The following is a 72,089-nucleotide window of genomic DNA, read 5'->3' as shown; positions in this document are numbered from 1 at the left end:
GTGAATTTAGAATTGGAGCAGAGTTAGAGCATCTCAAATGAGTGGGTTTGGGGGTGTTGAACAATCATTCACCTACACTAGCAGGCCCCTAACAAAGGGAGAGGGCAGCTGGGCCACAATTGAAAATGAGTCATTGTGGTAGTTTGGGCAGTGTGCTAGTTGAAACAATATATTGTTACTATCCAAACTGACCACAGACTTCTCATGTTGCTAATTGTCATGCATAGAGAACATCCCAAGTTGCTGCCTGGGCCATATCCCTACCGTGACTGAATATGGGCATCCAGCGTAAGCCTGGATCGCAGCATTCAAAGGGAGCTGGCTTCAGTAGGAACCTTTACCTTATTGATGAGCAAGATCCTTAGAAGGATAGTACCAACCTTTTTGTTTGGGGGTATGTGACAGAATGGCCATCTGGTGAAGTAGGGAGAGTCCAAGCTTGACTGAATTGTATTGAATAAACTGATGTGGGTGATTCTGTCTCCATAACGGAAGTCTGCTAATCAGACACCCCCTATTGAACGCTCCATGACAAAATCATGTGCCTTTGATGAGATAGTTTCCTGACAACCTGAACACTAGCCCTGCAGTGGCACAGGGCAGGTTCAGAGCCATATATGCATTCCTGGCAGCTGCTGAAAGGCAGCAGTTAGAGGTGGCTTATCACTGCCTGCGTGTTCTGACTTGATGGTTGTGAAGATTATGAGAACCTCCGTCCCCAAGTACCACATGAGGAGATAGTAATATAACTACCCGTGCGATCCTTGAGGCCACAGGTGTTGAGTGCCAAGGAACAGGAACCAGGAACGCCAGAGACTCCCCTGACCGCTGTAAGGCAAGCAAGTGTTAAGTATAAGGTAATGGCAATGCAGTTGATACTTAGAACACAGGATGTGAACCGCAATAAGGCTTACCTAGGCGGGAGAGGAGTGGGTGTTAACCATACCCCGAGTAATGACAAATGGGCATGAGCTTGAGGATATCCGGCAACAGCAAGAGGCGTAAAAGATCCTGTGTAGCACTCCAGATGGAACACAATAAGCACCTGTAAAGGCAGTGAGGGTCAATGTTCAGGTTTCATAGCGGGATAATCCGTGAGCAGTCCAAAGAACAATCTGAGATCAAAAACCAGAGAGTAAAACACATCCAGGGGAAATCCAGAACAAATCCAGTTAGAAATGCCCAGGGTCGGTGGTCCAGATGATAGATCCGAGGAAGAAGAACAGAGGTCCGTAAACTTTCCGCAGTCAATAGCCGAGAAAAGAAGATCCAGGAAAGCGCCAAACAGTACTCGATACGAAGCAGCTGTGAAGCACTGTGTCAGCGTATACTCGCTGTTTTTAAATGCACTGATGAGTCAGGTGATAGACGTCACGTGGCATGTTTCTCCTTACGCTTCCGCGTCACGTGTTCTGTGGAAACAGTAGGTGATTGTCGCAGAACCAGTCTGAGCCGGCGGCCCGGGCACACCGTTGAGCAGCGCCATGGCAACTGCCAATGACGAAACGGTTGTAACGACCTCGGGCAGCCGTCCCGGCCTGCCTTCCTCCGGGTGTGCCCAGTTTGATGACCATACTGCTGCTGCCGGGTAAGTGCGGGCGAATGGGCAGTAAGGGAGGTGCTGATATTGGAACAATGGGAACTTGTAACAGCGTGCATGACGCTGCACTTCTGTCACAAATTCTAATAATTGTGTCAGCTGGGTGGCACATACATCTTTAAAAATAAGCCATGCTTCTTTGCACCATAGTGGCAGCTAAGGTCACGCAGTCATAAAGCCACAGCAATTTGACATCATGCAGTGTCAGATCATCGAGCAGAACGTAGCTATCGCAGGGTAATGTATAGTAGCCGGTTGGCCTACATGTCTCCACCACTGCCTTGTGGAACAATGGCCAGGATGCTGCCTCTTTGATCCCCATGCAGGAGGGGAAAATACTTTCCCTAAGGTACAGAACCCCACCTCAGGCGATCTCTTGGGAACCAGTGTTTTAAAGGCAGCAGTAACATAACACAGCCACATTCACCCCATGGTGCTGACCTGGAGCCCCTTTGAAGCCAACAGACATGGGAAGAGGGCAGAGCTAGAGCAGTCCAGAGAGAAGGGTAGGCCAGGAGAGGGGTTCCACTATTCTGGTGTCTTTTAGGGCTCTCAACCTACTTTCCTCCTCCATTACCTGCAAGACAAGGTTCTATGGGTATGTTAGAAGACAAAGGGCACTTGTTAAAACAGCCTGCACTGGGCCCCTTACAGCAGGCTTGCTTTGGACCAATCCCCTGTGACATTTCACCTTTAAAAGTAAAGGGACACTCCTCATTCTTTAATTGATCTTTGGACTCTCAAGAAAAGAAGGAGGATTCATTGGAACACGGTTGGGGATAAAGCCCACCCTAAAATCCTCTGCCAGGGAGTTGAAGACAAAAGGCATCCAAGGCAGAGGCAAACTCTGCTTCCTAACTAGCCCGGTGGCACAATGGGGGTGAACTTATGTGGAGCAAAACCTCATTATTGACTGCACTGGAACTGGAGCCTGCACTGGAGGAGAAGGACCCCTTGTAAGTGTCAACTAGCTTCCTGAAGTCAAAGCGTAAGCCTGAATGACTCATCTTGTCCATGAACGCATTAATTGGGTCTCCCAGAAACCCAGAAGTCCAGAATCCTGTTTTGTCATCTTAAGACATCTCCACGCCAGATTGAGCATGCTCCACAAACTATGAGCTGCCACAGGACTGCAGTGCTGCTTTCAACACTCAACATAACTTCAAATGCTTACTGCACTTTGAGCAATCCAGGCAGCATCTTGACACATTAAAGTGGGTCCACTCGTTTTGACCTAATCATGGACTCGACATCTTGGGGACAATTGACTTGAGCACCAACTCTGCTGCTGCAAGCCATTGACTCACTCATCCCAAACACTGGTTTGACCTAGGAGAGCAAACGTCTGGCAGCCGACTCGACCAACTCCCCGAACTGCTGGAAGCTATTGTGTGAACCATCTTGAATGCTGATTCGACCCAAATGGAGCCCACACCTTTGTACTGACTTAGTGCTAACCTCCATTGGGGTCCCATTCCTTTTGGGCTATGCCGGTATCAACTTTTTGATTGGGAGCACTGCCTGTTTAGTAGTAGTGTGAAACAGAGTAGGCGGTTTAGTGCCTGTACTCCTGCAGAGCAGTGGTGGCCATTTCGGCACACACGCCCCATTTTTCTGGCTTTGCTTAGCCACCTAGTTGCATCCTCCCTGGATTGCCTCAGTGCTGGGGATGGGGAGTCAGGTCTCACTTCAGCGGTCGGGACTGCACCGCACGTCGGCCCACTCATTGATGGTGCAGGGCTTGGAGATGCACAGCACAGTCGTTCAGGGATTGAGGGCCATATGAGGTTATGAGGGCCAGCTCAGGAATTGTGTGTGAACTGGTCCACGGGCACGCCAGAGGCAGCGCTCCTGATTTTGAACCTGATTTCATGAATTAATGTTCAGATTTCAAGTTCAATACTTTCCAGAGGAAACCCAATAACGCATTCTTAAAATAGAGACTAAGGACCTCATTAAGAGTACGAGAGTGTTTTACCAGGACGTACCACCAAATTCAGACACCATTACTCCATGTGATGAGAGTGCAGTGATGGGAAGCGTCGGTATGATGAAGTCATGTGCACACTTGCCATTTTGGAGTCCGATATCAGTCCACGGGCAAATGCCTTTTTAACACATGCAAGATTACTGCATGCGAGATTACCGCATGTGGTAATATGTCAGTAGTAAATGTTTTCAGAGGGGGACCTTTGCTCCACCCAAAAGCATAGTTTCCATAAGTTCCGGTGGCAAAAGGTATGATTTGAGAGTGCAGTATACCCTGCAGCATTCATAAATACTGCATGGTTTGCCATTACCGCCAAAGTCTTACTGAGTTAGATAGGGTAACACACCACATGAGCACAGCACCTGGGTATGTGAAGGGCATTCCATGCTAAACCCCATGCCCGTCATTATGTTTTGTAGTTTGCATCAGGACCAGACTGAAAAAAAAAATGTGGCCCGTTTATTAAATAGCGCTGAGATTTCGACAATGCCACAAGCCTCGAGTTTAACAACACACAATCCATGAATTAATTCATTTAGGGAGCCAGGCAGCGACTACTTTTGCCAGGCCAACTTCCTGGCGCAAGCCGTGTGAAAGCGCGTCAGCCTTGCATGTTCCATTGCCCAGGTCGGACTTGTCCTTCAGATGGGAAACTGGACGAACAATTCTGGGAAGGAAGGGCAGTGCACATTTATCAAATAGTCTCGTTCTGTGAATGTTTTTTGTTTATGCAAAGGTATTGGAGTGTAAAAGGCCCACGTTTCCCGGGCCGGGACCTTAGTGCTAGGGAGGGGTGGGGGGAGCGGCGGCGGTGGAGGGCTGGAGGACACATGGCTGCCTGATGCGAAGAACCCATTAAAAGAAAAAAACATAAACAAGACATCAGGATATTTTATAGTGCGATTGTGAGGCTATACACCTGCCGATAGCTTTAGTTGACTAGTACATTCTATTTAAATAAATTAATCATATAATGCTTCCTGTGTTCATTGTAGTGCATACACGTATGTGTGTTTAGTATAGTACAACTCCTGTAGTGATTTGTGGCCAATATACCGATTGTTAGGCAGAATCACATGCAGTACCCTTTGGGACCACTACAGGCAATTAAGACTACAAATGTCAGCACAATTTCACCTTTGGTACAAGCCTGTACTACACAGTTATGTGGTAGCAGTGGCTGAGCAGCCAGACTTATCTCAAGAGTAAAGTGAGCAGTAGAAGGGGTTACACAAAGGACCAGCAATTACAGTGATTCAAATAACCAGTTACTCAAGGTTTCTTGGTAAAAGAATATACATTTATTTACACAGTTGTTTAGAAAACATTACACTAGCAAGAGCAGCTCAATATCATATACTAATATACTACAAATACACAACCAATAAGTCATTGAACAAGTTCAGCTCCCCTGAAGTGGGAGCAAAATGGCACTTCAATTACCTTTAAAAGGGATAAAAAGACAAGGTTAAAAGAAATCGAGGCACAGATACTTTCATAGGCAGGGCAAAGGGTTTCAGTTCACTACAACCAGCAATTCAATTCAATAGGGCTGGGCCAAAGTCAATAGTTCAGAGTCTTGTATAGGATAGCACAGTTCTGGTAGTAAACGGTTAAGTCTTTGCCACGGATCTTAGAAGAATTTGGTCAGACGAAAAGTTAGATGTTGGTTTAGGGAAGGACAAGCCTTCAAAGTTGGTAAAGTTTCACAAACTTTCACCACGGCCGAAAAGATTTCCGGACCGCATTTGTACAGTACCTTTAAAGTGAGGAAGAGCTGTAACTGAGGCAGTTGTTCCTGCAGATCTCGCTGTTCCTGAGCTTCAGTCGTGGGGACAAGAAGGAGGACGTCAGGAGGTTCCTGCTTGAACAAAGGGACCAAACCTGGTTTGGCGCGCAGAGTTGGACACTAGAAGGACCTTTCCTAAAAGAAATGGCGAAAAAAGTCAACCAGAGTCTATTTTTACAGATAGGTCTTGGGCGCCATATTGGTAAACATGGCTGTCCCGATTTTTAGCTACTGGTATTCGCGGTCGGGAAAAATCATGGTAGTTTGTTTAAAACCACTGCCACCAGCCATTTAAAGTAGGAAAGGGTAACATCTGACTGTTACATGAGTGTTCAGACTCAGGGGATGCTAGGCAACCCCTCCAGCACTCTATAGTAAGATAGTGTGTGCTGGGTCTGTAAATTTAAAAAGACTAGTAAAGTCAATTTAACTTTACAGGCTGTGGGAAACAGTAGTCAGTCACAGAGAAGGTATTTAAACCTTGGGAAGTCTGAAAGCCATCCCTGTGCAACTGCACTGAAGGTGCTGTGTGACACATGAGAAAAAGATGATGCCTATGGAGTTGCTTTAAAACTCCACAACCAAAGAACACAAACGTAAAACACACATCACAATACATGGAACAGTGGGGAAAAAAGGCTTGTAGTCTTACCAGGTAAAACATCAAATCCTAGATATCCAGCAAAGTTGCTGGGGGTCTCATAAGATAAGGGAAATTAGCACATTTTGAGAATTCTCCCTATCATCCATCACTTGCAAAACCAAAGTTGAAACGCATATTTGATGAATTTGAGAGCTACTCTGGTTCAAATGATAGCTCAGTGTGTTAAGCACTTTTTTCAGATGTATACGGTTTGGCCATAAATTCCCCCACTCACCCCCTATTACCTTTTTGCCATCCGCTCATCTTCTAACCCTGCAGCATCGGATCCGTCCCTTCTACGCGGGTCGGATCCGACGCTGCAAGGTCTGCTTTTCTTTTTTTTTCTTCTCTTCCCCCGCCTCCACATCTCCAAAAGCAGGGGACACCCCCGCTACCACCAAAAGCCATCACTACCAAACATGTGGAGCGGGGGACACCCCCGCAACCCACGCTCCCTATGTTTGGTAGTGATTACCCAAACTGATCGTTTACAAACGATCAAATGGTACTGGCCGAATTTGGCCAGATTTAACATACGATTGCTTGTAAACTATCAATTTGCGTAAGCAAACAAAGGGGGGTATGGGAATCTCTCTACCAGCACGAACACAGCCCAATGACCTGTTCTTGTGTGAATAACCCCTGGAGAGACTCTACCAAGTCTTTAGCTCACTGTCCTTTTCACAGAGAAGAAATTTCCCCGCATATCAGCCTTTGTCCTGCCCAGGGGCAGTCCAGCGCCGAAATGCTAGGCAATTCTCCTCTGAACAAGAGTACCATCAGTAACCCCATACACGTGTTTCAGCCTTGTTGGGCATCATCAGTGAGGTGAAACAGCTGCCTCTCTAGGAACAGTGAGCAAGGGGTCCACGTCTGGATTGCCCTGTTAACTTAGGGTGAAACCCAAAGTTAATGTATGCAAACAAAGGGGGGTCTGGGAATCTCTCTACCAGCACGAACACAGCCCAATGACCTGTTCTTGGGTGAATAACCCCTGGGAGAGACTCTACCAAGTCTTTAGCTCGCTGTCCTTTTCACAGAGAAGAAATTTCCCCGCATATCAGCCTTTGTCCTGCCCAGGGGCAGTCCAGCGCCGAAATACTAGGCAATTCTCCTCTGAACAAGAGTACCATCAGTAACCCCATACACGTGTTTCAGCCTTGTTGGGCATCATCAGTGAGGTGAAACTGTTGCCTCCCTAAGAACAGTGAGCAAGGGGTCGACGTCTGGATTGCCCTGTTAACTTAGGGTGAAACCCAAAGTTAATGTATGCAAACAAAGGGGGGTCTGGGAATCTCTCTACCAGCACGAACACAGCCCAATGACCTGTTCTTGGGTGAATAACCCCTGGGAGAGACTCTACCAAGTCTTTACACGTGTATGGGGTTACTGATGGTACTCTTGTTCAGAGGAGAATTGCCTAGCATTTCGGCGCTGGACTGCCCCTGGGCAGGACAAAGGCTGATATGCGGGGAAATTTCTTCTCTGTGAAAAGGACAGTGAGCTAAAGACTTGGTAGAGTCTCTCCCAGGGGTTATTCACCCAAAAACAGGTCATTGGGCTGTGTTCGTGCTGGTAGAGAGATTCCCAGACCCCCCTTTGTTTGCATACATTAACTTTGGGTTTCACCCTAAGTTAACAGGGCAATCCAGACGTGGACCCCTTGCTCACTGTTTCTAGAGAGGCAACAGTTTCACCTCACTGATGATGCACAACAAGGCTGAAACACGTGTATGGGGTTACTGATGGTACTCTTGTTCAGAGGAGAATTGCCTAGCATTTCGGCGCTGGACTGCCCCTGGGCAGGACAAAGGCTGATATGCGGGGAAATTTCTTCTCTGTGAAAAGGACAGTGAGCTAAAGACTTGGTAGAGTCTCTCCCAGGGGTTATTCACCCAAGAACAGGTCATTGGGCTGTGTTTGTGCTGGTAGAGAGATTCCCAGACCCCCCTTTGTTTGCATACATTAACTTTGGGTTTCACCCTAAGTTAACAGGGCAATCCAGACGTGGACCCCTTGCTCACTGTTCCTAGAGAGGCAACAGTTTCACCTCACTGATGATGCCCAACAAGGCTGAAACACGTGTATGGGGTTACTGATGGTACTCTTGTTCAGAGGAGAATTGCCTAGCATTTCGGCGCTGGACTGCCCCTGGGCAGGACAAAGGCTGATATGCGGGAAAATTTCTTCTCTGTGAAAAGGACAGTGAGCTAAAGACTTGGTAGAGTCTCTCCCAGGGGTTATTCACCCAAGAACAGGTCATTGGGCTGTGTTCGTGCTGGTAGAGAGATTCCCAGACCCCCCTTTGTTTGCATACATTAACTTTGGGTTTCACCCTAAGTTAACAGGGCAATCCAGACGTGGACCCCTTGCTCACTGTTTCTAGAGAGGCAACAGTTTCACCTCACTGATGATGCACAACAAGGCTGAAACACGTGTATGGGGTTACTGATGGTACTCTTGTTCAGAGGAGAATTGCCTAGCATTTCGGCGCTGGACTGCCCCTGGGCAGGACAAAGGCTGATATGCGGGGAAATTTCTTCTCTGTGAAAAGGACAGTGAGCTAAAGACTTGGTAGAGTCTCTCCCAGGGGTTATTCACCCAAGAACAGGTCATTGGGCTGTGTTTGTGCTGGTAGAGAGATTCCCAGACCCCCCTTTGTTTGCATACATTAACTTTGGGTTTCACCCTAAGTTAACAGGGCAATCCAGACGTGGACCCCTTGCTCACTGTTCCTAGAGAGGCAACAGTTTCACCTCACTGATGATGCCCAACAAGGCTGAAACACGTGTATGGGGTTACTGATGGTACTCTTGTTCAGAGGAGAATTGCCTAGCATTTCGGCGCTGGACTGCCCCTGGGCAGGACAAAGGCTGATATGCGGGAAAATTTCTTCTCTGTGAAAAGGACAGTGAGCTAAAGACTTGGTAGAGTCTCTCCGAGGGGTTATTCACCCAAGAACAGGTCACTGGGCTGTGTTCGTGCTGGTAGAGAGATTCCCAGACCCCCCTTTGTTTGTATCAATTTGGGTAATGCCCTTTTTTTTAGAGATGTTTGTTCAAATACCACATTCTGGCAAGACCGACTGCCTTTTGTATGTTCTTCTGGATGATAAAAATACTTACTAACAACTACTGTGATACAAAACAATGTACCTGCACCAGATTGCGCTAGCCATAGAAACGGGTGCAACATCAGTATGGTGCACATCTAGAGTTCTGTACCTCCTGTAAAAATTGGGCAGCAACTGCCAATAAAAAAAAGCATACATTGTTATTCAGGAGAGGTGATTAGGTAGCCAATTTCAAAACTGCAAAACCAAAATTTTGAGGGTCATATTCAGCATTATCACAAAACTAACAGCGGGCACAGCTCTGGGCAACCCTCTAGGTCATCGTCTTTCAGCCTGCTAAGCCATTACAGAAGGGGAAAGACCATATGCAAATCAGGCTTGGTCCCCACCCACAAGGGGCAGTCCAGCGCAAACTGTTAAGTCACATCCCTTCTGCACGAGACCACAAGCATCCCCAAACATGTTTCAGCCTACTCCCTGTCCCTGTCCATCCTCCCTTCTGGCCCGACTCACTCTGCAGGGCACACACCCGATGTCTTGATCTCCTCTGACCCCCCCCTCTCCATCCCTCTGACCACACCTCTCTCCTGGAGCGATCACTCCCTCCTCTCATCTCATCTCTCCCTCTCTTCCCCCCAAGCCAAGCCTACCCCAACACTGCCACCTACTTTCTCGGACATCCGGCCCATGAAGCGTGTATCAGTTGAGGCTTTTGCCGCCACTTTCTCCCCCCAACTCCACCTTTGCTGTCTCTCATCCTGATACAGCCCTGTCTCTGCTCTACTCTCGATGTTCTTGTTCCTGTCATGAGGATCCGTTTGAAGTCCAAAGCCAAGTGCAATTCCTGGTATGACTCTGACCTAGCTACACTTAAACGTAAGTGTGGGGCAGCTGAGAGGAAATGGAGGACTTCCTGTTCATCCTCTGACAAACTGGCCTGTCGCCTGCTACAAAGGCAATACCGACTCTCTGTCCTCGCCAAGAAGAGAGTCCACATTCAAGCTCGTGTCTCTGCGGCATCTAACAACTCGGCCAAACTCTTTAAAATCTGCAAGGAGCTGGACAACCCTGCTGCAGTCTCTACCCCTCCTGTTGCCTCCCAATGTTGCCTCCCAATGCCCTTGCCTCTCACTTCATTTAAAAAACCCAGGACATCCTGCCCACCCTCTCCACCCACACTCCTCCTCTTCCCTCTCCATCTGCACTTGCTGACCCTCCTTTAGCCACCCTCCCACCACCGTTCTCGTCCTTTCCTCTTTTCACCCCTGACAAGGTTGCTAGACAAGTCCGATCTATGAAATCCTCTTCAAAACAGGTTCATCCCTGTTCCTCTAAAACCATCAAGGACCACATTGACACCCTCGCTCCGGCTCTTGCTGATTTTTGCAACCACTCCTTTGCCTCTGGATCCTTCCCCTCCCCTCTGAAGCACTCCTTTGTGCATCCTCTTCTCAAGAAACCCACAGCTGATCCTTCTTGTCCAGCTAACTATCGCCCAATTCCATTACTCCCTTTCTTGGCAAACTCCTGGAAAAGTTGGCCATCTCTCAGCTTAACCTTCATTCAAATTCTGTTGGCTGTCTCCATGACCACCAGTCTGGCTTCAGAGCTGCCAGAAGCACAGAAACTTCTCTCCTAAACATCCGTGAAGATCTGCTCACCAACCTTGACTCTAATATTCCCTCTGTCCTTATCCTCCTCAACACGGTCAACCATACCATCCTGCTCAACCGTCTCCGTGAAAACTTGGGTATCACTGATCAGGCTCTGGCCTGGATGACCTCTTTCCTCTTCGATCGACCCTCCCAAATCCAACTTGGGTCCTTCCTTTCATCTATCTTCCTCTCTACCTGTGGTGTTCTCCAGGGGTCTAACCTCTCGCCCTGGCTTTTCAACCAATACCTGGCAACTCTCGCCCACTGCATTGCCATTTTCTGCTCAAATTTCCAGTGCTACGCTGATGACACTCAACTCATTTTCAGGCTGCCCTCTGCCACCTCCTCTCCCTCCCTCATCTCTGATTGCCTAACTGCCATTCAAGATTGGTGTGCCGCCAATGATCTTTGTCTGAATGCCAGCAAGACGGAGATCCTCCTCATCGGCACACCTTCACCAACCTTTCCCCTCATTCTCTGCCCGTTCTCCTTTGGCCCTCCTCCTACCCCCACCTGCGAGGCTAAGAACCTCGGGGTCATCTTTGACTCCACCCTTTCCTTCTCCGCCCACATCTCTGAGGTCTCTAAAAAGTCAAATTTCCGACTGCACCTCCTCAGAGGTACTCTGCCTTTCCTCTCCTTCCCCCAGAAGCTCATGGTATCTCAAGCTCTGGTTCTCTCTAGCTTGGACTATTGTAACAGCCTCTTTCTAAATCTACCTGCCTCTACTCTCTGCCCTCTGCAACTAATCCAAACCAGGACTGCAAGACTTGTCCTTGGCCTCAAGCCCTGGGACCGTATCTCTCCAGCTCTGAAATCTCTTCACTGGCTCCCAGTGGATGCAAGGATTAAATTCAAAACCCTCTGCATTGTCCACAAGGCTTTCTGGGGCCTGGGTCCAAAATACCTTCAGCTATCCCTCCGCAAATACCTCCCTTCTCCAGCTCTTCGCTCCTCTACCTCCAATTCACTCAGGGTCAGTCGTTTTTCTAAGAAACGAGTTGGGGGTAGATCTCTGTCTCCGGCTGGGGCCTCCCTCTGGAACAGCCTCCCTGCCACTCTAAAACTTGAGGAGAACCATCTCCAGTTCTGGAAGCACCTCAAGACCTTCCCTCGCTCTCCATCTCCCCTGCTGATCTGTTCTCTCTTGGCACCGTGCGCCTGGCCACCCTCTGTCTTTTGGGCCCAGGTACCAGCTCATCCTGTCACCCTCCCGCACTGCCTCCGGGCCACCCCTTGCACTGGGGTCTGTATCTGTACCCATACAGCCCCCCTTTTTTCTTCCTGCACTTATCGGGCCTACCCTGTCTGCTGCCTTAAACCTAGCACTTGCAAATTGCTGGCTGCATTACCACTGTTTGTTGCCTTTATTATTTATTTATTGCACTTTTCTCCTCCTCCCTCTCCCATGCACTTGCGCGTTCACAATGTCACTGGGCCTAGTAAGATCGCTGTTATGTTCTCCCCTGTTCCCCTCCCTTGCCTTGTCGCGCTCTGAAACACTTGTGTACGAGCGCGATAGAAATAAAATATCAATTAAAAAAAAAGCCTCCTTGGACATCATCAGTGAGGAGTAGCTTGGGTCTCTAGGCCCAGCAGGCTCGGGCCCACATCTGGGCATACACGTTCTACTCGGGATGATTAAAGCAAAACCAAAAGTTGATGGCTGGAAGGTTTTAAATAAATCATAACCACGGATACAGCTCTGGGAAACCCTCCAGACCATTGTTTTTCAGCCTGCCAAGCCATTACTGAAGGGAAAAGACTATATGCAAACCAGTCTTGTTCCCACCCCAGAAGATGCAGTCCAGCCCAAACTGCTAAGTCACATCCCTTCTGCACGAGACCACAAGCATCACCAGACATGTTTCAGGCTTGTTGGGCGTCATCAGCGAGGAGTACCTTGGACCTCTAGGCCCAGCAGGCTCGGGACCCTCGTCTGGGCATGCTGTCTTTTGTGACGATATTTGCCCTCTTATGCTCTCCTTCAATTGTGTAGGCCACTGCCTGCTATTTTCTTTTTATGTAGGCCATTTGAGCTGAGGTTTCCCTAGGCAGAATAGCAGTGCCCCAATATCACAGGCCTGTGGTAAGTTTATTTCAAATCGGCTTATTTGCCACAAAACAGTGACCTTTTTTGTACATTTTGAAATGTTCTTCTGCACATCATGAATAACAATCCACATATCCATCTTTAAAAGACAATGCAAAAGAAATATCCCAGATGAGATTTATTTTGGCTCGCATCAATTAGTAATCTCGTACTTGCATATGTCCCTTGATAATGTAGAAAAATGAGTTAAATCCATTCACCTTTAGCATAATATCCTTCTGTAAAGAATTAGTTTAAATGTTGGGCTATTATGTCATTTGTGTACTTTCCAAGTCAGTTTGACAAAACTGGGTATTATTTTACTTCATGAAAGGCACACATTCACAAATATTTGCACATTGCTATATGACAAGAACAGGAAAACAGTTTGGTCAAGTGCAGGGATTGCACACTGAGCTCAAATCCCAGCTTCAACTCTGAATTAAACCATGTGATTCTGGACAACTCTATTAACCTGTAACCCTTGCAGGTCTCTAAATATTTCAAAATTGTCAGGCCCTAAGAGTGATTTAGTTCTCATGGTGCTATTCAAACATTCTCACTCATAGTTAAACTGGCCTGCTGCTTCATGTATAATAAGAGTTTCCATTGATAAATCACACACCACAAAGTCATTTGTTTTCTCACTGACAGCAATACCTCATGAAAACTCCAGGCCTCTTCTATTCTGAGTCCCAATATGTGCCCCTTCCTGGTAGCGTCTAATCTGCATCTGCTATCGATGCTATGGTATGTGTTGCTTTCGCATTGCTTCAATGTGTCTCTGATGCCCATGTTTGGGCGCCGTTGTATCCTGTGAGGCTGATAATCGGAGTTCTGTATCTATGCTGGGGTATGTGTTCCTTTTTCACACTGATACTTATCTGTGTCCTGCATTCATACTACAGCCGATATACCAATCTCGTGGCTGCTATTGTTAGAAAGTATGCTAGAATAAAGTACCTTGGTCATGAATTACTAGCGTTGCCCTTCAAATTCCACTTGTATATTATTCTGATTCCAATAAGGATGATTGGGGCAAGGGGACTTAAAGAGAGTGCCCTTGGTTATTGCATGACCAGAGATTGTGGATCTATTCATTACTTTAAATTGAAGGGGCCCCTAAGGTGTATGTGCCATGGGCCCCAACATTCCTTAAAATGGCCCCAGCTATATGATAAATCACTATGTACTCATTTCTGTGGCATATTTTAAAGATAATCAATTCATTTAATTTCAAATTTACATGATTTGATTTGCTCAGATTTATAAAGTAGCCTCACTCTCTGTGATATCCACTGTTAGCTTGCAACAGACCAAAACCTAGGAACTGTTGGCAAATAGGTTTAGCATCATGAATTTTATGACGTTTCCCTATAAGCTTTTCACTTTATTGTTATTTTTCTAATACGTCACTGATACACAGTAATGGATAGGGAGAAACCTAGTGGCCACCTACTTATATATTGCTAATGTAGCACTACATCTTACAAAAAGCTTTATGAAATGTTTTAATCATTGTATTGAATACACTAAACACATTTCTAGGGCAAACCAAGTGCCTGCCGCGCTAAGGTGAGATTTTTGTATTGTTGGTCCTTTAAGATTTGATAATGATACAGGCCGCTGCATGCTAAGGTGTTCAAGAGGGAATGCTCTAACCTCTTAGAAATATATGGGAGAATTTGTTTGAACACTAAATATACTGCGCTGAGCCCAACATTGATGTTAGAATTTAATATTTTTAAAAAATACAGTGTTTCTATGCTAGAAAATCCACACAGTGTCTTCACTAAGCCAACATGTTGTCTCAACCTTTTGCAGTCTTTTTCAAGGATCATATTATAATTGTGGATGGTTAGCTGGGGATGAATTTTCTTCAATGATTATTATGCTTCTCTTTGTATCTTGTTGTTTTCTTATCATAGGTGCCCTGTGTGGTATACCTATAATAGGAAAACAACAAGATGTGAAATGCTTACACCTGATTGCATGTTCAATTCTTACTATCATTGTTGTGGTTTTGTTGCCACCATTCGATATTCTTTAATGCTCATTAACCCCGACAAAGACATATTTTAAAAAAACATGTTATAAACTACAATGGGAGAATTTGAGTGAACACCAAACGGCGGCTAGATGTACCATACAGGGTCCCTATGATACATAGAGAAGCAAAATAATCATTGAATCCAATTCGGCTCCAACCATGGTCTACAATTATACTATTATCCTTGATAATATGGAGGCGCAAGACCATGAATACCTTTAAAGATAATACAAAATAATAAACAGAAGACAAGAGTCGAAAGGAAGCCAAGACAGGAAGAGAAGAGAAGAGAAGAAGAACGAGTGGTTAGAGAAAAAGGGAGATGAATAGCAGAATTATTGATGCAATGAAGAGGAGCAAGCTGGTAAGCTGGAAAAACAATCTAAAGGCCGGGCAGAAATTCAATTGAGAGAAAATGAGAGTGGTAAGGAGCAACTTTGCAGCACAGAAAGGAAAGAACAAGCTTTACAAATACGATAGAGATTGAAGTGGCTTATTGCACACAAACATCTGCTGCTACATAGAGATGAGAAAAAATGTTGAAGCTCATCGCATCGAAGAACACTGCTGAGGTATGGAAACTATTCAACGCTATGCACAATCCTCAGTCGTCTTCATTAGCTAACACAGTAGCGTTTGAAGGTTGGGAGGCCCACTTCAAATCGCTGTATGCAGCTTCTGAAATTGTTGATCAGATGCAACCTACTAAGTCCCAGGAAGAATGGCCATTGAATAGAGACAAAGAAGAAATCCTGACCTTGATGAAATCGGTAAATCAAGGGGGGCAGGACCAGATGGCCTTTCCAACCAAATGTTAAAAAGCCATCTGGAAGAATGGGCCTTCTTCATTGCAGAATTATTCCAACAAATTAAAAAAAACAAAGAGAAAACCAACTTCATGGACACATAGAATCATTGTGCCAATCTTTAAAAAGGGTGATAGGTTAGACCCGCAAAATTACAGGCTTATCGCCCTTTTGGATGTCATAGGAAAACTGTTTGCAGCAGCTATTCTAAAAAACCTGACAAATTGGACTGAGGCAACAAAACACAATATTTGGCAAGCAGGGTTCATTAAGGGTATTGGGATGGGACTAAACCTGTTCCTAATCAATTTTCCCGAAGATTAGGGTGAAGGCCAAGAAAATTAGTAAAATCTATGTGGCATCGATCGACCTTGGCCAAGCCTCTGATTCAGTGGACAGAGGTATCCTGTGGTCCAGGTTGCTGCATTGGCAATGCTCTAAGATCATACTGGCAACGAGAAAGGCATTGCACACGGGCACCTCTAATTCAGTCAGACTGGACAATTTAAGAAATCTGTCCGAACCGATCGATACAGAAAATGGACTCAAGCTGGGGTGCAGGTTGGCACCTGCAATTTTCAGTCTGTTAATTTCGGACATTAGTATGGCGTTTTTAAATACAAGATGCTTTCTACCAACTCTGGCAGGTGAACCTGTGAATAGACTGCTCTACGCGGACGATTTGATCATGATGGATCAGACTCAGTGGTTTGCATTATACAACGACGCCAATGGTCTAAAGATGAACGTGAACAAATCGAGAATACTGACCTTGGGTGACAGGTCAGGAAGGAAAAACAACTGCAACGCCTGTTTTTTGAGAGGTGAGTATTTTTTAGAGGTTGCTTCTATGATATATCGGGGTGTGAGACACAGTAACAGGGAATCTGATGTGTTCCAAGAGAAAAGCCTGTACAGCAAGACAAAGAACTTGGCAGGACATGCCAGATCGATCTTATTTCGATACTGCAAATTCACAATGCAACCATTGATTGACTTTTATTGCAAAGAGGGAACGCCAATTTTGACTTATGGATCGGAACCGTCATTGGCGTTGTCTCACGGAATCTGTGTGATTTGTCCGCAACAGAAGATTTCGAGGGAGAAATGTCCGAAGATTATTTGCTAGAAATAATCTTCGGACATTTCTCCCCTGAACATTTCCGATTTGCGCAAACCCCTACCCAAACCCCCAGCCACACCCCTACCCCCACCCAACACACTCCACACCCTACTTACCTTTCCTTACGATGTGCTTTGTCCCTGTGGTGCCGGTTCCCTTTCACTTCCGTGATTGGGAACCAGCGCCGCAGGGTCCTTTTGTTTTTTCTTTTTTTTTTCAATTTTGATCGGGTGAACTGCAGGGGTATCCCTCGAAAAACCTGCTTGTTATACTGTATAGTATAGTGAGTGGGGTGTTGCGGGGCTCAGCCCTGCAGCCCCCAGCTTTTATTTTATTTGAATTTTTTTGTTTGGTTGGGTGACTTGCGGGGGTGTCCCCTGCAGGGTGTTGCGGGGGACACCCCCGCAGCCCCCTTTTTTCTTTTTTTTTCTTTTGAGCAGGTCAGCTGCAGGGGTGTCACTGCAACCCGCACTCACTATACTGTGAAGTATAGTGAGCAGGGTGTTGCGGGGGACAACCCTGCAGCCCCCACAGTCTTTATGTTTAATTTTTTACCGACCCCAGCAAAAGAGCCAATACCGCAAACAGTTCGAACTTTTGGTTGTTCAAACTTTTTGTGGAATGTGTTTTAGGACTTTTGGTGGGGTCGGTAATTCTCATACAGTAATTTTGGCCTATTCCGTCTCACGATCTTTGGCCTCGCCTTGAAGGGCTATTTTGGAGGCACATCCTCTCTCTACCTAAAACTACACCAGTACAGGCGATAAGAGTAGAGCTTGGCCTAAATTCACTCTATATGGCTGTAGTGTGGAAGTCCTTGGCATTTCTCAGTAACTGCTTTAGGGCTGATGGAGACGGGGGATCGCCATGCTAAAAAAAAGCTCTAGCTTGGAAAGCGGAGCCCTTACTAGACCATTGGCGCACGATCTGCACTTCTCACTTGTCAAGCGTAAACGCCAGCCAAGACGATCTGCAAACCTTAGTGAAGCGCATGTTGGTGGACCTTGTTTGGATCAACTCCTTGGAAGCAAAGAACAAATGTAGTATTTATGGTAACCATATTCCAGAAGCAAGGGCGAGGGGTAGTCGTCCAGCTTAAAGTTCCAAGTGCAAAGCTCTGCTGCCAATGTATGCGCTTCCGACTAAATCTACTACCAATAAAGGAAATTACGGAGGCCAGGAAGCCGCGAACAGACCGAAATTTCTCATGCAGGCTGTGTGGCCAAAATAAAGAAACTCTTTGTCATCTAGGTCTACATTGCCAAGCTTTAAGAGACGATCATACCCGTATATTGGGAAAACATTTTTTGGAGTCTAGAGCATTTGATGCCGCGGCTTGGTGGAGTCTGCTGACTTCGGGAGAAGAATTATCCTTGACATTGGCGCTTCTAGCCTTTGTAAAAATTGTAATGAAAACCTTGGAGGGTCGCAAGGACTGATTTGGCCTTCAAGGGATTATAAGTTAATTTCGGACAGAAGGAGTTGCCCGTTGGAGGGAGGCAGAGTTTGTAAGGAAATGGCTGGGTGCAGGAATTAATGTCAAATCAAATTGGAAATAGCCCGACCTTTGCTAGTGATAAAAATTGTCATGTTATTTCTTACTTTTCCTACTCCCCTGCACTACTAGAGTGACATAACTTGTTCTGTGATCAATGCTGTGTTTTAGGGTAAAGGGGTTTGATTGCTAAACCAAGTACCAATAAATAAAAAATAAATAAAAATAAAAGTGATAGAAACAGACAATATAAGAGATTATGAGAGAAAAGGAGAGAGTAGGATCACAGATAACACGCACATTACAAGCAGATGGAGAGAAAGGAAGAGGACCAGGGGGAAAGTATAGAGCAGGAGGAGGGAGTAGAATGGAATAGATATAGCCATAAAAAATATGTCCTCTGTTTTGGAAACATTAAGATGAAGAAAATGGGAGCGCATCAAAGACTGAATAGCAAGAAGACAGAGACAATGAAATGAAGAGAATCCAAGAAGAAAGAAAAAAGAAATGAAGATCTGTGAATCCAAGGCATAGAAATGACAAGCAAGCCCAAAAGAGCAGCGATGGATGAACAAGGGATAGTGTAAAGCGGGAAAAGGGTAGGTCCAAGGACAGGACCTTGAGGAACACCACATTGTGCAGGATGGACCCCATCTGGCCCATAGGATTGGGGGTTTCCAAACAGCACTTTAAGATAAGCAGCAGCATCCTTGAGATAGATGGGGATGCAGATTCGTACTCTTGCATCAAATAATAATGACAACTCAATAGTTTGGCAAAGGGAGTCTGTTTAATGACAAGTACAAAAAACGGGGAGTTCAATGAATATCAGCAATTGCTCGATCTTCCTTCTGGCTTCAACTACACTTAATTTCAGAAAAAACATAACATTTATACCAAAAACTCGTTATCACTGATATTTAACCCTCAAAACTTAGCATGCAACTTGATTGGTTCTTAGGAAGGTAACTTTAATATAGGTACTATATCTGTATATGGTAGCTGGGAGAGGGGATTGGATAAACAATGGCAGGTGGGGCAACTAAGCCCTTCCTTCAAAATGGCTACTGTAAACGTCACTAAAAGTACGATGTCTCATTGGTTCTACTAACTATAGGACCCTAGATTACATGATCCACTATGATTGGGTTGGCATCAACCCCACTCATACTCTTCCACTTGCGCTTTGCAGCGTGAAGAATAGCCGGCCAGGTGCAAGGAGTTCGTCTGCACCCCAGCTTCCCTCCAATTATTGTTATAATCGATCATCACCTCAGTGGTCATGTGTCAATTATTTCTTTGTGGTTAGTCTCGAGTCTGCGTCTTGGTCTGGGAAAGTTAAGGCGTCTGTGTATTGCAAAGGTCCATGCGTAGGTGTGAAAGTTTCATTCCTTCCTGCTGGTCTGGTCACGTGATTCTGACACCGTGAAATCGGCCTTTCCTTCGTGCAATTTTATATATTTGATTTAATTCTGCCAGTTGTCTGGCATCTGTGGCTTATCTTGACCTTCCCTGAACAGGATACTCTGTTCTTCTTCTCTTTAATTGTATCCATTGTTGGTCTATTTCAGCTTCTACGACCTTGGCACAGGTGGCGCTTGCCGCAATCTATCTTACTACTAAGCATGAGCAAGCCTCATGATTTCTGTGCTTATTGCGGTTACTTTGCATATGTACACTTTTAAACTAAGTGAATATCTTCATCGTACATATGGTGTAGTTTTCTGACATCTTGACATCAATTGTTTCACTTTAGGCTCAGGATGTCACTTATCCATGGTATTTCGTCTCGTTTGTCATCATTCCCAGGTCGTTATCACTTCTATATGTGAGTCAGTTTGGGTTCTTATTATGTCATCATTCATCTTCATTCAGTATCTTCTGAGCTTCTTCAGGTATTGCATTCTGACAATCGTCATTCTGTCTCACTTGTCGATATGGTTTTCTCAGTGGGTATCTTACTGTCCATGTTTTCTTAGGTGTCGGTACTTCAACAGGTGCTGTTATTCTGATAGGTACTGGACAGAGCCCAACTGCGGCTCTCTGCTGGTTTATTTGCTCATCATACGTCACATATTTCGGCGTGAACATTCCAGGTACTTCAAAATGGGCGGTTGACGTGCAAATCGAGCTTGGCACCTCTGCTACATCATCGAAGAGGATAAGTTGTAGACAGCTTGCCATCCCAGGATCCTGAGTAACCTTTGGGTGTTAGGTTGGAAACCATTGCAAAAAAGACCTGGAGAATCCCAGAGAAAAGAAAGGAGAGAAGAGTTGAGTGATGCACAGTATCAAATGTAGCAGAGAGATTGAAGAATAAGGATGAAAAATTGTTTAGAACTAAATTACCCAACCTGGGGCTAGCACATCCAAAACTATAATTAATTTCTGAAAATGACAGGCACACAGGAAATGTAATTATAATTGCGTGTAAAAACAGTGACATCTCACCCTTCTAATACTTTTTTAACGGGCACCAATTGTTACAGGACAAGTGCGAAGGACGGATGACAGTGCTGTGATTAAAATTGCCAATAGCTGTTGGAAGAGGTCATATCTTGTTCCTCTCTCAGATTGATGGGCTTGGCGTTACAGCGCAATGAAATGTTAAAACCCTCTCAAGCAGTGAACACATTGGAATATATCTTATATGTAGGACCTATTATACTGACATTCACAACAAGAAAGTAAAACTTTCCCCAAATACTATTAGTCTGTCTGTCTGTCTGTCTCTCTATATATATATTTATATATTACCCCTGCACTTTGGATAAGACAGGGGACTTAGGCGAGGACTCAGGGCTGTTACTGGCCCCAACCATGGGTATGATGGCTAGTTTTACCATGGGGTCTTCACCTGGGGTGTTAATTGCCTTTTTTATTTCAGAGAAATGACCACCATGTTGCTCAGCCATGCACAATGTCCTTAAAAAACAAAACACCCAAAGGTGGCACCCAAATAGGAAAGTGAACTAGTCCCTTTACTATTTACGGGATGTAGAAGGTTGCGTGGCCGAGTGAGGAACTAGCAGTGGAGAACAGGTAAGCTGGGAATGGAGGAGGGGTGCGGGGGGTGGAGGGGGCGTAATCCGGTGGAAGTCGGGTTGGATCTTGAGGTAATGGCACAGGAGAAAGAATGAAATACCTGGGGGTGAAGCACAGGAAGCAGGGAGGTGACGCAGGCAGTTAGTGGGAGATTCCACCTATGTAACTGGCCTCCTGATTGGCCGATGCCTCTACCCGTGTGCTAATAGCCAATCGAGATTTTCTTTCATATAATACAATGAAGAAATAAAAACACTTTTTGGCAAGTCTGTGATGCTGTGTACTTTCCAACCGGTTTTGCTTGTTCAACAATGTTTGTTTAAATTTGAGTACAATGTCCTTATTATATTGATGTAATGGCATTGCTAAATGCTTACGGCCTTCGCAGTTTTTATATGCCCTTCTGTTAAAAGCTCCAGTTTGACTCTCTGTGTACGCTTTGATGAAATACCAAGCAAGTTTTTGGAATGAAAACAAGCCTTCCATAGTGCACCAGGAGGCCAGGCTCTCACAAACCTACTCCTGAACACGTCCAGAGGATGAGATTTTCAAGAGAGTTGCTCCAGGAGACTACTGTCCCTGAGAGCCACATTGGAGCACATTGCTTTGTTCCTTGCCTGAAATGGTTACTTGGTTGGAACATATCACCATTAGTTGGACTCCAAAACCTCCCTAACATGTGGCCGATACGGCCATGGAAAGTTGTGGCTATTGTTTTGCCAAGTGGTGTCAACCTGGCATTTAACAGGAGTAATCATGCCTGCACATACCTGCCCTGAACAAAATAAGCATGGGCACACCGTCACATAAGCACTGAGGAGCAGTAATGGCAAAATCATTGGTGGACTAGAGGTTACACCAAGCACCCGGGAGCAGCCATGAGTGCTGGGTTCCAGCCGACTCACTGGTGCTCTCCTTTCAGTTCTGCTTTACATTGTTTGTGAAGAGAAGCTAGAATATAAGGTCCCTTTACAGCAAAGGGCTGTGCATTGAATGACATTGCTCTGCTACTTACTCGACAGGCAAATTGGAGCAGGGTGATAGACTAGAGGAACTGGATGAGACCACACAATGTCACCACAAGTCTAACCTCACACTTTTACCCAATTTAAAGCCTCAGAAGTGGCCAATGCTTGTAGGGGAACTGGCAACGGCACTTGAGAATAGTCCATCTTTCGAAATGGCAAAGCACGACTCCCAATATATCTTTTGCCTTTTAGTTCGTGAAACTCTGCCAAGCTGTTTCGACAGTATGCAATAAATGCTTATTGCAGATCATTTATACATTACAGATGTGTATGTTGTTATCAAATGTTCTATTCAGGGTCCGACTGGGCCATAAAAATGTCTAGGGCACCAAAGAAAACATGGCCCACAGTTGCAAATGGCTAGTCATTCCTTTTGTGACACTGTTTGAATAGTAACTAATGGGGAGGTTTTTTTTATAAGGTTTGATGTAAATTGTGCATTTTGAAGACTATTTTTTCAGAAACACTGGTCCAAACTAATAGCTGCAGAGTGAATTAACACATCAAAATTTCCCAAATTGGCCAAAAAAGTAGCCCACTTTCACCAAGAAAGTGGCCCACATCAGCATTTTGTGTTTTTGGTTCGACCATGGACCTATTGCCCTATAGGCCAGTCCAAGCCTGGTTCTATTTCATTTATTGCCGTGGGAAAGAGTACTGGCCTGCCTGCTTCTGATAGCCATCAGGCTTGTCCATCTCATGCCCCGGCCCCACAGTATCAACGTCCAAGCTCTGAGTGCAGCCATCAAAATGGGCACAGGGTTTCAAAAGAGTTGTGTAGAAAGCCGAAAGGGGATGTCAGTGTAGGGAAATCAATAGGCATGGGTATATACCAATGTCATTCCTGTCACATCTTGCACTACATCATACGTGCATCAATGGCATGTGTGCACATTGCTGCATGTGCTTCTGTGTGCATTTGCGGCCATGCTCCTGCATCTGTTCATGTACATCGCATTTGCTCAGTTTTCAGGGAGAAATAAAAACAACTTGGAGAAAAAGGTTAATGGATATAGAAAAAAGACGCCGGTGTGGATATGAGGAGCTTTCCAGACCTTAAAAAAAAGCAAAGCTGCAAATGCACAGATGTGAGAACCTAGAAGCTGTGCATCTGGTTCCCCCTGTCCTGCCTGCCATTCATTCGCATTGTACTCTAGTTTTGCAGAATCCATGTTATTTAGTGTTAATGTGGTTATTTATATTTCCAACTATAACCATAGTTAGTTGTGGTTTTACTTGTTTATAAACAGTTCATACAAGTAGCGATAAAAGACTTCTCTTCTAGTTTTCTTCACTTTATCAATTGCATTGTGTGAGTGTTGTTACACGTTAATTTCATTGCAACATTTATTCGTCCGAGTGTACAGATGTAACATCATTACGTAACTATTCTTTACAAAGGGGGAGAAATAGCCAATGCATGGCAATGTCTTAAGTGTGATATCCTCAACTACTTTTTTTTTTTAAAAAGAAGGGGTGATTAATGTGGCGCTCTTCACGTTTTTGGTATTTCTTTGATTCATGAGGAAGGACACACAGGTAGTGTAAAAACACTGCATTTGAGCTATTACTATTTTTCAGCTCCAGAAAGATTGTAGGGGCCTACCCGTTATTAACGCGTCTTGCCTTCTCTGCAGTGATAGAAGTGTACCAAAAAGTAGTGGAACTTTGACTCCGGCGAGGGACAGAGTAGGGTGGAAAGGAGCAACGTGCAACCCATTTTTCAAGGGGTGCAGTCATGCTGGTTGACAGCCAATTGAGTTAACAGATTTCACTTTAGCTGTTACTGATATCCGGTGGTAAAGTGGAGAAGTGTGCTTTAACTTCATAAAGAACAGTTCCGGAATGGTGAAAGTGGTTGCCAAAAGTAGTGCAGCTGTTATTAGTAAAAAATAAAAGTAGTCGAACACCCTTCCCAACCATTCCCGCTCACTTCGACAATTGCTGCGCGGTATTGCAACACGCCGGCGAAACAGACAGATGAAGGATATGTGACTCAGCAAATCCAAAACAAGTATTGTCCCTGTACTATAGCGATCTTCATCATAGTAGTAAACCCTGTACTTGCAGTTTCCACTTAACCCACCGAGCTCCAACATTGCCATTCTCTCCACAGTGGCATCGATGTCATCAACTCAGTGTTTGATTATACGCAGAACCACACTGAAAGGCACTGCCCAACACAGGGAGAGATAGTACAGAAGGAGTCTGGTCTCACCATCTCTGGTGGGAAGTCTGCAAAGAATCTACCTCTCTGCAATTACAAAGGACATTTCCTTCTGCAACCAATCACCCCGATGCTACCACATCCGACAATACAATCAATTCATGAATATGACAGCCAAAAAAGCAATTTAATTACAATTGCCTGTGAAACCGTGGAGTTTTGAGCCTCTGTACTTTCTGACGGGCAGTGGCGTTGCTAGGGGGAGCTATAGCCCCAGATCTTCTGGTTGTAGCCACAGATAGAAGCTCGGGGGCTACAACCAAAAGACTACCCACCCCTGAGTCCGACAGTCCCGACATTAGCGTAGCCCCAGATCTTTTCCAAACCTAGCAACACCCCTGACTGGTACCATTTGCTACAGCAGAAGCAGACATGACACTAGTGCTGTGATTCTTCTTGTCAATACCACACGGAAGAGGCCATATCTTGTATCTCTTTGAAATTGGCAGGTGTCACTTAATAACACCTTGGAATAATATAACCTCCCAAGCAGAAAAAACATTGGAAAATGTGTTATATGTAAGACCTATTACACATATATTCACAAAAAGTACCTAACTTTCAGTATATTGACATCATGTCAACTCCATACCTGGTAACACCCCTTGAGGTCCTTGGCGAGGCCTCAGAGCTGTTGCCAGTCCTATCCCCCTTTAAAGGAGGTGATGGCTATTAGCACCACAGGGTCTTCGCCCTCTTCGTCTGGAGAGCTAATTGCTTTTATTAAGGGAGATCAGTGCTGCACCAATATTCAAGTGCTTGATTTCACTACAAAAACAAACAAAGATGGCGGGCACGAAAACTATAAAGGGAAATTGTTCCTTTACGATTACCATTCGGGGGGGGGGGCGAGGGGGAGAGGCCGTTGGTGATGAGCTAGTAAGTTAGGAATGGGGGTGGGTGCAGACGTGGGGAGGAGCGAGACAAGAGTGAGAGTAGGAAAAGTCTTGGGGAATTGGCAAAGCCGAGAGAATGATGGAGCTGGGGGAGCGGCATAGGCGGCTGGGAGAGAAAGCAGCCTTGACTGCAGATTCTACCCGTGTGCCCTGACCTCCTGCCTGGCTGTCGTCTCTCCCCAGGTGCTGGTACCTTATTATGATTTTCTTTCATGCAATATAATGAGAATAAAAACGCTTTTTTGGCAAGTGTGTGATGCTGTGTACTTTCCATTTGGCTCTACTATTTGAACAACATGTCTTTAATTTTGAGTACAATATCCTTATAAATATATTTAATGCCTTTGCTACATGTTAATGATCGACGTCGGGTGTGTATGTCCTTCTGTTTAAACCTTTTGTTTGGCTCTCTTACTATGCTTTGAAAAAATACCAACAACATTTTTAAATGAAAACAAACCTGTCATTTTGAACGACATCAGAATATCCCCAAAGGGTGAGCTTTTTGAGCGATTTGCTTCAGATGACCACTGTGCTAGAGAGAGCGACATTGCAACGTATCGCTTTTCCGTACCCGAAATGGCTTCTTTATTGTCAAATTTCAACACTAGTTTGACTCCAAAATCTCCTTGAGATGCGGCCGTTACAGAAATGCAATGCCGTGTGTATCGTTTTTCGCCCTGAGGTGTCAACTTGTTATGCCTCCACATGCATGGCCCACAGATAGATGCACAATTCTCAAGCACTGAGGCACAGGTCATATCAAGAGCATTAGTAATGAACTGGAGAGTACAACACTCGCCAGGGGAGCACCCAGGAGTACTGGTTTCCTGCTTGTTGTCTAGTGCTCATGTTTAACTTTTTTTTAACCTTGTTGTCTAGTGCAGACCTTTAACGAGATATAGAATAAGTGTTCCTTTACAGCAAGGCGCTATATATAAAAAGCAATTTTCTGACTGCAGCCCCCTTACTCTACCTAATATCTTAAAGATATTTAAAACATGCAGCAGGTTTGGGCAGGGTTTATTTAGGCAATAAACCCCTCGCAGGGGAAGCATTACCACTTCTGGTAATGCCCCAGGGCCCATGGTTAACGAAGGCCCAGGGCATTACCTGAAGTGATAATGCCCCCCCCCCTGTGAGGGGCTTATTGCAATTAGTACCTTGGACCGTAAAACCGGGGTACTAAAAGCAGTTTTGTTCTGTTACGAAACGCTCTGGCGGAACAGGAAAATAAAAATGACAAAAAAATGACTGCCGGGGAAGGGAAAACAACGTCTGTTTTCTCTTTCCATGGCGGCCATTGAAAAAAGTAATCTAAAAAGATTGCCGCCATGGAAAGGAGAGAAGGGACTAAGTATAGTCTCTTCTTCCTTTCCATGATGGCCTGTTGCAGATCGGGAGCAGACACGCTGGGGACAGAAGTGTTCCCAGCACGTCCACTCCCGAAATGGACTGAAAAGAAGGTAAGTGGGGGTGAGGGGGGGGGGGGGCGGTGAGGGAATTCTGGGGGAGTGGGAGGAGGAAGGGGAGAGGGGGTTGACCACACTTACCTGGTTCCATGGCGGGGGGAGATGGCAGCCTCTGGGAGGAGGAAGGGGAGAGGGGGTTGACCACACTTACCTGGTTCCATGGCGGGGGAGATGGCAGCCTCCACCTGTGAGTCGGCTTGGAGTGGGGGGATTACTGCTGGTAATGCCCCCGTTCTGAGCCTCCTCGTTGGCTGAGAGGCTGCCAGGCCCCCGCTTGCCCCCTGGGTACTAATAGTCCATAGAAGCTGCTTGAGGCCAAGGAATGTTCTCATCAGTCAAAAATCTAAACATCAACTCAATTCAATGCCTCCTGGGTGCCCAGTGCTAGTAATGAACTTGACGAAGGTACTTGAGTTTAATCTGTCCGCCTGTCGAAATTGCGACTCCCAAGTAAATGCTGTGGGAATGACTACTTCTTGCTTGCTTCTGATAGCCACCAGCCTTGTATACCTACTGCCCCTTTCCCACAGTAAAGGCCCAGCTATGGGCACTACCATTGAAGTGGGCAAATGGTTTCAAAAGGGCTGTGCTTCCATTTCTCCATCAATTGCATTCTGGGATGTGTAATATTTGGTTACTTAAATCAAATCCACTGGATCACAGTCAAGCAGGGGGGGGGTGAGGTGAAGTATAAGAGCTGCCAACAATAATAACAGCATCCCAGCTCTGCCACAGCAGAACACAGTACGCAGCCTAAAGCACACATGCGCTGACAGCACAGTCAGCCTGTTCCGACATGCAAAGAAAGATAAAAAATCACACATGACAATTCGCAAGAGAATCATAAAACAACCGGAACATCTTTACTCCATTTGAATGTTTTGGCATAAGTGAAGTTCGTTTTTGTTAAGCACTAAAAAATGGTTCTCTTACAATGGCCATGATGGGTCTTCGACTTGTGGCTATGGTGTTTCTGTAGCTTTTTTTTTTTTACAACTCTGGAGCCTTTGCTGTAAAGGAGTTTTGGTAGTTGTTCTGTATGGAAGTCTAAGGTACTTAGTGGTGTGCTATTATACATACAGCACATCACTGCTCTCTTGCACTTTTGCAGCTTATTCCCACTAACTCACCCCCCAACCCGCCTCTCTTTTTTTCAGAGCCACCAGAGCACCAGGGGACCACTCCGGAGGTGATAGTGCACGGTACAAATATCCTTTAACATTAACATTAACTATTGCTCTCATTATCAAAGGGTTCACATTTTAATCCTCAATTGGTTTGCAAATTCTCCTAATGATTTCCCTTACTACAAATTGAAATTTCTATGTCTGTGACAGTGTCCCTGATTGTACTGCAGTCAGGAATGTCTCGGGCTCTCTTTCTACTGCTCACCACTGCACACTCTTGTCATGCCGCATTAAACACTGTCAATCACTCCTCTCTCCTCCTCACTGCCCAGGAACCCCACGATGCAAATCTGCTCTTGCCTGGATTGCCTCCTACCTGGAAAGTTGTTCCTTTAAAACATCCTAGCACTTACCAGACTGCACAGCACTACCCATTCACCCCATAGGGCACTGGATTGTACACGCAGCATAGAAACACAAAATGCTATTGAAGCATCATGCAACAAATCAAAATGCTATCCCCAATGCAGACAGTTACACTAACAACACAATAGTGAAACAAATCACAGTACCATGAAGCATCAAAACAAATCTTAAGCCCTTAAAGGCACCATTCAGCAAATCTGTACCCCGCTTAAACAGCTCCACTGGCCCTTGCAAAATTGACACTGTTATATGATGAGGAAGTAAGGACTGGAGAAGTTGCTCAGCAATAGAGATTACCCCTGCTAACTGTGCAGGGAGTATTCATTCTATTAAAGACTAGGAGGCAAGCATTATTCTTCAACTTCTTTTATTACTACTCCTCAGCAGTTCAACAAATTTATATGTAACAACTCTGAAAAGTGCTCAACAGTAACCTTTCCATCTTAAAACTACAATCCCTATATTCTCTGTAGTCCATCTCCTTCCAGCCCAGCTATGACCCACTTCCGGTCTCTGGGCTCCTCCTCTGCTTTTACGTGCTCTGAACTGTCCTTTACATCCATAACCTTGTCCCGCCAACTGTGCGAAGACTCTGAACTTGTAAACTGAACGGTCGATGACCTCTCGGATCCTTGAGCTAACATGCTCCTCACCTCTGATCTCAGCTATTCTTCTGCTCTTCCCCTATGGAATATACAATAGAGAAATTTCAGGGTGGTGCCCATGTAGTGTCATAATCCATACTTTAATATCCTTTATTAGACAATACATAATTGGGTGGGAATTTAATGCTCACCTCCTAGTCTTTAATAGAATTAATACTCCCTGCACAGTTAGCAGGGTCAATCTCTATTCTATGACAAGACGGGAGACGAGCATTATGCTTGTTCAAAGCTTCCCCAATACCATTACTGCTAGACTTTCAGTTGGTTTAAAATAAAACTCTTTAAATGTACGATCACTCGACCAATCTGCTGCTAGCATGATCTCTCTTTGCGATACTCCCACCATAAAGGCTCTGAAAGCCATCGCTCCTCTCAATGAATGAGCTCCATACATTCATACATTCACACCTGCTGCTAGCATTACTTCTTTGACCCATCTTGCAATGGTGGCTGTCGTAACTGCGTGAAAAGGCCTTCTACACGCTATTAACAAATGTGTTGTACCCGCTGGTCTGCTTTCTGCTGTTCTCGCCTCATATTCCTTAATACATTCTGCTACGCACCATTTAGCCTTGCTCGGGAAATAGGGGTAATGAACCGTCGTCGTCCCTGTCTTAGTTCTCTTTGCAATTGAGAAGGTTACCCCTTCTGGGCCAAAAGATTTCCTGTTAATCTCTAATGTTCTAACGTCAGACACTCTCTTACAAGATATCAGGCATAAAAGCATTGCCAGTTTGCCTGATAACTGTTTTAGAGACAGATACCTATTTGTTGGCCAATCTCCTAATAAACGGAGAACCGCTGTCACATCCCACACTGCTCCTTTGATGAGTCTGACTACGCTGGATGTTCTCCCACTGGGACTCCTTCAATTGGAAGGTGTCTCCAGCCGAAATCGCTGACCTGTATGCTCCTATTGTACGAAATGCTTTCCCGTTCTGCAATAATTGCGCTAGCAAGTTTAATATTGCTACTACAGGAGCTGAAACGGGATGAAAACTTCTCCCTTTGCACAAGCTTGTCCACTTGGCCCAAGCCGCGTCGTAGCTTCTCCTAGTAGATGGAGCACAGGATTCAGAGATAAGCTCCGCAGCTTGCGCCGAAATTCCCGGCAGCACCCAGCGTCTCTTTTTAAAAAAAATGTTTTTTAAAAATGTTTTAAATTATTTATAATATATACAATATATAGAACACAGCAACAAGCAATAATACAGTAACACTATGTACAAAAACTAGCAGTAAAAGAAGTCATTAAACACGTTCCAGATCTTCTCATATGATGACAATTTACATTTCAATTTATATATTAACTTTTCAGTCCTTGACAGGCAATGCATTTCCTGGATCCACTCCTCGAAGGAAGGAGGGACCCGCCCTTTCCACCCACGGAGAATCAGCCTCTTGGCCACAATGAATGCGCGGAAAATCCACTTCTTGTGGGCGGAACTGACATCATCCAACCCTGAATCATCACCCAAGATTACCCTCCTAAAATCAAGGACAGGCTTTCCTCCAGCAATTCTGACACACACATCACAAACCTCACTCCAAAAATCTCTGACCCTCACACAACTCCACAACATGTGTTCCAATGACCCAACTGCCTGTACTGTCAGACATGCCTCTTTTATGAAGTGTTTCAGGACACCAATAGACAAGATTCCGAATCTTGATTTGTCGGGACCGTTCACTAAGATTCAGCGAACACAAAGAGACATTACCACACATACTCTGCCAATCATCAATATCAATCTCTGAACCAACCCTCTCACTACAAACTCTCCGTAAATTGTCATTATTCCGGTAATGTGACACAATTAGCTTGTAAAGTCTACTGGCCAGACCACCACTCTTCCCACTGGAATCAGTCAGAAAAGCGCTCACATCCAAGGAGTCAGACCAGTCCACCTCACCAACACCCCTCTTTAGGCATCTATAAACAGAGTCTGATAAACCATCAAAATTCCATCTCTCTCTCAGCTCAGCAGCCGTCAACCATCGATCATCTTTCCCCAAATCGGAGACCTGTTTAATACCCATCAAAAACCAATCAGGCAAAAAAATTGTCCTTGAATGATCCCTAATCCTAGGATTCAGCCAGATAGAGGCACTCCTACACTTAAATGCATCCCGACCTAGCAATGACAAGACTGCAATCCACGAATTGCGCAAAAATGACGTTGCCAACAAATTACCACCCGGAACCTTTGTATTAGTGGTCAACGTCCAGCGTCTCCTGATATCCTGCGCGCGACAAGTGGCAGCGTCCCTCTCACTCTCAGAGGATGACACAGCCCAGTTGAGTCCGTGAGCAGTTGGTCTCCTTCGGGGAGGACTCTCAGGAAGTCTATTGTCAGCTCCATCAATGTCGGGAACCACACTTGTGATTTCCACAGTGGTGCTACTAAAATTTATTTCTCTCTCTCCCTCCGACATTTCGCTAGAACTCTGCTCAACATCACGAAGGGGGGTAATGTATAGTGCGGACCGCCTGTCCAATCCTGTAGGAAATCATCAGGCCCCTGCGCACCCGGGTCCAGCCTCCAATTGAAATATTTTCTTGTCTGTGCATTGAGTTGGGATGCAAAGAGGTCAATGTGTACTGCGCCCCATCTCGTGTTCATCGTCTGAAACACTGCTGGCTCTAGTCTCCAGTCGCTGAAGTCTGTCAGGTACCGTGAGTTCCAGTCTGCCACCACGTTCAAGGTTCCGGGCAGGTATTCCGACGTCACCAACGTCTCTGACTGTAGGCAGAAGTTCCATAGGTCCTTCGCTAGTTCTGCTAGCAAATTGGACTTCGTCCCTCCTAGATGATTTATGTATTGGACTGCTGATATGTTGTCCATCTTCAGTAGTACGCATGACTTCACTATTCCTTTTGTGAATGCCTTTATAGCAAAAGAGCCTGCTAGGAGCTCCAGATAATTTATATGTAGGCAAAGTTCTTCTTCGCTCCACTTCCCCCAGACTCTAGATTCCCACATCTTGCTCCCCAGCCTCTCCGGCTGGCATCTGATTCGATTATCAGATCTGGTCGGTCTCCGAAGATGGCGCGCCCATATTCTTCAACCACCATTCCAGCTCTGTAATGGATTCTTGATCCAGTGGAACTTGCTGATGGTATCTCAAGCCTTGTTGCATGTGCCTTATCTTCAGCCTCTGCAGTGCATGATAATGCAAAGGACTTGGGAATATGGCTTGGATGGATGCTGCCAATAGTCCCACCATTCTCGCCAGTACCCTGAGCGAGACTCACTGTTTGCTTAAGCACACTCTGACCTCTCTTTTGATATCTTTTATCTTCCGAGCAGGAAGTTCTAGTGTAGCTTTCTTGGTGTCTAACACAAACCCCAGGAAATCTAGTCTCTGAGCTGGCGTGGTATCTGACTTCTCTAGATTCACTAAAAACCCTAGTGACTCCAGTAGGCTCTGCACACAGTTTGTCTGGTAGGCTAGCGCTTCTCGATCCTCGTTTTTCGTGATCACCCAGGGCATGGATGCAAGACCGAAGGGCATTGCTTGAATTGCCAAAGCTGTCCATTCCAGCGAAAAGCTAGGAATGTCTTGTATTCCTCTTGTATAGGAACAGTTAGGTATGCATCCTTTAGGTCTAGCCGTGGCAGCCAGTCTCCCTCTCTCAGCGAGTCTCTGAGCTGATGGATGCCCTCCATCTTGAAGTGCCTGTACACAATCCACCCGTTCAGTTCTTTCAGGTTTATAACAGGGCAGATTTTCTCTTTCCTGTGTACTAGAAACATATTGCTCACAAATCTGGGGGTTGTCGCACATCTCTTTATCGCGTTTTTTTGTTCTAACTGTGCTAGTTCGCTGTGTAAGCATTTCTGCTCCGCTTTCGCTAAGCTTTGCTGGTGTGGCCAGTATGGCTGGACTGGTGTCTCCAAGAAATCCAGCTGTAAACCTCTGACGGGTTGCAATATCAAAGCGTTGTTGGAAAGCACGCGCCAATTCTCCCAAATGCTCTACATCCTCCCTCCTACTGGGGGATATACCATTGCTCTCACCTGGGGTGATTCCTTGACTTCGTCCTGATCCGCCCTCTGGATGGGAAGAAGGTGTCCTGCTGTTTATTTTAGCAGTATTGTGCTCTGGGGTTAGAGGGTCTTTTTCCTCTCTGTCCTCGACTGGCCGCACGACCCCTGAAGCGGCCGGTCCGCCAAAAACTCTACTTGGGAAAATGTTTCAAATGGATGCTTGAGCCTTTTTTAATGAGGGATAGGTAACGACGAACCGGCTCATTTCCTTCCCAAATGCCTCTCCGAAAAGGAGTCCTTGGGCTGCTTCTCTGGCCTCATAGGATGCCAGGTCGCTCAGTTTCGAGTCGATTTTTAGAAGCAGACCTCTCCTTCTCTCCGATGCAATTGCACAATTTGCATTTCCTAGAAGGCACATTTCTATTTGTGCCCAGCCTGCTAGTGCGTGGGGGTCTACTTCCTCCTCTGTGTCCTTCGCTCTCTCCGCTAGATCCATGATCTTCGCGAGTGGTCCTGCCAAGTGTAGTACGTTTTCCTGGCAGCTCCTCCATGACCTGTCGATACCCTTGCAGGGATCCTTGCTGGTTTTTGACACAAATGTCAGCATCTTGGGATCCAGCTCGGGGGTCTCAGCTACCTTTCCTGCGAGGTCTGGGCAAGGACATTCCACTCGCAGGCGTTGCCTCACCATCTTATCGAGGGCCTTGCGTAGCCTCACCGTCATGTATTGGGCTACTCTGGGGGAGGGTTGTCATTCCATGGACCTTGGGTTCCGGATACTATCTGGATCAAACATGTCCTCCTGCACCTTGTGGAGGTGCTTCTCCTTATGGGCTCTTTTACCTCCGCTGGGCCCTGCCCAATCATCCTCTGTAATCTCCTCTCCCTCTTGAGAGGTCAGGTCTCCTGCTGGCTCTTCCTCTAAGCCTTGGTCATCTCCTGTATTCTCTTCCCCAGGAGTGGGGGTCACGAGGTCTGGCACTGCCTGGCGCTGAAGGTAAGCCTCTTTAAGCTTAGCGAAAGCATCAGCAACCTCTGGGGCCTTCTCTTCCGCCTCATCCAAAGGGCCCTGGGGGTCATCACAGGATTTCCTCTTGCGGGCCTAAGTACTCCCTATTGACCCTGTTCTTGCGGGTCCTGTGGGCGTGCGATCCTTCTCTGTGGTGCCTTCATTGGGCTCCGTGAGCATAGCTTCTAGTGTCTCTAGCCTTTCTTGTAGGGGTCTCACCCCAGCACTTCTTTGAAGCGGGCCGCGAGGTCCAGAGGTTGTTCCTCCTCGCTCCACTCAAATTCAGACATTTTGTGAATAGTGCTGTGTGCCTTTGTACCTGAATCAGGTGTTCTAGCACGCCCACTGCTCCTAGTGTGATGCTTAGTATTCTACAAAATGATTATTCTTTTTTTTAATTTTCTTTTTTTATTGTGGCTGCATCAGGCTGTCAATCTGGTCTTTCTCTCTTCAATCGGACCATTCGCGAGAAAACTTGCTTTCTCCTGCGTTCGCCGCTGTCTGAAACACGTGGAGCTCTATTGTCATGAGCTTACATGAGGGGGAAGAATTCCCGTGTTGGCAGCTGGCTCGTGGCTCAGTTGACACTCCTGAGGCTTCTCGCTATTCGCGTGGCCTCTGCTGTTTCCGCGATTCTTGGGATCGCTTATTTCACAATATCATTTTGAATTATGAAGAGCCAAGTCACCGCCAGGCCTGATGTTCACTTCACTCTCTCGTCGCCCTGTATGGTGGCGCATGCATGCGTCTTCGCGTTAATACGCGAGCACTCTGGCCCTGTCTCTGCAAGGGTGGGCGCTGAAGCACTGTGAACGCTCACGCTCTGTCTGCCTGATGGGCCCGGAAGCGCTTACCATACGATACGCGAGGTCGAGCTATACCCCTTGCGTGCCGAGATTACGGCACTGGGCCGCTCGCCTCACGGAGGATATAACGTTGCTTACCTGTTACACGCGTCCTCTGGCACTGCTGTATCCTTATCTATAATAGCTGCTTGTCGCTTACCGCGTATTATATTAATTGTGCTAAGATATATACATTTGCGCTTTGAAAAGCTGCCTAATTCCTTCCGGTATTTTGCACATTTCATTCACAAACATTCCCTCCCATCAGTCAGCTTTATATTTCACTCGAACATCTGACACACGGAGAGGAATAGAAAAGGTACTCATCTGCTTGAAAAGCAGTAAAAGAAGAGGAGGGGCCCAGAGACAGGAAGTGGGTCATAGCTGGGCTGGAAGGAGATGGACTACAGACACTCTGGGGATTGTAGTTTTAAGATGGAAAAGTTACTGTTGAGCACTTTTCAGAGTTGTTACATATATGTTTGTTGAACTGCTGAGGAATAGTAATAAAAAAAGTTGAAGCAAAATGCTCGCCTACAGCCTTGTCATAGAATTGTCGGCAATTATAGATTGGTCTCAAACTGCCTGGGCTCCACTATGGATATGAAGAAAGGACTGAAGAATTTCCGTAGCCATTGTGGATTGGGAACTTACTTCTTATGCAATTTAACAACACGAGCAGAGGCAGCCATATGCAATAATACAAAAAAAAATGAAACCAGGAAAATGTAATGAAGCACTGAAGTGAAATAAACAGTGACTGTACCAAGCAGCAGGAAGACAAAACATGATTTTAAAGACATATTTTACAAAACTCCTCTACTTAGCTTCACCGACTCTTAAACAAGGGGTGCTGTTGGAATTACATTTTCAGAAAGATGCATAGGTCATGCTTGACAGAGCTGCTAGTCTCTCTGTAAACTTGTACCTGCCATGGGCTGGCAGAGAGCAATCTTTCTCTTGCCAGACTTAAAAAGCCTGCACTCTGCATTTATTTTCTGTTAGTTTTTGAGAATCTGCCCCATTGTATTTTTTTAATATGTTCAGTTTACAAGGGAAATGTATACGTTTTTGTATTTATTTATTTATTTCAACCTGTGTTTAAAACGTGTATACCCAATTTGAGAATTAGTATTGTATTCTGTGTTTAAGAGTGTGCTTTTAGCACTGTGGATTCATGCTAAATGTCACGGTAATTCTAAATGCACCAATTCATTAGTTATTGGAATATTTCATTTAATTGATCCTTCAATACATTCAACATGTCAGTTGCTGAACACATAGCAACATGGGCCCTATGTTTTTTTTCTTAAAGACTTTATCAGTTTTCAAAGTAGTAAAAAAAAAATCAAAAGAACCAGTAAATACAAAGAAGTGTCATACGGAGCAAGTAAAGGCTAAACCGTCAAACGTACAGCAAGGGTGGTCACATCCAACAGAGCTCACCCCACAATATTGGTACAACACCAATTTTCAAAGCATCAAAAAGGATCGTAGCATTTGAGGCCAAATTGATCAAGAGGATATGTTTCACTAAATTCGTATAAGGGAAGCCGAATCAAAACATAATTGGGCAGGCAGCCTTGAGCAATGGCACAAACCTTCTCCACCACGGCTATCTATCAAACCTTGTACCACCAAACATTTATCAGTGGGCCCTCTGCCAGCCTCCAAATCCTAGCCAGGTCAATGCGCTCAGCCCGCAATAAGTGGGTAATCAAAGCAGCCCTGGTACCCCTCAGTGGGTAGATTGAATCCACTGGTGCCCCCAACAGGACCACCAGTGGGTACACAGGCAATGAGGAACCCGTAATGTCCTTAATCAGAGACAGCACTCTTTCCAGAATCAGTGAGCCTTGCCACAATGCCTCCACAGATGGAGGAAATCACCAAGATGGCTGCACTTCCTCCAGCAAAATGGGGATATTGAACTGTTCATTTTATGAAGACAGGTCGGGTACAAATACCATGTAGGCATTCTCCTTATTAGTAACGCTTTGTGAAGAGATGGCGGTCCTTGCCCAGATCTTACACAAGGCGTTCCCTGAGATACATCCTTTCAAGTCTCTCTCTCAATGCAACATGTATGAGAACTTGGCAGAGGTGTTGGATCTGTCCAGGAGTTTATACAACCTGGAAATCATATGTTTAGGTGAGCCTTCTTTCACGGTAAGCTCAAAAGTGGTGAGAGGGCGAGTTCCAGCAGTGACAATCCCCGGATTGAAAATCCAATGGCAGGGCTGTATGTACCTGAAACGTTCAGACTCGGGGACGCCAAAAGCCTCCTTCATCCCTCAAAGGTGAGGTGGACGCCCAAGCAATACAACTGACTCAGGTGTAGAAGACCACCATTCTGCCATTCATAGAAATCCCTTCATCTCAAGCCAGGGGAAAAAGCCGGATTACTGAAAAGAGGGGATAAGGGCCTATGCCCCTCCAAATCTTCCACCATCAAATCATTCTCTCCCAGTAAGCCAGAGGGACCACAGTGGACAAACGGAGCAGCCCTCTTGCACCTCTGTGTACTTTCCTGACATGAGGCAAGGCCGACAAGGGGCACTGAGTAACTGATTGTTCAACTTCCACCTATAGAAAGAACCCTTCCGGGTGTGAGATATTAGCCACAGTAACATAGTTCTGCAGGATCGGTAGACCCAAGCCCCCACAATACTTCTTAGCGTGCAAGGCTTGCTTAGCAACCAGGGGCCTACTTCTGGCCCAGATAAAATTCATAATGCTCTGATTTAATGAATGAAGGGAGGAACATGGAACCAACACCGGGAGAGCAAGGGCGTGATACCTAAGGTTGGGAAGAATGTTATTTTTCACCACTGCAATGCAACCAAGCCAGGAGATGTCCAGTACCATCCAACTAGCGAGGTCCGATCAAAGGGGTCTTAAAGAGGGTGGAAAGTAACCTGGTGTACATGATCATGGCGTAGCATCCACTTGATTCCCAGATGATGGAGAGAGCTATCATTCCAATGAAAAGGGAATTGCTGCCGGACCTCAGAGTTTCACCAGATTATGCGACATTCCGTCCCACAGATTTATCATAATTAATAAGGTAGCCCGAAACTTGTTCAAACCGAGCCATAAAGGCCCGGGAATGAAGAGAGTAAGACACAATCAGCATTTTGGATGAGAAGGGAGGCGATTGTGCAGTTCGTCTCATCCTCCGAGATTGGAAGCTCAAGCCGGTCCCAAACCTCCCAAGAGAGTCGAGGGAGCGTGGGCAGATCCAGAAAGGCATCCTGCACCCCAAAGTCAGGCTTCTTAGTAGACAACAAATCGTCATAGAAGTCTGAAAACACCTTAAGTTTTGGGGAATCAGTAAACTGGAGTACAACCATCGTTGCTTCTGATGCCAGTAAAATGTTCAGTTTCCTGAGCTTATAGGCAAGCAGGCGATTAGCCTTGTTACTTGGAGTATACCACACCTAAAGACTATTCCACTTTGAGACCCACGAAACCTGATAATAATGGCAAAATACAAATTACATCACCTAGTTGCCTTACCAATACTATCAAAGCTGGAATTATTAATGCCAGATCCCTTCAAGCACATGCACTGGCCATAGTTGACATCTTAAGACTACACAACCTTGATTTCATTGCCATTACGGAAACTTGGCTAAATCCTACATCAGGGCTTTCATTAGCATTGGCCATATCAGATAATTACACCATCCTATGCTCGGATAGAGAGGCCAACACTACCAAGGGAGGTGGGATTGCGTTCATCTACAAAACAGTGCTAGAATTAAGAATGGTCAATAAGCAACCCCAACCATTTGCTGAACTACTGTCCATCAAACTATCCACCTCAGCCACATCCACTATCACAATACATCTGATTTACCAACCACCCGGCACAACCTCTACCTTTGAAAATAATGTGTCACATTTATTGTCCGCCAGTACTAAAAGTAACTCACAAGTTATCATCCTAGGAGATTTTAATCTAGGCCTCCATGATCCTAAAGATTCCAAAGCCTCTGCCTTCAAGGACACCATTTCTGAGCTAGGGTTCACACATCGCATAATCAACCCTACACATAACAAAGGTAGAACGCTAGACTGGCTTTCAGACCTTAAATGCAGCATCAATGTACTTTCCAATACTCCATGTACATCGACCGACCATCATTTAATCACGTTCCCCATTGACAAGGTAGCACCCCTCACTATACATACCCAAGCCCCAGCCACGAGACAAACAAATGCCCCAGCATCGTCCACAGCTTATACATGTAAACTCATTACAGCCGCCCGTCCCTACTTGACTCCAACGAATTGCATCTCAGTAGCAAGAGCCTTAGTATTATCTAAGCTCGATTATTGCAATGTGCTCTACCTGGGCACATCCCAACGAAATATTAATAAAATGTAAGTCATGAAAAATAATGCTATCAGATCGGCATGTAATATTCCTAGGAAACAGCACATAACTGCAACTAGACAAAACATAAATTGGCTCAACATTAAGCAAAGAATAGACCTCAAATATCTCTCACTTACCCACAAGTACCTCAATGACCAGGCAACCACATACCTCTGTGATACCTTCTCACCCACACTTCAACGCAACCTTCTAGAATAGCGCAATCACACTGCATTGATATCCCACGATTTAAACAACAACGTGCTGGTGGAGTCAGCTTCCCAGTCCTTGCCGCAAAAAAATGGAATGCTCTTACTATCTCCGTAAGAGAGGAACCATCTTTCTCGCTATTCGGTAGAAATGTTAAAGCTTGGTTCTCTGAGCAGGACTATAACCCACTTACACCATAAAATAATCTACACAATGTTCAGTTTGTTACCCTAGGGTATTCACCTCATGTATTTATGTCTTTAAATTGTATAATATCTGCCTGTATCTTCTGTACCATATATGTCAACAATCTGTTATTGCTTGTATATCTATGCCCGTGTAACCTGTATTTTTGTACAACATATCTCATTAATTTTTATTGTTTGTATTCCAACCTGTAAGATTGTCTGTATACCCTGCTTGTGTAACATGTAAGTTCCAGCGCCCAGTTGCCCCAGGGCTAGGTTGCGCTTTACAAATAAATAAAATACAAATAAAATACAAATACAAGTAATACTGCTTTGTAAGCAACAGAGACTTAGTCGAGTCAGATGCCCTCAATGCCTCCGAATTGGCCCTTGCCAAATGCAATTCCCTGAGAGCCTTCATCGAACATGTCCGCACATGGATCCTCTCATAATCACACACTTGGGATTCGAGATGCATTCTACCCAAGTTCCTAGATTTAAAGTAGGCCGCAGAGCAGCTGATAAACTCCCCACGCAGGACTGCCTTCATCTCATCCCACAGGATACCCGGGGTCGTCCCTTGCCTGTCATTTTCACAAAAGTACTGATCTTTAGCTGCAGCAATATCGGCACAGATTACCACATCTTAAGGCAAGGGATCATAAAGATTCCAGGGGTCGACGGGGAACGGATGTTGTCTATCAACCCTGTCTCACAGCGAAATCATAGAGTAATCCGAAAACAGTGTAGGCCCGATCTCGGAGTCCGAAATAGAAGGAAACAAAGAAGGCACCAGCAGGAGCTGGTCAATGCGAGTAAAGCACTTGTGTAGGTGTGAACAAAAGGAATACTCCCGCTCTTGCCCATGGAGGAGCCTCCAGACATCCACCAAGTCCAGTTCATCCAAGACCCTCAACAAGGCCAGGCTGTTCCTCTAGTCTGCTACATACAGGGGTGGCTTATCCAGCGTGAATCTGGAATTAGATTAAAATCCCCATCGATTAAAAATTCCCCCTCAGTGAGGGACGCTTGTGTGGGAAGCAAGGAGGTACAGGGAAACCATAATCACGAGATGGCTGAAGAAACTGACCATCAAAATCTTTCAGGACCCTTCCACCAATAAATGGGGTATCCTAGCGAGCAAAACTGCAACCCCCTTCTCTTAACTATGGCTGAAACAAAGTACTGCCTTGGAAATTACCTGCTACATTGCCTACTTTCGTTCTGGCACAGCATGTGAGTCTCCTGAAGCATAACCACATGGACCTCGGATGTCTGGAGCCTACCCAGAAAGGACTTCCTCTTGACTGGAGAGCTCAGACCCTGCACATTTAGGGATGCTATTTTAAATTGTTCACCCATTGTAAGCGATCCATTCAGAGAGGGAAAACACTGCAAATCCACCTCAGGACAAATAAACATAAAGTCATCAAGCGAGAACCATTTTACCCCCTTGCTTTGAAACCTGGTAAGACAAGTACTCATGACACAAATCCAAAAATGCAAACAAACAAGACCACTTACCAACCATAACCAACCCAATGACCCCTCCCCAAATCATAACCCACAACCAGAAAAGTCAAAACTTCCCCCAACACCTGCTGGGCTTCGGGGTAGCCCCTGTGCAGTCCCTACCCGGGTTGATCCTCAATCAAAAGGGAATGCAATCACAGCAAAGCAGAACAGCAATCATGATAAAAGAGGGAACAGATTCCAGTGGCCCTCTTCAGCAACAACAGTGGCCACTTGACCGGGCATGCCTCATCTCAGAGATCCCTCAGCAAGGGATGACCATCAGTAAGGTATAAATGTATCAGCGCTTACAATCATCAGGGAAACGGCATACAGCAGCCCTGGGGAGAGGCCCCTGAGCTGGACAGTCCTCTTTAACCTCTGAAGCAGACAACCTTGGATCAAGCAGTTAATTTAAGTGGCCTTGAACCCTGTTGTTCCTCGAGCTGAGTCGAGAGAGCAGAGCTGGGTGAGGGCAACTCCATGACCGATTTGTCTTCCTGCATAGTGGGGACCTGTCATAATCACAGGGGTTAGGACCATACACCACACTAATAGGCCCAAGAACAACATTCACACCGGAGAAGGCTGGACTGCATTGCGCTGCTGGCGGAAACAGAAGTGGTGACCATGCTCTCTATATGTTGGACACCATACTGTGTGGACACCAACATGGCCATCAGGTTGCTCTCAAGCTCTTCTGTTGCTCGTGGGCTCTAGTCTAACAGGGAGTATCCCAGGGCTATAAGAACCACACCCTCGGTCCACTCCCTGCTTTGCAATTGTTCTTCTCAGCAAAGCAGCAGCCTAACGCTTCAAGCTTTCATCCCTCATTTGAGGCCCGGGCTCTCTGCTCCAGCTTCGTAAACACCGTGCTCTGGCTCTCTCCTGCATGAGAGAGAGCCAGAGGAGGATAGCTGGGAGGATAGCTTAGTGGCAACGTGCTCATATCATATCATATCCTGGAAATCACATCTGCAAACGAAAGGAAGAAGAAGGATTTAGCACGTAAAAGGTATAGAAACTGTGAATCTCCACTGCAGCAGTATCAAGCTCAAGGGCACAGCACCGAAACACTTACTTGGCACTGTGTCATCTTGCGTTCTTCAACACGCATCCCACATCTGCAAGAAGAGAAAGGCAAGACATTAACACCGGAAAAACCTACAAAATACCGGCAAGGCAAGGCGGCACCAATATCAAACTCTTCAAGAACAAAGCATTGGTATGAGACTAGTGAACCCAAGACAGTAACAATATTCTACAAACAGAGGAAAAACCCTCAAGGATATACAGAAAAGCAACACAGCAACTTCCTAAGGCTAAAGACTCTGAGAAAGAAATCTCATTCAGGAAAAGTCACAGTTGGAGCGGACTTCTCTTATTTGGACACAAGACATGTTGCAGCAGGACTGGACAGGCACCAACCAGTGAAGTAACTGGTCACTGGCGTCAACCAACGTCCAACTCCAGTGAAGGAACATCCAAAAGGTGAGCCCAGCCATTCCCCGGGAGACATTATTCAGAGAACAGCAGGAAGGGGAAATCCGCCTTACTACCAGCACAATCATCACTATCCCATTTCTTTCTAGGCAATACCCTGCTCTTGGGGGAGTCTCACCACGCCATTCTCACCACACCTCCAAGAATCCAATCCCTCCTCCTACAAAAACAACAGTGTTTCTCATTTCACACTGTACATATTTGGGGTAAGAGTGGTCCAGAATAATCAGCTACTTCAGAGGTCCAGACACTCCTGCAAGGCTTCAGGTAAGCGTTATAGAACCATCTTTTGCTTTCTCCCCATCGAGGGTGCAGATAACAGCAGATGAAAATCCCCAATGATACGTCAGACCCTTGCCACATAGCGGTGAAATCACAGAGGCCTCTCCTCTTGGCCTAGGTGGACGGAGCCAAATTCTGCAGGAGCAACTACTTTGAGTCACATTCAGGAGCGGCTCTGGAGGGAAGGCGGACATAATGTTTTCCTTGATGTGATAATGGTGTGCCTTGATCAGTACGCCGGGAACCCAGTTATTACAGAGCTTGGTATAAGAGTTTACCGAGAGGGTTCGATCAATCTCCAAGTCACAGTTGTCAGGCCAATGTGGATTGGAATAGGTCAAGAATGTAAAGCTTCAAGTCAGCATCCAGAATCTGCATTGGTAGCCCTCTCATGGAGATATTATTCCTCCTGGACTTGTTCTCCAAATCCTCCTTTTTAACTGCAGTGAGGCTTAGTGTGGCTCAAGCTCTTCCACTCTGTTAATCAGCTGGGAGAGTTCAAAGGCCAACTCACAGGCCCCATTCTCCAAGTCATCAATACGAGACTCAGTGGCAGTCACCTACTTGTCAACATCAGCTAGCTTCTGAGTCAGCTCCCCAAATGTTTCCTGAATCTCCTTCTTAACCTCCATTTCGATATCCACCAGCCATGACTGGCGGACAGCCGTGGAGACCAGGGCAGACCACACAGGGTCCATCACGCCTCCTCATACACCTGAGGGGTGATAGAAATGGCCGATTTCCTCCCCTTGACCTGGCCTTGATAGTGCATCAGGGCAAGGACCTGGCCCCTTTGCCAGATTTAGACGTTTTCGTGGACATCCTTTCAAACGGATGAGGGTACCCCAGGCAAGCAGTGTAGAAAAGAGGGAATAAAGTAGGGGTCAGTGTTGGTCACAGGAGGAAGTGTGAGTCCTCGCTCAGGCCGCTGCTAAGGGGTAGAATGGCGCTAAGTAGGCTCCAATGCATTCGCCCTGCATCGGACGAGCCAGTCTCCGGGGCACAGGTATCAGTCCTCAGCCTGCTTCCCTGAGCATCACTGTGTGTAGGAGGGGACCAGCAAAACAAGGCTGGCTGGCAGGGAGCGCAAAGGAGTGCAGCAGGAATCAACAGGGTCCCTTTCTCGCTCGGAAGGCTGACGCAGGTGCCATCTTGATTTGCATGAGGATCCGACTCTGCCATGCGATGTTCGGCGGCTAGGGCCTGATGGTCATGATCCGAGCCGGGGCAGAAGCATGAAACTTCCAGCAGCTTAGGTGCCCAGATTGGGGAAGATCTAGTAGAAGCAGAGCAGGGGAGGGACTACATCGCCGGGCCATTTACAGAGCCTCCATCATGCGCGGCTCCTTATGTTTTGTTACTGATGACAAAAAGGTAAGGGTTATCCTTCCCCAAAGCCACGCTGCCCTTTGTCAAAACAGGAGCAAGCATAAATCTGAGGACAAGCTAGTTTAAAATAATACTCTGCAATAGGTCAAGGTGATTCTTTCCAAGGTCCCGTTTGAATTGTTAGATTCCAACAGGTAGAGAGGGGCTGAGAAAAACCAATGACTAGAAATGGACAAAAGAAAAAGAAAAGAAAATGAGGACCATGGAAGAGGTAGACAAGTAAAAGATGGTGGTAAAAACTGGAAAAAAGATTAGAGACAAACAGGGCATGGGGAGACTGGAGACAGCTGGAGTGGAGGGAGAGGAATGTAATGAGCAGATAGACACAGAGTGTTGTGATATTCAGAGAAATGTCCAGGAATGCTGCCCTCTGCCCCAATCAACAGATCAAGGGCTGACAAACATCATGAACTGCCTTGTCTGGCAAAAGTCACAAAACCCATGCAACTTAGAATGAGGTTTGAGAGAACACTCATCCTACCAAACTAAAATGGTTGCCTGGGCCTTCATATCTCAAGCAGCCATTTCTCTGAACCAAATATTCTTACTACCCATTACACGTAGCCCATAGCCTATGCTAATGAGTGGAGTCTCCAAACTACCCCCTTCCCTCATCTTCCAGTTCCCAGATCCTTATGGTGGCACACAGGGTGCAGTGTATCTATGAGACAGACAGACAGGGTCTGACAGTGGCAATGTGATAAAGTGAAATGGGACTGTCATGGCCATAGACTATCATTCAGCCATCCAAAAGAGGTTGAGTATTGTAAGTTGTACACAAAGAGAGGAGGTAAGAGGCCTGATTAGGCCATGTTTATCCTGCACAATATGATATAACTTATGTAAGCAACCAGCAATATTCTTACCACTGCAGAGACAAACCCGCAGCAAACAGAGTCTATGGTAAACGTTTTCAATTTGTAAACATCCCTATGAAACATGCAGGGTGTTTAACCGTTAAACAGTCGGTAACATGCAAATGTGTAGTCCATTTTGAAAGAGCCTTTTAGCAAACAATGCATTTTGTGTTAAAAAGTGTGCAAAAGCTTTTAATCCAGTAACTGACAACAAGATGCAATATATCTCCCAGCGTTTAGCTGAACAAGATTTAGATCAGTCTGCAAGAAAAGGGTGTGTAATCTTGGGGAAGAACTCCTTCATGTTTAGGAAACAATTCAAAAGGCATAAGAAAAAATGCTCAAGCACAAGAATAGTAAAGCTGGAGACTGTACAGGCACTAAAACATGGTTTTGTAATAGTGAACCAGCACAGCAAGTTATACCCAGAACACTTACGTGTTTCTCTTCTGCACCAATCTTGTAGGCCGCACCGGTTTTGGGTCCAGGCCTGTAGCAGACAAATCCTCTATCCTGAGAGAATCCAACCCACACATCCCTGCATACCAGTCTCTGACGTGAATCGCCAGAGGGGGGGTGAGGCTGTGCCGCTGATCATCACCTGCCGCACCTGGCAGCGCCCCAGATGAGTGAGATGATCACACAGCAAGAAGCGTCATCCACTGCTGCTTGAATGAAACACCTCCATCGAGAGACATCACTGCTATGCGAGGAAGGATCGCTGTGAAGTCTTTATCAAAGCTGCCTCTGAATCTGCCTGCTTTCCTCTTGCTGCAAAGGTGAACATGCGATGCAGAGTGTAGAACATTCTTTCCACTGCAGGAGCATCTTTCCAACCGTGAGCCTGTTTTCGTAGCTGCAACGCTACCCACATGGTCACTGAGTGCCAAATGCCACTGGGCCCGTTGTTTGCCACAGCCAAGGTACCTCTTGTTTCTGCTGCAGAAGATTTGCCTGCTTACACTCTTTGGTTTGAGGCCCGTTTCACAAGCACAGAAATGATTGCAAAAGCCTAAGGTGCGCAGCCAGGCTGAAGTGCACATAGCTCCTCTGAGATTCCCTCCAGCTGCAGCCATGAAGGCTTCCTGCTGGAGGAGAATCCAATCCGAATTGGGCTGGGACGTTCGCCACGGGATTGGAAACCAATATACCAATGCGTTTGCAACAGGGAAGAAATTAAAGGTAACTCGAGGAAGTTGCCCTCTGCAATATGTAACCCCTCAGGAAGATCCTGTTAGCCAGCCTTCCGGCTTGCCCTAAAGTGACAAGAAAGTATCGGCAGGGCTGGACTGTCCCATAGGGAACTCTGGAGATTTCCCGGTGGGCCTCTGTACCCAGGGCCTCTTTTGTGTGGTATTTTCAAATTTTCCCATAGGAAAAGTGTTAGGCTTGCTGAAAATGTGTAGCATGGGGCCACTTTGAAAATGATTTCCAGGGCCTCTTTTGCTTCCCAGTCGAAATGATTTCCAGGGCCTCTTTTGCTTCCCAGTCGAAATGATTTCCAGGGCCTCTTTTGCTTCCCAGTCGAAATGATTTCCAGGGCCTCTTTTGCTTCCCAGTCGAAATGATTTCCAGGGCCTCTTTTGCTTCCCAGTCCACCCCTGAGTATCGGGCATGGAGAAGAAAAACATGGCGAGATGACATGGAGGAACATACACTAACCGGCCATGGGTTGACCATGTTTGAAGATCAGGGCGACCCCGAAATCCTGGATCCTCAAGGTGAGATATCAGATGTAGCAGTAGCTGACATGGACTTACGACCACCTTCTATTGATCATGGTAGCAATAGTGGACTGGAATCAAATGATGCAGAAGTGTATGCAGGAGGCTCACATTCACATTCTGATTATGATTTAAGTGTGGAAAGAGACCCTTACCAGTTCAAAGTGACATGTCCCAATGCCAATGAAGCTTATTAACATTTTGATGAAATTGAAAATGAAAATGAAGATACCATAATGCAGATTGTGATCTCAAGTAGCATTGATGGAATCTCCTCGGACCCAAGGGGAGAAGGCTCTAGTTCAGAAACTGAAAATGGAGGTGCCACTGGCAATGACAATGAAACTGTTTTCCAGTTTGATGCAGATGATGAGTTTTTTGAAGTATTCATGCATGATGCAACATAAAAACAATAAAGTATATGATGCAAACAAGTTATCAAAGCAAAATACAAGGCAAGGCTATGACATAATAGTATAGCATAGTATAGCATATCTATCCTATATATCTGTGACTTTAGTATAAGTCTTTGTGCATCCAAGGGGGGCGTGGCTAACCGCCATGTAGGAGAGACGTGTTCGGCGCAGCTCCGCTCGATACGATTATGGATCCGCCGCCAACCATCGCTTAACTTGACTGCAGTCATCTGAAAAACTAACACAGGTCGTGTGAAGGTGTGTCCCGCCTGCTGTCGAAGTTTGGGAACCTCACGTCCCTCTGTTGGCCCGCACCAGCGAAAAGAAACAGAACGCCATGCGAAGGCAGGAAATGGCGGCCATGATGATCCCCGGATGATCCCCGGCCCAGTGCTGTGGCGGAGCCCTGTGATCGACCCCAGAGGAGCCCACCAGGGATCTGCCTTAGTGGAACTCGAACTGAAGCGGCAGCGGTGGCCTAAGCTGAGATTCACGCTCCTGCGTCCCGAAGAAGTGCGGTAAGGAGTCGGAGGGGGGGGGGCACCTGGGGCGGCCTTAACTGCACCCCCGCCGGGCCCGGAGCGAAGAGCTTTACAGCAGGATTGTGCCTGACCGCCCTGCCGAGCGGCCCATTGACACTGCCCGGCGGGTGGACAACACACAACCCCCCCTCACGAAGCATCTCCCGCACGGCGCCAGTGGACTGTATAGTGCCCACCGAGGCCTGGCGGATCCCGCGGACAGGACATGACCACCAAGGGCGCCCGAAGCAAACACCGCCAAACCACCATGGAGTCCTTCGCGGCCGCTGGAGTGACCGGACCCAGGGAGGCTCCAGCCCCTGGGGAGGCGTCGGGCGCCGAGAGGCCCGAGCCGGCCAACTCCCAACTGCTAGAGGCCATCAAGACACTCCAGAAAACCATGGAGGACAAAATAGACGCGGTCGCCATCGACCTGAACTTATTGAGGCAGGATGTGCGCTCTATCACCGGCAGAACGGACGCTCTTGAGATCCAAGTCCGAGACAACACCGACGCCAAAACTCAGCTCTTAAAGGATGTGGACATTTTGGCGCAAAGAGTGAAGAATCTGGAAGACAGGGCTGAGGAGGCCGAAGGAAGGGCCCGCAGGAACAACATCAGAATTATCGGCCTGCCCGAGGGTATCGAGGGCAGCGACCCCACTAACTACATCGAGAACCTGCTCATACAGGAAATTGGGGCTGGGAAACTGTCGCAGGGCTTCACCATAGAAAGAGCCCATCGCTCCCTAGCCAGGAGGCCGCCACCGGGGAGCCCATCCAGACCCATAATAGCCAAAGTCCTCAACTACAGGGACAGGGAATCCATTTTGGCCTTTACCAGGATGGGCGGCTCCATACAGAGGGACGCCGCGAAGATTGCAATATACCCCGATTACACCTTGCAGGTTCAAAGGAGCAGGGCCCAGTTCCACCACACCAAGGCATGACTCAAGGAGGCAGGCCTGCGCTACCTACTCCTCTACCCGGCCAGACTCAAGGTCCTGCACAACAATAAGGCACACTTATTTGACACTCCCGCAGAGGCCTGCGAATGGATGGACAGAGAACAGATCCCAGACATTGAACGGAGGCAGCGCGGGCCCTAGCCGCCTGTAACAAAGGGACTTCTTCTCACCACTTACTGGCTGCAGTAGCCGATCGTACATTAATATGCCAGCAAGAGTGGCGACACTGATGGTACCGGAGCCGCGCCGGTCGTGGCGCACCTCCTGATAACACCCTCGGAGGTAGCCCCTCTCCTATCCCCAGGATAATTTGGGTGAGCTCACCCGCCCGTAGGGCACCGGAAGACCTTGGTCTGATGGGGCAGAAACGGGGATGTCAGAGCAAGGGCAACCTCGCTAGACGTGTTGTGTTTGAAGTTGTGTTTGTAGTTAAGTTAGACGTTGTTGTTCATGGGGGTCTGAACCCCAAGTTGGGATCACAGTTTGAATCGGACATAAACCGGCCCGGGACCAAGCGCAGCGGAATTGCTACCAGGATGACCAAATTCGCCGAACACCTCAACCTCAGGCTTCCCACAGCCACACGACCACACCCAGACTATGGCTGAGAGGATCAGAGTCATGTCCTGGAACGTCAGGGGACTAAACAGCTACATCAAACAGCGCCGCATTCACGCCTACATGAAGCGCCACAGAGTCGGAATCGCTCTCCTTCAGGAGACCCACTTATGTGGCCCTAAGCTTGCAGCGCTAGCTAAGGTCTGGCGAGGTACCCTAGTGGGTTCCTCCTACTCCACCTACTCCAGAGGAGTCTTGATATGGATTGCCCCCTCTGTCCCAGTCAAGCTGATCCACACCAAAACGGACAACGAGGGTAGGATGGCCCTAATTCAGGGCACCATAGAGGGGCGTGACGTTCGCCTGATTTGCACCTATGCCCCGAATCATGATGCCACTGTTTTCTTTCGTTCGTTGTACGCCCGGCTGTCCCCGAGTAACGAATGCATAACGATATGGGGAGGCGACAACAACTGTACCTTAAACCCTCGCATAGATAGATCGGATGATAAGCATGGTGACCCCTCCCCACCCGCCAAGATACTGAACGCCCTCACACAGCAATATGCCTTGAAAGACCTGTGGAGAGCGCAAAACCCCGAAATCAGAGGCTACTCCTTCTACTCCCCCCCACATAAGGTCCACACCAGGATAGACTGCCTGTTCATTAGCGAAGAGCACGTGGCCGGGTTTGAGGATACGCAGTATCTGGCCAGGGTGCTTTCAGACCACTCCCCACTGATGACCTTGTGGGTGACCACAGCCCCCAGGCCCCCAATCCCGACGTGGAAATTGAGAAGCGAAGCGCTATTAGACAGAGCCTTCAATGAACAAATCAGGGAGGGTTCCACACACTACTGGAAAACCAACATTGATAGCGTCAGATGCTTGGGCACAGCATGGGAAGCCTACAAGGTGGTAACTAGAGGGGAAATGATAGCCGCGGCCGGAGGGGCCCTGAAATCCGTCACGACCCTGCTAGAGCACGCTGAGAACGAACTCCAAGACCTCGAAGCCACCCCATCCCCTGATCCCGCCCACCTGCAGAAAATGATTGAACTTAAACAAACATGCTTAACACACTGGGAGACGCTGGGGAGGCTCAGCTATACCAAATTCACGGAAAGGAATCACGCCCTGGGCAACAAACCCGGGAAACTTCTTGCATGGCTTTATAAACGAGAAACCCCCAGACACCCCATATGCTCCATCCGTAATACAGACGGCTTGACCCTCCACACGCAAGTGGGTATTAACGCAGTGTTTAAGCAATATTACCAAACCCTTTACTCCGACCCAGCCCCGCCCCCAGACCACGCGATCGAAGACGCCCTGGACGCCATCAGGCTCCCTCGCCTGGAGGACCATTTGGCAGATCCCCTCGGAGGCCCCGTCACCCCAGATGAGGTCGCAGCCACCATTAGGTCACTGCCCTCCGGTAAAACGCCGGGACCGGACGGTCTCCCGGGCGAATTTTATAAGACCTATGAGGACATACTGGCCCCCCTACTGTCCAAAGTATACAACGAGGCGTATGAAACAGGCCACCTCCCCGACTCCATGACTGAAGCCACCATCATCCCCCTACTTAAGCCCGGCAAGGAAAGCTCTGACTGCGGCTCATACCGCCCCTTATCCATGCTGAATGTAGACAATAAGATCCTCACCGCACTACTGGCCAGAAGGCTGCGTGCAGCCGTCCCGTACCTTATACACCAAGCTCAGACAGGCTACATGCAGGGCCGCTCCATGTCTGAGAACCTGCGAAGGCTGCATCATGTGATACACAGCACAAACGGCATGCCCGGTAAATATGCAGTTGTGTCCCTAGACGCCTCTAAGGCCTTTGATTCGGTCCGATGGACATGGCTCTACGCCACCCTTGCCAAGATGGGGATCGGAACGGCTTTCTTGAATTGGGTCAAACTCATTTACACTAATCCCACAGCCAGAGTGCGAACCAACAACACCTTTTCGGAAAAATGGAGCCTGGCCAGGGGCACTCGGCAAGGGTGCCCCCTATCCCCTTTCCTCTACATCCTGGCGATTGAACCAGTGGCGGCATACCTTAGGCAGGAGTGTGGAGACGGGGGGATAGTGGTAAATGGAGTGAACCACCTTGTCTCCATGTATGCGGATGACACGCTCCTCTACCTACGGGATCCCGAACTTCTTCTCCCCTACATTCTCGAAACCCTAGATGGGTTCCACAGATGCACCGGGATCCAGATCAACCACGGCAAGTCTTGCCTATTCCCCCTGGCTGCACTTAGTGGAACCAAGAAAGAACACCTCCCCCCTCTGGCCCTTAAATGGGAACTCACCACGTTCAAATATCTGGGCGTCGCGATCCACCGGGACCCCAAAGCCGAACATGCACTAAACACGGGCAGTGCTAAGGAGGGACTGGCTAAATCAATTGACCTATGGTGTAAATTGCCCCTTTCAATGGCTGGCAGGGCGGGACTCCTTAAAATGGTTGCACTCCCGCGTCTTCTACATTTCTTCACTAACGTCCCCTACAACATCCCCCAACGTTTCTTCAAAGACCTGAGCAAACTATGTAGGAAACTCCTATGGCGGGAGGGGAGGCACAGAGTTGCCCTAGACATAACTCAAAGACCGTACGAGAGGGGAGGCCTGAAAACCCCTCACTTTGAGCTCTACTACATAGCGGCCCAGCTTAAGCACGTGATCCAGTGGATTGCCGATGATGCCACGACGGACACACGCCTATTGCAGCCCCCAGACGCACCTTGGTTGCTTAGGGACCTCCTCTGGATCAGACCAATACCTAAAATGCTGGATGCACACCTCATCCGCCTAGGCACTCAGATCTGGAGTCGGGCCTGCAAATCGGTCAGGTTGACCGACCCCTACTCCCCACAAATCCCTATAGCCACCATCATGTCCACTAGACCGGAGGACCGGAAGGCGATCCGGAACATGTGGGAACCCTCCGGTGTTGCCACCCTGGGCGATCTGATAGACGACCAGGGCACTCACACATTTCCCGAACTGCACGAGTTGACTGGGGTTCCACTGGGTCAGTTCCTTTTGCATGGGGCGGTGATGGACAGGCTTAGGAAGCGATGGCCGGAAGCGGAATCCCAATGCGCCGGACACGAGACCATTGAGAACTTGGTGGGCGTTGCAGAGGGGGGACACGAAACCTCTAGGCTTTATGAGATCCTAATTGACAACACCACACATAACGAACTCACATGCAAGGGTAAATGGGAAGCCGAGCTAAACACGCTATTCGGAGACACGGAGTGGGAAACAATAACACACTACCATAAAAAAGTCTCCAGGAATGCCCGATTCCAGCTTATCCAATTTTACATCATCCACAGGGCCTACCTTACCCCTGCTGTCATCTCGAGATTCAATGGCGCCTGCGTAGTGCCGTGCCCCAAGTGCCAAGAACCCGCGGCTTCACTGACCCACATGTTTTGGGCCTGCCCGGATATACAAACCTTCTGGTCGCAAATTCAGACCAGGATAGCGGAGGAGGACATAGCGCTAGACGTGCAATCCCCTAAGGCATGTCTATTGGGCTCATATCCGCGAGGCAAAAAAAACAAACCCCTCAATAGGCTCAAGGATTTGATGTACATCCTCGCAAAAAGGCGCATCGCAATGGCCTGGAAGTGCCCCAGGGCCCCTAGACTTGTGACATGGTGGGAAGACCTCCGTAGGTGGTCTGTGGCTGAAACCGGGGCCTGGGAGCTGGCACAGCGACAGCAGAAAAACAGGTGACTCGGAAGACCTCTTGCAATGGATAGCCCTCACGACAGCCCTGTTCCGTCCTAAAGAGGTCAGTACCTCAGGCGAGGACCTGGACAGCCCGGGCTCACCCTAACACCAATGGCAGACCGCGCAACCCCGGTCCGGGTTCGCATGGGGGGAGTAGGGAATGGGAAGTTATTGTGGATATATAACTGATTGCTATGTTGATGATGCTGGTTGTATAGGTTTCTTTGAAAAATCAATAAATATATTTAAAAAAAAAAAGTCTTTGTGCATCCAGTGGAGGTAATGTGTAACATACTACGTCACAACCTCTCTAGAACACATATGCCAGGCAGAGACATGTGATGTTTGTGAATGTAAGAAAGAAATAATGTCAAAGATGTCTAATAGGTATCAGAAGTAAAAAGAGTGAAGCAGAAATAAAGCACTATTTGGGGACTTGTGTGAGCCGCCCTATATACACCAAGCAATGTTTAGATTTGGGATGCCTAGAAGACAGGTATCAATGAATTATGGGAAAATTATAGGGAACAACCACAAAAAGAAATTATTAACTCCATTCTTGGTGTCTAGGTGGGATGTCATGGAGCCTTGCCCATTCTGCCCTGTGCAGGGGTCAGAGGAATAGGTAAGACACATTCTAATTTCAGAATGTCACCTCGTAATAGAAGAACTATTTTACAATTGGCTGTTAAAGGCCAAGTAGAATATAGTACCCTGAATGAGGTACGCAAATGGATGCCTATATTATATCCTGTGAGGATATATTATATTATGTTTAAATATAGGTAGCAAATGTACTATTGTGATACATGCTTAAGGGCAGCAAAGACTTCAATACTTAAACCAGCAACTGAAGTGCTTAGCACTTCAACAGTATAAGCGCTTTAGTCTCAAAAAGGCTCTTAGAGTCCTACATTAGCTTTGTAGTGAAAAGCCGCTATATAGCAATGGAGTTTTAGTAGTAATGTCTCAGCCATTACTGATCATTCAGGTTGGGTTTCTACTGATAAACAAGCAGGAAGCTTAGGAGTGTTACCTGCCAATATTGTTTAGCACTATCCTAAGGGGAATGGGAGGTACTTCCTATCCAGAAGCCAGAAACTGGGGGAGTAGTCTGACATGCGAGTGTTTTTGGTAAGAGGTGATTTTCAAGTGGCAAACATTAAAAATAGGCTTTCAGCACATAGGCCAGGGCTACCGATGCCATTCCAGGGATGTAGGGTGATGTGGGCTCTCAGCCTCACCTAAATGTCATGGATGATGTAGTCTTTGACATGAATCTAGTTTTGCTTGAATATGTAATTCTGGTCCTGTGGCATTTTACTTTGCATTGCTTCAAATGTTTAGATGCACAATATTGTTTCCTTGAATTAAGCATTGTGGTTTGTTTTAGAAGTAATAGAAAAAGGTTTGAGTACCTTTAGAAGTGTCGTACCTTTCTGTAGAGAACAGATGATAAGGGCTTTGATATTCAGAGGGTGAATTAACGATACCACTTGGTTTAGTTAAAGAGAAGTGACTTGAAACTCATCTCATGTAGTAATTTGAGCTGCGGTTATTGTAACATTGAAAATGACAACACGTGTTTGGACCTTATGTTGATTTATCGAGAAGAAACAGAGGGACCTTGTGACTGTAAATAAAATGCTTATTTTTCATGCATCATCATTGCCCGTTCTTGTCTCTGGTATATTACTGGCATTGTGAGTATTATGAGGATAGCTTATCAGAAGCACTGCATTGCGTGTTCCTTTTGCCTCGCTCCAAGTCTTTCTATCCCTCTCTCTCTCCCAAGACAATTGACGAGGAACGGTTGCTGCACCAGTGAGCAAAATGTCAGGTTATGAGAGTTGTAATATTTGAATGCTGTGAGGGATGGAAGGGAAAACTAACCTGGAGGCCCACAAATCTAACTCTAATAATTGGAGCACATTCACAAATCAGCTCTGGACTGGCCTGGGGGAGACGTCCCTCTTGCAGGTAGTCCAGTGGCCGATTGCTCCTTCCGTTCGCAAAGGAAAGGTACCAGCCCTCCTATCTGAGCTCAGCTGAGACAACTGGGGGCACAGTCTTTACCTAGCAGGGGGATCATTCATACATTGTGCAACGTGACCTATCTGCAAGAGGCCAATGGCAGGAGTTTAAAGTGCACACGAGGCAGTCTTGCCTTGTAAGACCTTTTCATGTGTTTCTACGGTTTCTAATGCTTTGTTAGGACTTTAATCCCCTTTTCGTGCCTTGCATGCCATGTTATAATATGCTTTATGTGGCTACTGGCTTGTCTGCACTGCTCACCATAGAGACAGCTCCCTGCACTAACCCATTGGCATTCTATGTTTCAACACACAATACACATAATAACCAAGCTAACCACAAATTTCAATTCAACACTACCAACCAACAGACAGCAAACATCAGAACACTACACCCTTACAACCAACCTATATGCAATACCCCGGGCCACGGCATCCCAGCACTAAGGGCACACAAGGCTCCCTTTCGGACACAAATGCCTCTATTTTCCTGGTGCAGAACATTAGAAACTGTCCCACTCTTCGAGCTCAGGGTAATCCTGGACTGCACGCATAAGCACAACAACAGCAAAGCTATTTTGTGATATTGCCCCTCTTCCCACTTACCTCATCCTCCGCCCTCTAGTTCATATCTGACAGTGCACCTAGAGACCATAACAATGGCTGCAAACTCTCTTATAAATCCCATTAAAATAAAATATTATACAACCTACCTATGTCTAGTCCATGCTTGAAGCAAAGGTAGAGCAGGAAGGCAAGCGTAAGCCCAGAAAATATTGTATTGATGAGAAGTTGGTTACCACCATGATGGAATGGGACATTCCTTCCCGTGGTCAGTCTTACTATGATTCATCTTCCCAAACAAACATAGAGTTGTCCTGGCCGGCATACAAATGCCCATTCCCAGCACCATTGCATTCCCTGCCGCACTGAAGCATGCAAGCTGGTATATCTGCAAAGTCCCTGGGCCAGAGGAGAACAATCCAGCAGCTTCCAAGACCCACACCTTGGTAAGGCCACTTTCCACACAAAGCAAACCTGCTGCATGATATTATGTGGTTATCTATTTTTTCAAACTATTCACATTTTAAAAAGAGATTAAATAATTGAATCAAGACCATGTTGCATTGTGTGTGAACCTCCTCTCTTTTCACTTCTCTTTCCTCCTCCACGTTGCCCTCCTACACACCTTTGATCTCAACTTTTTCTCCTTCCTCCTGAAACCTTAATACGTTTCTCTTAACCTCCTCTCCTCCAAGTGCACTTTCCTTCACTCTCTCCTCCACTCCTTCTGTCGCTATTGATTTATTTGTTTGTTTATTTATTTATTTATAATTCTTCAAAACGCTAAATGCCCATGGGCCTCAGAGCGTCAACAAAACAAGAGGGCGGGTTGGTCAGAAGGGGCAAGGTGAGCAAAGTGAGAGAGAGTAGAATTTAATCAGCAGAGTTAAAAATACGTGTTTTGATGGCCTTTTTGAAGACTGGAGGTGAGGAGGATAGTTTACAAGCATGAAAAAGGATATTCCATTCCTGGGGAGCACACACATGAAAGCAGGAACCTCTGAACCTTTTCAGGCAAAAGAGAGGCTCATATAAAGAGAGAGTGTTATTAGAGCGCAGGGCTCTGATGGGTTGAACACAAGACTGTCTTCTTTCCAAGTAAAGAGGAGCAGCAGCATTCTGGCATTTACAGGTCAGGGAGAGTAACGTGTGGCTTATTCTCTGTCTGACTGGAAGCCAGTGCAACCTTTTTCTGTAGGTACATCCATGATCATTCCTGGCCAGACCATACATAGCCCTGATAGCTCTTTTTGTGTAGTTTGCAGACGGGAAAGATTAGATTGCAAAGTCCCCACAAACAGACTATTACAATAATCAAGCTGCAAATTAATTAGTGCAGTGGCCAGAAGAGACTTACTTTTAAAGCATAGGTATGGCTTGATTTGATGAAATAACTTGGTTATGTATCCACAAGATGAGCGCACACTAGAGACCCTCTGTTTCATGGAAAGTTCAGATTCCAAGAATACCCCAAGAGATTTAAATGATTTACTGACCGGAATGCTATTTCCTGTGATTAAAAACAATGGGAATAGCAGGGGTCAATGATCTTCAGCTGGGGGCATGTGTCAACAATGAGAAGCTCAATTTTCTCAGAGTTGAGAGCAAAAGAATTATAGAACATCCAAGTTTGAATTTCATTATAAATGCAATTCACCTTATTGAGATCAGTGGTGTAGGTACCTGTTAACTCAAAGAGGACCTGTGTGTCATCTGCGTAGTTAGCATATTGGACACCCAGGTCATCAAGAATATCAAGTAGTGGTCGGAGAAAGGCTGGCACCCTGAGGTACTCCTATCTTCCCTTCGGTCTTCCACTTCTCTGATTTTCACCCAGCTACCTGTTTCTTTAGATACTCCTGGTTTGATGCAATCCTTTCTTTCATCCTCTACTATTAATTTCACCTGTCTTTCTCCCTCCACCTCCTTCCTTCTCCGAGCAATGCTCTCCAGAACTTTCCACATTTATGCACATAATTTGACTTTTTCTTCCACTGCTTCTCTTCATACTTTCTCTCCTCCTCCTCTGTATGCCCTTACTCCTCCACATCTGCTCCCCTTCTGATTGCTCTCTTTCTCTATCTTTCAGCCTTCTGCTCCTCGCTTCTCTGAATCACTGCCACCTTGCTTCGCTGAACATCCTTGCTCAGTGTAGAACACTAAGCACTTTTGTACCAGTGCAGACTAGCCCCATGATCCGCGAGTATCAAACCATGCTCAACTGCATAACCCAACAAACGGAGTGCTGGGATTGGTTCTTCAAATTCAAATTGTTTCTTGCAGCTACTCATGATCATCCGGTGTGGATCTTTTGACCAAACCCGCATAAAGGGCGTTCTCCATTTTGATTGTCATATTACCATTGCTGCGTTGTTGACTGGGATGCATTTGTTCCATCTGCTGACCGCCATTGTTCCATCAACATGTGGTGTCATGTAGGAACAATGGGGTCAATGGCTTGAGAAAACCATAGGTGATTAGGGTGGTGGGATAATAGGTCAGAGCTCAGGAGGCCGGGTGAGCCCCTTAGTAAAGGGCTGGGCAATCTCTTGGAAAAAGTGGACACACTTCTTTCATTGTAGGAGTGACTTGGTTCAGGAGTTGTGTTAGTGAGGAAAGGTTCAGTGAGGCATGTACTCCACCTACCAATCTCTGGGAAGTTGTGCATCCCTTTCACCTCCAACAGGCAGTTCTTTTCAATCTGATCCTGTAGCCTCTCACACTGGTCTTGGGGATTTCCCTTTCTGTAGTCTCTATCCTTCCAGTGCCCTGCCTTCCCCTATATTGGGGTCCCCTAGTGTCTACTGATATGATGTTTCTTCTAAGGCTGCTAATGGGGTGGCACGCCTGGGGTATCCTTTGTTGACATCATCCAGGCCCAACAGCATATTGCCTGGTTGTGGCAAACGGGACCATCATCCATCTCATGATTGCAGGGTGGAACTTAATCATAAAGCATAATTCAACAAAGAGCATTCTTCATGGCCCCCATGAATTCACAGATACACTTTGGCAAGCCATCTAACCTGACGCTTGAAAGATAATAGACTACCAAAGATCCAGAACATGAATTGGCAACTCATTTGTTTCCTTAAGAAAGGCCAGCTTGCAGGAACCTCCATTGGCTCCCAGTACATTCCACAGTCACATTCAAGATCCTCAGCCTCATGTTCAAATGCATCAAATTCCTCAATGACACAGCCACTACCTACCTCTAAAACAATATTCAGTTGTACCTGTCACCCCACATACTTAGTCTCACAGATGTCAACTTCCACATCATTTCTAAAACATTGATCTAACACAGAATAGATGTTGCTGTCTTCAGCTCCCAACTCTGAAACATCCTCCCCCAAGACCTTCAGGGATGCTAATCCCTCGTGCAATTTGGTACAATCGTGAAAGCTCAGCTTTCCAAAAGCACATAGTACATCTCTCCCCAACCCCAAACCTAGAAGCCAAATGGACCCTTCACGCCTAAACATGTTCAAATTATTTCTGCAGTACTGTAGAAAAGATGTAAGGATATAGTTCTTAGCGGCAGGTGATGTGAAGTGTCCTGTCAGGGTCAATTGGGTACCTTTGTGCCCTCCCCATCATCAACATTTCTGGGTTTGTTTAGTATATGGATGTGTTTCTGTGAGATTCCTGACTGGTGGTCTCAGGGCAGAATGCTGATTTTCTGGCCTATCAGAGGCATATCCTGGCCAAAGTTTGTAGGGTAGGTTTAGATGTAGTCATGGCAGAGGCTCAGATGAATCCAGACCCACCCCACTGGTTTCTCAAAATTTCACATTGTCCAGTGAAGAGCGGGACCCGCTGCAGAACTCGTAATAAGGCGGCCTGGTATGAACAGTGCCGGTCCTTACCGGCACCGTTCATACCGTGGCCGCCTACCTCGTAATGAGGCCCAATGTCTCCAGAGCTCTGGTCCTCCATAGGCTTGACTGTTGTAACAGCCTCTTCCTCAATCTTCCTTTATCCTCCCTTTGTCCCCTTTAATTAATCCAGAATAGCACTGAAAGTCTTATCCTTGGCCTCAAGCCCAGGGACTGCATCTCTCCAGCCCTAAAACCTTTCCACTGGCTCCCGGTTGTTGCTAGGATCAAGTTCAAGACCCTCTGCATTATCCACAAGGGTTTCTGGGGCCTGGGATCCAACTACATTGAACCCTAGGCTTGGGGTATGTCCCCCACTCCCGATGTTCTGGCTGCATGCAATGAACAGTCAGAATGGGGGGACGAGCAATAACACTGCAGACAGTTCACCTGCGAACAACACAAGCGCGAACTAACAATCCAGATCCAATCTCTCTGGGGCTCAGTCCGGAGAATTTAGCTATTAGGAATTAGCCTTATTATTAGCCTTGTTTCCAAAGTTGCTGGAAGTGTGTGTTCTTTCCTGCAGGAGTCTTCCTCCTTATCTCGCTGATGACAAGTGTGCTTTAGGACAACTTGACCCGCCAAGAGCCTTCTGCAGACCCTTATTGAACTACGTCTGGAGCAGGTAGAAGAAACTATTAGGCCAAATCGAGGGTTCTCCTAAAGTTTATTTGTAAACGTGATGTTCTTGAGTTATTTCTGTATTTTTCTGAATCTGCACACCTACTAATTCCATCATAATTCACATTATTATTTTGGCTGCATGTCACCAACTTGCCTATAAGATAAAGCAGCTCCTGTTATTCAGTGAGCATTTACTTCGAAGGAAGTCTGGAGCCAATCTCTCTTTCTGCTCCTGCGTTTCAATTTTACTGGTAGGCAAAACGTTCACCTCGGCTGCTGGGCGTGGCTGGCATCTGAGCCGCATTCTATCACAGTCTGCTTTTTCTCATCGTGGGTGTCCGGTTCTTAAGAGGATTTCTCTGCTGGGCCTCAGGGCTTGAGTACATCTGGATGTTGGTCCTAGGCAGCAACAAGGGGAATGGCTCAGTACCTTCAGGCCAGGCCCTAGAGCGTATACCAGGTTCTAGGGCACTTAAGCTGGTTAGGATGCTTGGTATGATATGGTATTTATTTCCTCTCTTTGGAGGACCTATTGCTACTTTCCATTATCCCACCTTACTCTACTCCCTTGATAATCTGGGACAATCTCATTCCTATGAGGATCACTAATTCATCACTCTTGTGAACACTCCCATAGTCGACTCTCATCTTTTCTACCACTTCCTTGATGTCACACAACATTATTTTTACTCCCCCTCCCTCGCCTCCCTCCTCTCAGGCTTAATTCATGCCTGACCTTTCTCTCTGTATGTTCTGACCTCTCCTGGGCTGAATTCCTCCTTCTATCTTTCTGATGGATCAACCCCTACTTTTCTACCCCTTGTATACCTTCCCTCCATTTTGTTCTCCAAAAACAGCTCTTTGACCACCAATTCCTTAATCTTGCCCTTTTTGTTTGTGACCTCCTCTTTACTGTCCTCTCCCTGTGGGTGACGTTCCTGTTCTGCTCTGCGCCCTTCTTCTCTACCAATCTTGTCTCTCCCTTCCAGCCTCACCTCTTCCTTTCTGATCTCCTCTCTCCAGCATTGCCCCGCCCCTCATCAAATTAGCCACTTCTTCTCTGATCTCTTCCTCCAGTCTGTTGCTCACCTGTACAGTTCACCTTCTCCTCCCTGATCTCCTTTCCCCATGCCTCATAGGCCTCAGTTTTATAGGTATTTGCATGTGATTGGTTCTGTTTTCCCAAACCCCAGCCTTTCCAATTCATTCTTCTGCCTGTCTCCCTGTGCATAGCTGTGCAGACCTAGCCATTAGGTTTCCATGCCGCCATCTTGGATTTGTAACTGCGTATGCGCAGAGAGGACCAGCCTGCTGGAGCTATGCACTCTGCAGTCTCACACTGTTTCTCCTGTAGGAGAACTCAGGCTGGGAAAAAGGAATAATGTTGAGCGTAGTTACTCGCACTTGAAAGGTCTCGCTCTTTATAATTGTTGGGCATTTCGGACATTTATGTTCGCCACAATTTTATACTGGAGATTATTTTCATTTTAATAGGGACATATGGGCCAGTTATTTCCCTGAGTTGGTTTTCAATACCCTGCTGTCATAGGCAGGGATATCAGTCGAGCGGAGACAAAATGTTTTTTCTTTCTCCTTGCGGCCCAGCAGGAACAAAAATGAAGCCTGCGTAATTGATTTTTCTATCGCTATCTGATGCCATCTTTTTTCAAAGTGATGAGCTTTCCCGTTTTCATTCATAATTTACTTTTAAGGATCACCTAGACTAGTTTTAAATGTTCTTGATGTATTTACATTTATAGTTGAAAACAATCAGGCCCTACATTTCTATGCACTACAGAATTGATTTTACCTTTCTTGTGTATTTTCTGCAGCCACAATTACGATTCTTCAAAATACCCGGTGCAGCAGAGATAACATTAAGCACCTACTGACATGACCTAAAATCGCATCACATGACACTTGACCCTATTGCAGTGCAGGAATGGGTGACATGTCACCTTTCATCTTGCTAATTAAAAAAACAATAGTAATGGTATGATTTTTAAAGTATGAGCATATTCCTATTAGATGGTGGGCAAAGAAGTAGGGTCAACGGGTGGGAAGCACAGAAAGTAAACAGGGTTTTTTTGTATTTGTATTTTAATTTAATTTCTATAGTGCTTGATGCCTAAGCGTTTAACAAAACATGAACAGTACAATGTATTGAAAATGAACAGTCAAGCCAAAAGATCAAGCAAAAGATGGTAGGCCTTAAGTCAGTGCCAGTGTAGAGTAGGTCCCAGACATGGCCTGCACCCCTGCCCCCCATTTCGAGATACTAGGAACGTACTCGCCAATGTATGTGACGTATGAGGAGCAGATGAACCAACAGAGAGCTGCACGTGGACTCTGCCCAGTGCACACCAGAAGAGCAATAACTGTTGAAGCACCCATAACCAGGCAACCATGGGCTGCATGGTACCCTCTTAGACAACCGTACTAGCAGCTGACACGAAATGAAGAGTACCTACAGACTGTCCACGAAGAGATCCAAAGCGTCCTAATGGAAGGTAAATGGTGACGACATAAGAACCTAGACAGCTGTACAGATTCACTTAAACAAGCGAAAAGAATGACATGAACACGAACAACAATCGAAGGATGATGCGCAAGAATGAAATGGAAAGAATAATAATATAATGGATTTATAAGAAGAAACAATGTTGATACATAAAGAGACGTAATGAAACATGGCGGTGGAATAAAATGGAAGTACCCAACCAGTTAACGTGTGTAAATAGGCTTGGAAGGCAAGAAGCTATGAAAATGATACTGCTTGCAATGATTAGTAGGAGTATAGGGCGGCAAGCGCCAATTATATTTCTACCTCAATGAAGCACACTATACAAGTGCAACTCCATTTTGTAAAAGCAGAATTAAACCCATGCTGAAGGGGCCAACAAGGCCAAGATTCATATTCCAGCCAAAGCCAGGGGAACGAGCGGAATCAAAACTCAGTATGAAGCAGCACATGCCTGGGAATTCAAAGTCAACCTAAGGAAGGGAGGAGAGCAGCAACCCCGGAGAATCGAAACTCCAGAGCATACCAGCCAGCCAGTGAAGGTCGAGATGAAGAGGCCACAGGCAGGTGGCAAGGCTACGGAAGAATCAAATGCACGAATAACAGGAAAATGAAGCAGAGTCATGGTGAACAGATACGGGTAGACACCCACCCGATAAGAGTTATCCAATCCTCACGCTCTGTTACCATATACAGATATAGTACCTATACTTAAATTACCTTTTCCAACCAATAGAATTGCATGACAAAACTTTGAGTGTTACACGTCAGTAATGACGGATTTTGGGTATAACTGTTGCTGTTTGAATGGAGAAGTTGGTAGTTGAAGCGAGAGCGGCGATCGCGACACTGTTGATTACCATTTGTTTCCCCGTTTTTTGTACTTGTCATTAAACGGACTTCCCTTTGCCAAACTATTGAGTTGTCCTTATTGAATTGTGTCGGAGTAAGTGAATCCTGCACCCCAACCTCCTCAAGGTGCAGCTATCTTGTTTTACAGGTACTAGAGGGTGAGCTCTGACCTATGGGCCCATCAGAGGACGCTCCGCCCTCCCGTACACTTGGTAATGTGAGGATGGTTGCCGACCATCAACTATTCATTAATTAATACTATTAATACTAAGACACCCATAAACCAATGGCACAAAGTACCTCTAGGCCTTCGGCAATATCACGGGTCCCTCGCCATCCAGCTGAGTAGACAGAGAAGCTTCCTGTGGACAATGATAGTATAACTCAAAAATCTGCAGTGGGTCTGAAGGAGCCTGCCTTTCAAAGCATAACCCTTCTCATTCCCACGGGCAGCGGATCGGACGAAAAGACCGCAAGAGGCGGGAAAGGAGGGGCGGTGATCCCGACGTTCCAGAGAGGAAAAGTTGCGAGCGGTGTGTGAAACAATAAACTTATTACTTTGGCAAATGTCTTGTAGGCGTTTGGACAAGTAAGGGAAAGGTAACGGAGGGTGGCGGAGAAAAATAAAAATAGAAGTAGAGAAGACTGTATATATATAAGGGGTTAATGACTGGAGTATAATAGAGAAAAAGTGGTTACCGGGATAGGCACCCGAGAGAAAAAGTAGTTACCGGGATAGGCACCCGAGAGAAAAATAGCGGTTATCGGGATAGGCACACGAGAGAAAAATAGCGGTTACCGGGAGGGCACCCGAGAGAAAAACAGTGGTTACCGGGGGGACACCCAAGAGAAAACGAGAAGGATACCAGGATGGACACCTGAGATAAAAAAGTAAGAGGATTTGCCTTGTTCCTGCGCTTTAATATAGCGGTCATAAGAAATGTGAACTCAGAGCCCACATAATGGGGGACAATTAGTCTACAGTGACAATTAAAGAGGGCACTAAAGGGGTTCGTTTAAACTCCATGTAGGGGTATTTATTAGAAGGCAGGTATATGTGTGTCCAGCTGGTGTCCGTCTAGTCTGTCAAATGTCTGTCATGCGTGTCCTGTTATATGTTAAATGTAAAGAACTGTATCATTGATTGTTTGAAATGAAGTTTGGGTTTTACGCGATTCTGTAACTAAGAGGGAATCGCCAATAGATTGATGTTCTTAAGTAAATTGATGATATAGAATGTTGGCGGAAAGGATTGGATTGGAGCTTGCGTATGTGGTGCTCGCTCATACCATTGGATGAGTTGAAACTGCATAAAATATTGTTGGTAACGAAATTTAAGAATGGAGGAGATTACCCCACTGTTACACTCACCTGGTTCCACAGCGGTGCCACCCCTCAATCGGTGTCCAGGTATCCCTCCCTGCGATGCCCAGTAGTGACCAGCGCAAGAATCCTGCCAGAAATACAGGTAAACAATGTTTAGGACCGGGTAACTGGGATTAACAGCCTCCCACCACCCGGTATGTCTGTGGTCTCTCTGGGCTTCCTCTCACCTTGTTCTTGATGTTGGCGGGTTCTCCGTCCTGCTGTCTCGGCAGGGGCGCGTGGTGCTTTGCGGGCAATGGCAGTCGAGTTACTTCACTGATGCCGGCCCGACGTGAGTCTTCCAGGTAGGTCTTATTGCTATGATGTTTTGCTGTCCTAGCATGCCTTTCTGGAATTAACAATGTCTTTTTTCTCTTCCTTAGATACGTGGAAGTCCAATTCGTGGCGAGGATTGGATTCGGGGTTCGCCGGTAAGTATTAGCGTTTTTGGAGCACCGAGATGAGGCGAGTTGGTGCTTAACGCAGCGCTAAGGTGCCTTGCCTTTGCTAACCTGTTATCTTTTGTCTTCACAGGTCGCGGTCCTCCGCCGGGGTGTAGAATTCCAGAGATGTTGTGGAATGAAGTGCGAGTGGGAAGGTAAGCCTTTGGGCGGAGTTCGTTAACTGTGTAAAATGTCTAAAGCCTTGCCTTTCCCTTTCTGCAGGTCTGTCGATCCGAAGGAGCGCTGGTTCCAGGATGCCGGTCGGAATAGCTGAGGACCGCTAAAGATGGAATTCAGGTAAGCTGCAACCTTTTCTAACGATGTCTTCCTTCTTTTTCTGCAGATGCTGTTTATCCGAGGTTCGTGGCTGAAGCTGAACGCGGTGAGCGTCACGTTGCAGTATTGCAAACTAACGCGAAGCGTGTCAGTCCAGTCGGGCATGGTTTAAATAGCTTCAAGAAAGAAGTCCAGGTAAAAGAGATCCAAGGTGCCACACCCAAACCATCCTTCTGCAAGCCAGGCTCCAAGAAGGCTGATTCTGTGGATGCTTCCACATTGAATGACAGTAACAAAAAGTAGTTCCCAAGCACAAACTCATAATGAAGTATGAGCCTGGCGCCAAAGACGGCAGGACTGGCCCCAAGAAGGCCTTGGTTGGGATTTAGTGGAGACTGGGGTCAAGGCTCCCCCTGGCCCATGGGTAGGCCAGGGGGGCTTTGGGGTGAGGGTCGTGACACCCACTTACCCATTCATGCAAGCAGTTGCCCAAACATGCATCCAAGCTTATAAAGTACAGCACGGAGTGGGTTAAGGGTACCGCCCACAAGATGTTTATGCCATGGCCACAGAAGGGGTCCCTATCCAAAGCCGTCTTACAACATATGTCGACTCACCTGCATGCTACGTACACAGATAAAAAACTAGAGAAACGCATTGCTGTTCTTGAACTTTGGAAAATGTTCGAGCAGCCGAAGGAGGAAGAGCCACCCTCAGACTGGATATTGAATGTATGCATGTAGGAGGGTGAGCCGCCTACCGTGCCACCTGCCCCGCCTCAGCCAGAAATAGAGGGAAGTAAGTCAGAGGGACTTTACCCGCTAAGGGAGCTCAAGGCAGCCACGGGATGTAGCAACCCTGCATACGAGTCACCTACATACAGCAGTGGTGAGCTGATCACCTGGCCAAACAGGCCACTTTCACCTCCATCTGGGCCACCATCCGGGCCCTGCTGGCCACCATAGCCCCACCGGTGCAGTTGCACTGATCTGTGGTGGCGATCCACCATCTTGTCTCGACCACGCGGCCTGACCCCAAAATGACGGGCGCAGCTCGGCCGAAAACAAGGCTGCATACCGTCACTAAGCAACCTGATTTCCTTTTGCCCAATCCCTGGCACCGGTAGGCGGGAGCCGGCATTCGGGAGAAGGCCCAAGGGAAAAGGCCCTGTTCCTCCCCTGTTCGGCCCGGGACGCTGTGGCTAGGCGACGCCATCATGCTCGACAGCCACATCCTCAAACACTAACGCAGATACAACTGGCACTGCCTGTACTGTGCTCTAGACCTGCCAAGCTGCCTGCCTGGACCCCTGCCCGTCTCCTATGCGGTGCTAGCGCTGCCTTGCAGCACACCACAGGTACTATTTCATCTGACCTAGTTGCCACACTGGTCACAGACATTTTGTAATTTACCGCATTGCGCAGTTTCACTGTTCCCAGTGCCCTGACATTTGCTTGATCACACCGTTCGAAACGCAATACCTCACATTTGTTACTAGCTTATGCAAACTGCAAGCACTATCGGTGTTTGTGTGCCCCAATAACCAGTTCATGTTGTATTTTGTATATAGCATGCTTACGCTATGACGGTGCTGCCCATGCTAGTTAACCTGAACTGCCTACTGCATAACATGGTCACTGCGCCACTTTGGCTGGCTGCCACTCTATGTCTGCTGCATTTGTGCCCTGCCAGCCATATTGAACTGTATTGACTGTGCCACTATTGGTCGCTTGCCATCCCCTTGCCTGCTGCATATTGCCGATGCTAGTCAATTAGCCTATCTGAGTTGCCTCTTGTTTTGCCTGGTCACCGTGCCGCCTGTTCGGTACCACCCTAGGCCTGTTGCATTTGTGCCCTGCCAGCCAGACTGAACTGTACTTACTGTGCCACTATTGGTCGCTGGCCATTCCCTTGCCTGTTGCATATTGCCCTTGCTAGTCAATTATCCTATCTCAATTGCCTCTTGTTTTGCCTGGTCACCGGGCCTCCTGTTCGGTTAATACTCTAGGCCTGTTGCCCATATGCCCACCCAACCAAACTGATCTGTATCTACTGCGACCTACGAGTCATCTGATTCGGACATTGCATAGCCTACTAACTGCACATCTACTGGCCGCCTCTTTATGCCGGCACTTGTACCTACCTGCCAGCCTATCTTACCTCTTATTCCTCTCCTGCCCAATTGGTACTGACCCACCGTCTAGGTAGATAACTTCGGTTCCTCCCCTACCTCACTTCCTTTGACCTAGCCTGTAAAATGCATTGCACCTCTGACACGCACATCACCACTTACCCTTGCTTGCTAATGCACCAAAGCATGCACCCCAGTCCACTCGACATCTGATCACGTACTTATTGTTCACCTTTCAGATCCTGATCTGGTCACCCCTTCTCACCTTCACCACACAGTTCTACGTCTCGCCCACTCCCACAATTAATATAACATCATCTCCTGAACTACCTCTCACTCTCATCATGATAGATCCTAATCCCTATTTAAATCTGCCGGCCCTCTGGCTACTACATTTCACCACCAACCCTACCCCTAATCAACCATGTCCCACTATCATTAGAAATTCCAGGCTCAGCTTGCGCCTGCGCCACCTACCTCACCACCATCCCACAAACATCAACAACCTAGTTACATCCGCCAGACACCACACTAGGCCTGACATAGGCACATTGAATCCCGTTGCGAGTTCCTCTCTATCACAGGCACACACTGTTGCCAATTGTCCACCATTGCCTCATCATGCCATATCCATAGCTCTCAACCATTTATGTCGCAAAGGCGGGTGAAAACACCTGATTTTATTTTTGGCGGGTGAGAGGCCCATAGAAATGAATGGGTGTGTAGGAGGCTTGGCGGGTGAGTCAGCTGTTTAGAAAGCGAGTGACACCCGCCAAAAGCGTGTGAGTTGAGAGCTATGCATATCGACCTCACCCAACCATTCCAGTCAACCATGTGTCTCATCAGTTAGAAACCACAGATTAGCTTCCAGATGTCATCACTGGTCTTACCACCTGAACAATCCCACGCTCAACAATATCTCAAACTCCAGCGATAACAAAACCACAGCCCACTCGGCTCCTAAAATTGGCTCGCCTCCTCATGTTCACATTGCCATCACTGCCCCTAAACTCAAAGGCGCGCTCATTAACGCACGCTCCATCCCTGCACACGCCCTAGATATTGCAGATTTCATAGTCACAGAAAACCTCGACTTTCTCGCAATCACAGAAACTTGGCTGCATGCAGCATCCGGCCCTTCTCTGACCCTGGCCATCCCAGACAACTATTCCATTATCAGGTGTGACAAGGACACCAATCAAACTAAGGGGGGTGGACTAGCCTTCATATTTAAGAGTTCGGTTAACCTCAGAGCTGCCAACAGCCTGCAGCTGCCATCAGCAGAATTACTGTCTATTAAACTGCCGATCTCTCCTAATCACACGGCCACTGTACATCTCATTTACAGGCCCCCTGGCCCGACCTCTTCATTCGCAGAGGACATTTCATCTATCCTAGCTACCAGTACTAAGCCCAACTCGCAAATCATTATATTGGGAGACTTCAATCTAGGCTACCAAGATATGAATGACACCAAAGCCTTTGACCTAGAAAGAGTCCTGGCCGACTTCAGTCTCACCCAACACGTCAATGAGCCCACCCACATCAAGGGTCGCACTCTTGACTGGGTCTCTGACTTGAACTGTGCGCTTAACGTCACCTCTGTGTCGCCATGTGCATGGTCTGATAACCACAAAATATCATTCTCCATTAATTCCACTCCACCCACAGATAAACCCAACCCCTCCCACTTCCACACGCAACAAAAAGGATATTACGATTGAGAAATTACTCCCACTTATCCTTCCTCTATTGAACTCGCCGTCCACCATGTGCTCGGACCCCACAGTGCTAGTAGACACCTACAACCATGTCATGCTAAAAGCCCTCAATACCATTGCCCCCCTCAAACTGTGCAAACAAAAACCGCGGCTCCACCTTAATTCTTGGTTTACCCCACACTTACGTGACCTGCGCAAAGAAAAAAGAAAAGCTGAGGCTCATTGGAAAAGCTCACCTTCTCCAGTCAACAAAACTACCTCACCACAGCCTCCCTTACCTACAAAGAAGCCATCCTAGCTGCTAAAAAGAAAGTATATAACAAAAGGATCACTCAAGCCCAATCAAATACCAAGGAACTCTTCAAGATCCTTAAGGAATTGGAGTCCACTGTTGCCCCACTTGATACATGCACCCCAGACACTGAATATTGCTCCAATATTCAAAAGACACTGCTTGACAAAATTGCCATGCTCCAAGACAAAATTAACACTAAAAAAAGCTACCTCGCCAACTCAACGGGTAACCCCCCGTCTTACAAAACCCTTTCTCCTAAACACTCTGTCAAACCTTTCAGCTTCTCACCCCTCACCATTAAGGAAGTCGAAAATATCATAACGAAGCTTAAGCCTTCCAATTTCCAAGGTGACGCCTGCCCTGCACCGGTCATAAAGGAAGCTGCACATGATCTCGCCCCTTTCATTACCTCTTTAATTAATGCCTATTTCAAATCGGGCATTGTACCTGACAACTTGGATGCTTGGGTCATCCCATTAATCAAAAAACCTAATCTTGATCCCAGTAATCCCTCTAACTACAGGCCCATCACCACGGTGCCTTACCTTCTCAAAATTCTGGACCGCGCATCCTATCTCCAAATCCAGGACTATCTTGAAACCAACAATCTTCTAGGGCTTAGACAATATGGCTTCCGTCCCTGACATGGTACTGAGACAGCCTTAATCGACTTGAAAACCCAAATTTAGGAGCTGAAAGACAAGGGCAAACTGGCGCTCCTGCTCCTCCTTGATCTTTCAGCTGCCTTTGATTTGGTTGATCACCAAATCCTCTGCCAACACCTCAAAATTGCGGCCCACTTCTCCGACGCAGCCACATCTTGGATTAGTTCTTTTCTGGCAAACAGAACCATGAGGGTCTTCTCTGCCATAGCCGCAGCTGATCCAGCCCACGTCCCGTGCAGAGTTCCACAAGGATCTTGTGTATCTCCCACACTTTACACCGTGTTTACTAAACCGCTCTTTGATATACTTGACTATCTGGGTGTCTCCTACACTAATTATGCGGATGATACCCAGATACTCATCCCTATCACTGGCGATTATGTAACAGATGCCAAAGCTCTCAATACAGTCTATACTGTCATTCAAGCCTGGATGGCTCATCATGGGCTTTGCCTTAATGATGGAAAGACGGAATTAATCATTCTTGGATCTCAATACAAACTCACTAAACTTGACCCCAAGTTCAATTCCTTCATTATTGACGGGAGCGATATTAAAGTCTCCAACGTCACTAAAACACTTGGAATATATCTTGACTCGACTCTATCCCTCAATCGACAAACCAACGCAGTTGTCTCAGCATCATCCTATACTTGCAAATTGATTACAGCATGTCGCCCCTTCTTGACAACGGAGAACTGTCTGATTCTCGCCAGAACCCTCATCATGTCCAAAATCGATTACTGCAACGCCCTCTACCTAGGGACTAGTCAAAGAAACATTGATAAACTCCAGGTCATGCAGAACAACGCCATAAGGGCAGCTCTCAACGTTCCTAGGCGTTCCCACATATCGAACACGAGACGCAACTTGCACTGGCTACCCATCACTCACCGCATATCCCTCAAAGCACTTGTTCTAACACACAAGGCCTAGAACAACGCAGCCCCGGCTAACCTTTCCACCCGCTTCATACAACTCACAGCAACTAGACCACTAAGATCTTCTCAGGCTCATACGCTGACTATTCCCAGTTTCAAGCTACAGACGGGCCGGAGGCTCGCGCTTCCCTGTCCTCGCAGCTAAGCTTTGGAACACTCTTCCCAATGCTCTCAGAAATGTTCCTCACATCTATGCCTTCAAAGCTTAAACTAAACTGTGGTTACATGAACGGGATGCCCTAGCCTCCTCTTTATAAGCCCTACATCTGTCAATCACATACCGACTGCTCATTGTACATAGACTGTTTAAACTGTATTCTTAGATTTGCTCCTTTCCTCTCTTTTGATGCTCTGAACTTTATGTAAATACATGTAAAAATGTATAGTGTATCTATTTGATGTAACTTGTAACCGCCTCTTTAAACATGCGCCCAGATGCCCCAGGGCAAGGTGCGCACT

The sequence above is a fragment of the Ambystoma mexicanum genome, chromosome 6p (genome assembly GCF_040938575.1).
Source record: "Ambystoma mexicanum isolate Mex_15411 chromosome 6p, UKY_AmexF1_1, whole genome shotgun sequence".
Classification (NCBI taxonomy): Eukaryota; Metazoa; Chordata; class Amphibia; order Caudata; family Ambystomatidae; genus Ambystoma; species Ambystoma mexicanum.
The sequence above is the reverse complement of the archived record's forward strand: the minus strand, read 5'-3'. Positions refer to the sequence as shown.